Genomic DNA, 72,089 nt, shown 5'->3' on the forward strand with positions numbered 1-72,089 from the left:
TCGTGTGCTTCCCCTGGATTCTCTCCCGGTTCATCCTCAAGCAACCCGTGAGCTACTAGGACCTGATGGAACTGGATACCCTGTTGCTCTTCCTCCATGACGACTGAGGGAAAATATAAACTATCGTCACTCTCCTGAATATGACTTATGCTAAGTAGACGCTCTCTTTTTGGTGTCAAAGGGTATAGTTTTAGGTTCCTTAGCTATCCCGATCTCATCAAGACGCGTGTTAGTTTTACTTTGGAGAGAATGTAGTTGATCAGGCTACATTCACTCCTTGGTATCACTAAGAACAGTCCCAAATTAACCGAGATGCCAGCATTATTGTGTTTGATCCGACGTTATGTTCTTATTCCTAATGCAAGCAAGCGTGTTTTATTTACTTGTTTTGTTCAGAGTTATGTTAGTCCCTCTTTTTGGTTTATAGTTGCATATCAATGTGTGGCTCGACATGCTAGTTCACTATAAACAAAGCTCTGATACCAACCTGTCACACCCCCGAACCAGGCGGCGGAAACGTTCGGGAGTTGTCGTGACTCAATTGAATACCATAACATTGAATATATATGAAGCGTAACAACATTCGTCACCATGCATTAATATAGTACAACCAATAAAGTTTACATGAAGTACATTGTTTAAACATTACATTCCCAAAAATAAATTGTTCGATTCGTTAATAAGTAAACTGCAAGCCATCACTGAGTACATTTTCCTTTGATTCACTGGTTCCCTGAGAATACAAGTATTTTGAAAAACGTCAACATGCTAAATGTTGGTGAGTTCATAAGCGGTATTTGAACAACAATGTTTTGTATCGTTTTGAAAACCACCAGAAAATCCGATATTTTCTGAAAAGAAAAAGCTTTTGAAAACGTTTGCGAAGATCCATAGTTATGCTTGTTTGTTTCTATACTTGAAAAAAAATTGTTCATTCAACTTGTATACATTTCGAATCCGTATGTATTGAAAAACCCTAGGAAAACCCGATGTTTTCCTAATTCTTTGAATTCCATGAAGTTAAAATGAAACCATTGCAACGCGTGAAGTTATCAATTCCAGGCGACGTCGGATTATTTTTGAGCATGATTAATTGCTATAAACACGCGTTACACAAACGACCAGTTTATAACTATACTAACGATCCCATAGGCGTCGTCCGTACTAATCACGTTATCCAACCGCCTTGTCTTCCCCACATCCGAAGAGAAAGAGGACACGAAGACCCCGATGACTCCATTAACCGGTTGGGGATAAAAAAAAGGTACGAGGGGCCCTTGACCCGCCTCGCATGAAATACCGACTTTACTAGCAATACGATAGGACCCTTGGGGACCAATAGTATAAAAGCCATTGAAAGTCCTTTTACGCTGTGTTAGATCATGTAAGACCCAACAACTCGTAAGGTAGAGGTCTTCGGGCCTTAAGATCAGGTCATTGGGCTAGCTAGGCCCAACAAACAAGATTTTACACTTTGGGGCCCAAAGATGGTGCTTTGACGTCCGCGCACTCTCACGTGTATATTGAATTACCAAATGTTTTCGTGTATGAATCGAGTTATCGTCGTGTTAGTATTTTCGGATTGTTATTGATTCGAGACCGAATCAATTCGTTTAACAACGATTTTTGGTATTGTTGTGTATTGTATTACGTAGGTAGTCGCGGTGCCAATATTTGATCAAGTTGCGTGCATTGAATTAGCCTTGAAAGTTTTCTGTTTTCAGCCCCTCATTGTTTGTAAAATTTACTCTTTTCAACCCTCTAATTAAATAACTTTCCGGTTTGGTCCTTAAATCATTTTTCTTGACATTTTAACACCAAAAATTATTGAAATTAATATTTTTCAGCATTTTTTTTCATTGAAAACAGTTTAAGTCCCTGAAATTGCAGTTTTCTCGGTTATAGCCCCTCTTTTTCGCAGTTTTTACAATTTTGGCCCAAATTGGAAAATTTTTGCAACTTTGGTCCTTTTTAAATTTGAAAAGCATTTTAAACCTTTGAAAAGTACTTGGAACCTTAGTAGTCCACTGTTTTACAAAAAAACACAGTTTTGGCCCTCCAAAACAGAAAATTTCGCATAATGGGCCTTATTGGGCCGAAAATGTCATTTTTAGCCCATTAAGCTTGAAATTTGTGTTTTTAGTCCTCCAACAAGTATATTTTCATAAAATACATTATGGAAACTGTTTTGACTCATCTCTCCCATCAGATTTCGAAATATTTCAATTTGGGCCCTTTAACTTTATATTTTTAGCATTTTATGTCCAAAAATTAAGTTTTTAGCCCAAAGAAAATGTTACTAGGCCATTTAGCTATTTTTCTTGGAACACTTTGTATGTAGAAATATACTTGATGCTAGTATCATTTAACATGAAGTATATCTCGGTTTTTAGGGGTTTTATGGCTAGATCCAACATTATAACACACAAAAACACACATATAAGCATAGAAATCATACAAGGCATACAAAACACATATAGATCTACACTTTCACTTGTATCCCCCCCCCCCACACACACAAAAGTCATAAAAACAGAAAATAGGGGGTATGAAGCTCACCTTAGGATGTTGATTCGGTTTTTGAAGAAAGGATGGAAGAAAGCTTGGTGATTTTTGACCCTAGCACCCCTTGATGAAGATTTCGAGCTTATGGAGTTCTAAGACACAAGTTTATGATTTCATGAGAGTTAAGAAGAGATTTTTGGAGATAAGAAGGAGTCCAAAACATGGATCCAAGCATTAACTTACCTAGATAATGATTTTGGTGATGGATTCTCCTTGTGAAGCTTCTTGATGCACGAAATTTTTGAAGGAGGAGGGAGGATTGTTCTTCAAGACTTAGAGAGTTTGGAATAGATTTTTGTGATGTGTGTGTGGGTGTGTTTCGGCCGAGAGTGAGGGAGGAAAAAGGAGAAGTGATTTTTGAAGTGATATGTTCCTAGAAGTATGAGATGTGCATGGAAACATGATGGGTATAAATGAGGTGGCAAGCAAATAGTCAACTCTTCACCATTTCCTCTTGGACTTGGGCCTTGGGCCGAGAACCTTGAAGGAAAAAGGAGAAATTTGGGCTTTTTGCCCCTAAGCCCAATATTAGAGTTTGTTTGGGTATATTTTAAACCTAAAAGAATGTGGTAGGATTTTTATATTTTTATTGGACTAGTTTAGGTTATTCATGTATCAAGGCTTTTAATTCATTTCATTCTAGGCCCAACATGGCCCAAAATGTTGAAATAAATTAATATGGTTCCAATTAGAGCCCATTTAAGGGTTCTAAGCCCATGATAGTCAAATTGAAAGCTTATTGGTCCATTGAGTCCAATAAGGAAGTCCTAGTCCAATGTGGACCTTAAATAAGAACTTATAGGGTTTCCAATTGTTTGATGACTATTTGTAGTACTTGTATGATGCATTGGATTTAAGTTTTTGATGTCATAATAGTAGGTATCACACATGCTCTTAAGTTTTTGATTCACATTAACTTGAGTGTATAGATTACATGACACAAACTTTCCAGTTGTGACATCATCCCCCGTTAGAGGGAATTTCGTCCCGAAATTCTGTTTGAAAGCTAGATTTGAGAATGCTAGAATAGGTGAGGGTACTTTTGTTTCATTTGATCTTCGCATTCCCACGTGAATTCTGGCCCACGCTTTGCGTTCCACCGTACCTTCACGATCGGGATGCGACTTTGCTTAGTACGCTTCACCTCCCTGTCCATGATTTCGATTGGTTCTTCAACGAACAGGAGATTCTCATTGATTTTGATTTCGTCAAGAGGAATGAAAAGGGTTTCATCTGATAGGCACTTCTTCAGGTTAGAGACATGAAACACGGGGCGTACACCGTTTAGTTCTGCGGGTAGTTGCAGTCTGTAGGCTACCGGACCTATTCGGGCGACGATTTCGAAAGGTCCAATGTATCGTGGGTTCAATTTTCCCCGTTTCCCGAAACGTATAACCCCTTTCCAGGGTGAGACTTTCAACAGTACTCGATCGCCGACCTGGAATTCTAAGGGCTTTCGCCGTTTGTCGGTGTAGCTCTTTTGTCGGTCACGCGATGCTTGCAATCGAGCTCTGATTTGAACGATCTTTTCTGTGGTTTCGCGAATGATCTCCGGTCCCGTTAGTGCCTTGTCCGACATATATGTTCTTGTTAGCTGGGTGTCACCTACTTCAGCCCAACATAACGGTGATCTACATTTACGCCCGTACAGTGCTTCGAAAGGAGCCACCTTGATGCTCGAATGGTAACTATTGTTATATGAGAACTCGATCAACGGTAGGTGGGTATCCCAAGACTTCCCAAAGTCTATCACACATGCACGAAGCATGTATTCAAGCGTTTGAATGGTTCGTTCACTTTGACCGTCCGTTTGTGGGTGATACGCGGTGCTCATGTCGAGATGAGTTCCCATTACCTTGTGGAGTGATTGCCAAAAGCGCGATGTGAACCTACTGTCCCTATCCGAGATAATAGATTTTGGCACTCCATGGAGTCTCACAATTTCTCGTAGGTACAAACGCGTCAATCTCTCCATCTTGTAGGATTCTTTGATTGGCAGGAAATGGGCAGATTTCGTCAGTCGGTCAATTATTACCCATATGGTGTCCAGTCCGTCCGACGTCTTGGGTAGCTTGGTCACGAAATCCATAGAAATCCCCTCCCATTTCCACTCAGGGATTGCCGGTTGCTGCAACAATCCTGAGGGTTTCTGGTATTCCACCGTTACTTTGGCACACGTAAGGCACTTACTAACATAGGTCGTGATTTCCGCCTTCATGTTAGGCCACCAATAGTGTTGTTTAATGTCCAAATACATCTTGTCCGAACCGTGATGAATGGAGTATCGTGTCTTGTGGGATTCCTTCATAACGGCCTCCCTAAATCCTCCGATTTTTGGGACCCAAATACGGTTCATGAAGTAGTATACCCCATTCTCCCTTGTTTCTAGGTTCTTCTCCATCCCGCGCAATGTCTCGCTAGCTCTATTTTCCGTTTTCATAGCCTCTGACTGGACTGATGCAATTTGAGTGGCCAGATGAGATTGAATGGTTATCAAGAGAGTTTTCGTACGGCGATTAGAGTACTCCTTCCGACTTAATGCATCAGCTACCACGTTGGCCTTGCCTGGGTGGTACTTGATTTCGCACTCGTAGTCGTTTAGTAATTCCACCCATCTTCGTTGTCTCATGTTCAGCTCCTTCTGGTTCAAGATGTGCTGGAGACTCTTATGGTCAGTGAAGATGGTGCACTTCGTACCGTACAGGTAGTGCCTCCAAATTTTCAGAGCGAAGACCACAGCTCCCAATTCTTGGTCATGGGTCGTGTAATTTACTTCGTGCGTCTTTAGTCGGCGGGACGCATATGCTATCACTTTTCCTCGTTGCATGAGAACGCAACCTAAGCCTTGATTCGACGCGTCACAGTAGACCACGAAATCTTCCGTTCCTTCAGGTAGAGATAGTACAGGAGCGCTACAGAGAGCTTGCTTCAAAGTTCGAAACACAATCTCTTGTCGGTCTGTCCATTTGAATGGTACACCCTTTTGCGTAAGCGAGGTAAGCGGCTTGGCGATCTTAGAGAAGTTTTGAATGAATCTCCTATAGTAGCCTGCTAGGCCTAAAAATTGACGAATTTCTGTGGGCGTGGTCGGAGTTGTCCATCCTTCCACAACTTTGACCTTAGAGGGATCCACATGAATTCCGTCTTGGCTAACTACGTGGCCTAGGAAATTCACACTCCGGAGCCAGAACTCACACTTGGAGAGTTTGGCGTACAGTTTTTCCAATCGCAGTGTTTCTAGGACTTGTTGGAGATGTTGGCCATGCTCCTCTTTGCTTCTAGAATAGACGAGGATGTCATCGATAAACACAATGACGAAGTTGTCAAGGAACGGTCGACAGATTCGATTCATTAGGTCCATAAATGCGGCAGGTGCATTTGTTAGACCAAAGGGCATTACGACGAATTCATAATGTCCGTAGCGGGTTCGGAAAGCGGTTTTAGGAATATCCTCTTCCCGGACTTTGAGTTGGTGGTATCCGGACCGTAGATCTATTTTAGAAAAATAACTGGCTCCTTGGAGCTGGTCGAATAGAACATCAATTCGTGGGAGTGGGTAGCGGTTTTTAACAGTGAGTTTATTTAACTCTCTGTAATCGATGCACATTCTGAAAGATCCGTCCTTCTTTTTGACAAAGAGCACTGGAGCTCCCCATGGCGAGTAGCTAGGTCGGATAAATCCCTTGTCCAGAAGCTCACTGAGTTGGCTGGACAATTCCTGCATTTTAGCAGGAGCCAACCAATAGGGTGATTTAGCGAGAGGAGTTGCTCCTGGAACAAGGTCGATTCGGAACTCAACCTGTCTCTCTGGGGGTACTCCCGGAAGATCTTCAGGAAACACGTCTGGAAATTCACACGCTACCGGAATATCTCGGATGTTAGTTTCTTCTTTGGTCTTTTCCACTATGTGAGCCAAGAACGCCAAGTTTTTCTTTCGCGGATGTTTTTGTGCCTTGATGCACGAGATGTGACGAAGATTCATGCTGGGTTTGTCTCCGTAAATTACTAGGGTTTCGTGATTTGGGAGACGAAGGCGAACGGCCTTCTCGTGGCACAAAATCTCAGCATGGTGGGGGCTTAACCAATCCATGCCGACAATCACATCGAAACTCCTAATTGACACTGGCATTAGGTCTATTCGAAAGACGTGTTGGTTAAGGGTTAGGGTACATCCGATGTAGATCTCCCCAGTGGATTCGGTTTTCCCATTGGCCATTTCCACCATATAGGTTTCATTTAGCTTCTGGGGTTGTTGTTTTAGTAAATGTTTAAACTTCTCGCTTACGAAACTTCGCTCCGCTCCGGTGTCAAATAAGATGCATGCATAAGTGTGGTTTAGGAGACACGTACCGGTCACAACTGCGGGGTCGTGAACTGCCTCACCCTGACCCATAGTCAGCATCCTTCCTGCTCCTTTGTTTCCTGAATTGTTGTTGTTAGGGCAATCTCGGCGGAAATGCCCCGTCCTTCGACACCCGAAGCAGGTGTGGCTAGGCTATGCATTGTTGCCGCCGGCATTGGTGTTATTGTTATTGCGGTGGTTGTTGTTGTTGTGGTTGTTTCCCTGATTTTGATTCTGGGGAGGATAAGTCCTGCAGAACCTTGCAGTGTGTCCCCTTCGGTTGCAACTGGTGCAATGGAGTTCCCTGCATTCGCCGTGATGATGGAGACCGCACTTATTGCATTTGGGAAGATTACCGGAATAGGGTCTTGAAGCATTTGAAACAGCTGAGGCTGGAGCATGGGGTGTGGCTGGAACCGGTGTGGTGACAACGTTAACTGCCACTGTCTGCTGCTTTTTAGAGGTCTCGGGGCCCTGACGCCCCTTTCTCTTGTTGTTCCTCCCTTTCTTGCCATCACCCTCCTTTTTCTTCTCAGCCTCCACTGGCTTCTCGCCCTTCTTGTTGTTATGATCATACAACCTCTTCGCCAATCTCTTCGCACTGTCAAACGTTTCAGGGTTCGTAGCTATCACATTCCCTTGAATGGGGGATGTCAGTCCCCAGATGAATCGCTCAATATTCTTTCCTTCTGATGTCATCATACCCGGGCACAGCAGAGATAGTTCGCTAAATCTCGATATGTAGGCATCGATATTCACATTTTGCACAGTGAGGTTCCATAGCTCTTGCTCCATCTTCTGTATTTCGCCTCGTGGGCAGTACTCAGCCATCAACATTTCTTTCATTTCTGTCCATGGCATAGAGTTGGCTACAGGGAGCGTCATGGCTTCCACGTGTCCGTTCCACCAAGTGAGTGCTTGGTCCACAAAAGTGCAGGCCGCGAACTTCACCTTCATCTGTTCAGGGCATTCACATATTTCGAATACCGACTCCACCTTCTCGATCCATCGCTTCAGAGTGATCACCCCTCCAGTGTTGTTGAAAGTTCATGGTTTAGCGTTTGTGAAGTCCTTGTAGGTGCACGTTTTAGTGGGTCCTTGATTCGTCTCGTTGTTCGAACTTCCGGACCCTTGCCCGTTGCCTCCTCCGTTGTTCCCTCGGTGAAGTTGTGCCATAGCTGCTGTGACCGCAGCAGACACGGCTGCCTGGAAAGCAGTGGAGTCAACTTCGGGCGGGGTTGGTTCGGGATTTCCGCGAGTAGCTCGGCGAGGCATCTTTCTGTCATGAAACGGAAAGATGTTGAGTGTATGTGGTTTCTGTGAGGTTGTGATCCTACTAACTAGGTGTATGGTACGAACTTAGACATTACTACCATCGGACATACAATCATAACTTCTCAACACATAACAACTTGTAATATCATAGCAAAACACATAAAAGTTCATTAATATTATCCGCATTTAATACAAGAAAATTTTGCACGTAAGAGCATACATGAGTGACGCTAATTCGACAGCATAACGGCTCTATGAGTAGTGTAGTCACTTAAACATAGAGTCGGAGTACATAGCATAGTTCCTAATGACCTACTATGATAAGTCTATCCCTAACCATGATGAGCTGCGTCTGGAGGTGGTGCCGAGGTCATATGCCGAAATGTTGCGCCAGTAACTGCGCCATCTCTGCCATGTCTCCAATAACCTCATCCCTCTCATGCTCTACTCGCACTGCCCGAGCTTCCATAGCATACAGTTGTTGTCGCAGTGCGGCGTTCTCAGCTTCAAGGGAACAGTTCTCTCTTGGGGGGTTCACTGGTGGAGCGGGGTGATCTGGTTGTGCCTCGTTCTCGCATGGCGGGACGGGGTCCTGGTCCCCGACCTGACCTTCCTCGTCGTCGTCGTCGATCTCTCCAAATTCGTAGTCAGTGTCTACGTATACGTCGGGTCCGACGTCGTGTGCTTCCCCTGGATTCTCTCCCGGTTCATCCTCAAGCAACCCGTGAGCTACTAGGACCTGATGGAACTGGATACCCTGTTGCTCTTCCTCCATGACGACTGAGGGAAAATATAAACTATCGTCACTCTCCTGACTATGACTTATGCTAACTAGACGATCTCTTTTTGGTGTCAAAGGGTATAGTTTTAGGTTCCTTAGCTATCCCGATCTCATCAAGACGCGTGTTAGTTTTACTTTGGAGAGAATGTAGTTGATCAGGCTACATTCACTCCTTGGTATCACTAAGAACAGTCCCAAATTAACCGAGATGCCAGCATTATTGTGTTTGATCCGACGTTATGTTCTTATTCCTAATGCAAGCAAGCGTGTTTTATTTACTTGTTTTGTTCAGAGTTATGTTAGTCCCTCTTTTTGGTTTATAGTTGCATATCAATGTGTGGCTCGACATGCTAGTTCACTATAAACAAAGCTCTGATACCAACCTGTCACACCCCCGAACCAGGCGGCGGAAACGTTCGGGAGTTGTCGTGACTCAATTGAATACCATAACATTGAATATATATGAAGCGTAACAACATTCGCCACCATGCATTAATATAGTACAACCAATAAAGTTTACATGAAGTACATTGTTTAAACATTACATTCCCAAAAATAAATTGTTCGATTCGTTAATAAGTAAACTGCAAGCCATCACTGAGTACATTTTCCTTTGATTCACTGGTTCCCTGAGAATACAAGTATTTTGAAAAACGTCAACATGCGAAATGTTGGTGAGTTCATAAGCGGTATTTGAACAACAATGTTTTGTATTGTTTTGAAAACCACCAGAAAATCTGATATTTTCTGAAAAGAAAAGCTTTTGAAAACGTTTGCGAAGATCCATAGTTATGCTTGTTTGTTTCTATACTTGAAAAAAAATTGTTCATTCAACTTGTATACATTTCGAATCCATATGTATTGAAAAACCCTAGGAAAACCCGATGTTTTCCTAATTCTTTGAATTCCATGAAGTTAAAATGAAACCATTGCAACGCGTGAAGTTATCAATTCCAGGCGACGTCGGATTATTTTTTAGCATGATTAATTGCTATAAACACGCGTTACACAAACGACCAGTTTATAACTATACTAACGATCCCATAGGCGTCGTCCGTACTAATCACGTTATCCAACCGCCTTGTCTTCCCCACATCCGAAGAGAAAGAGGACACGAAGACCCCGATGACTCCATTAACCGGTTAGGGATAAAAAAAAAGGTACGAGGGGCCCTTGACCCGCCTCGCATGAAATACCGACTTTACTAGCAATACGATAGGACCCTTGGGGACCAATAGTATAAAAGCCATTGAAAGTCCTTTTACGTTGTGTTAGATCATGTAAGACCCAACAACTCGTAAGGTAGAAGTCTTCGGGCCTTAAGATCAGGTCATTGGGCTAGCTAGGCCCAACAAACAAGATTTTACACTTTGGGGCCCAAAGATGGTGCGTAGACGTCCGCGCACTCTCACGTGTATATTGAATTACCAAATGTTTTCGTGTATGAATCGAGTTATCGTCGTGTTAGTATTTTCGGATTGTTATTGATTCGAGACCGAATCAATTCGTTTAACAACGATTTTTGGTATTGTTGTGTATTGTACTACGTAGGTAGTCGCGGTGCCAATATTTGATCAAGTTGCGTGCATTGAATTAGCCTTGAAAGTTTTCTGTTTTCAGCCCCTCATTGTTTGTAAAATTTACTCTTTTCAACCCTCTAATTAAATAACTTTCCGGTTTGGTCCTTAAATCATTTTTCTTGACATTTTAACACCAAAAATTATTGAAATTAATATTTTTCAGCATTTTTTTTCATTGAAAACAGTTTAAGTCCCTGAAATTGCAGTTTTCTCGGTTATAGCCCCTCTTTTTCGCAGTTTTTACAATTTTGGCCCAAATTGGAAAATTTTTGCAACTTTGGTCCTTTTTAAATTTGAAAAGCATTTTAAACCTTTGAAAAGTACTTGGAACCTTAGTAGTCCACTGTTTTACAAAAAAACACAGTTTTGGCCCTCCAAAACAGAAAATTTCGCATAATGGGCCTTATTGGGCCGAAAATGTCATTTTTAGCCCATTAAGCTTGAAATTTGTGTTTTTAGTCCTCCAACAAGTATATTTTCATAAAATACATTATGGAAACTGTTTTGACTCATCTCTCCCATCAGATTTCGAAATATTTCAATTTGGGCCCTTTAACTTTATATTTTTAGCATTTTATGTCCAAAAATTAAGTTTTTAGCCCAAAGAAAATGTTACTAAGCCATTTAGCTATTTTTCTTGGAACACTTTGTATGTAGAAATATACTTGATGCTAGTATCATTTAACATGAAGTATATCTCGGTTTTTAGGGGTTTTATGGCTAGATCCAACATTATAACACACAAAAACACACATATAAGCATAGAAATCATACAAGGCATACAAAACACATATAGATCTACACTTTCACTTTTATTCCCCCCCCCCCCCCCCCCACAAAACTCATAAAAACAGAAAATAGGGGGTATGAAGCTCACCTTAGGATGTTGATTCGGTTTTTGAAGAAAGGATGGAAGAAAGCTTGGTGATTTTTGACCCTAGCACCCCTTGATGAAAATTTCGAGCTTATGGAGTTCTAAGACACAAGTTTATGATTTCATGAGAGTTAAGAAGAGATTTTTGGAGATAAGAAGGAGTCCAAAGCATGGATCCAAGCATTAACTTACCTAGATAATGATTTTGGTGATGGATTCTCCTTGTGAAGCTTCTTGATGCACGGAATTTTTGAAGGAGGAGAGAGGATTGTTCTTCAAGACTTAGAGAGTTTGGAATAGATTTTTGTGATGTGTGTGTGGGTGTGTTTCGGCCGAGAGTGAGGGAGGAAAAAGGAGAAGTGATTTTTGAAGTGATATGTTCCTAGAAGTATGAGATGTGCATGGAAACATGTTGGGTATAAATGAGGTGGCAAGCAAATAGTCAACTCTTCACCATTTCCTCTTGGACTTGGGCCTTGGGCCGAGAACCTTGAAGGAAAAAGGAGAAATTTGGGCTTTTTGCCCCTAAGCCCAATATTAGAGTTTGTTGGGGTATATTTTAAACCTAAAAGAATGTGGTAGGATTTTTATATTTTTATTCGACTAGTTTAGGTTATTCATGTATCAAGGCTTTTAATTCATTTCATTCTAGGCCCAACATGGCCCAAAATGTTGAAATAAATTAATATGGTTCCAATTAGAGCCCATTTAAGGGTTCTAAGCCCATGATAGTCAAATTGAAAGCTTATTGGTCCATTGAGTCCAATAAGGAAGTCCTAGTCCAATGTGGACCTTAAATAAGAACTTCTAGGGTTTCCAATTGTTTGATGACTATTTGTAGTACTTGTATGCTGCATTGGATTTAAGTTTTTGATGTCATAATAGTAGGTATCACACATGCTCTTAAGTTTTTGATTCACATTAACTTGAGTGTATAGATTACATGACACAAACTTTCCAGTTGTGACACAACCTCCACTAATCCTTTGCCTCGAGCGTCAAAGGGTTCAGAGCACACCTCACCCTCTGATCAGCAGGGTATGAACACGTGAAGAAACAGCCTTCCACGTCTGACAAGCACCTCATAGCAACGATCAGATCCTGAACTCCATTGAAAGTAGGGGGCTTCGTATTATCGAAGTCTTGATACTGAAAACCTCGACCGGCTCCTCCCCCTGCCGCTGTTACAGTCGATGTAGTTGTCGCGACAGCCGCCTCTGCAAGAGCTGCATAGCGGTCATCAAGGTGCTTAACCATGGCGGTCTTGATCGACCCAAACATCTCCGGTAATGTCACACCCCAAAAACGGAACGGCGGAAACGTTCTGGGGTGGATGATGTCATGTCAAGTATCACAACACATGCATTATAGTAATCAAAGTACAACAAAACATTGCATTAATAGTAATAGTTTTACATGGTTGCATTATAATACATCAAAGTAATAAAGACAAATGTAATAAGTATGGCAAGGTACTAAACTATCTTCATCAACATCTCCTGGGATGTACCTGTCTAATTTCTAACATGAGAATACAAGTTATTTGAAAAACGAGTATCATCATTTTTATTAATGCTGGTGAGTTCATAAGTATTTAGTGACATTTCATTCAAATAGCTTTATACAGTAATAGTTTAAGTGTTTACAATGCATTAGAGTTCTTTCCAGAAAATCCTATATTTTCTTTAATAAAAGCAGCCTTCTACCAAGACTGGTCAGTGTTATGTGGTAAAAAGTAGTTTTCCCTTAATTGCTATCATTATCAAAATACTGAATTTGATTATTAAAGAAAGCAAGAGACGTCAGGGAAATACATATGCCTCAGCAGTGAGGACTGCTGACTAAGGCAAAGGAATCATAGACTCCAGGAAAGTATCAAACAAATGAAACGCCTGGTTCAGTCTAACAAGTGGAGACACAGGCCCCAGAAGGCACCAAATGAAAGGTACAACTGGTAGGGTCTAAAATAGTGAATACAGACCCCAGACAGTATCAAATGAAAGATGCATGTTGTAAGGTCAAAACAGAGAATACAGACCCCAGACAGTATCAAATGAAAGATACGTCTCGTAAGGTCAAAACAGTGACTCTGAAAATGAGATACCAGCATACAGTGTAAATTGCCGGCAAAATACCATTACCTTAAGGCCAATGAATTATAAGGTAACCCGGGATACTCGTAACCATACTGACTAGAGTACCAGACGCCCTACAAGCGTCTAAAATATGACATTTGTCACCCGTTGGCTTGGTAGGCCGGGACTGTAGCTAGCAGTATGGGTGCGGGGTTGTCAATCCCGTATAGATCTATACACACAATGTCCGCTCTCCCTACAGGAGATTATGGTTACCAACTAGACGACGGAGAAGGCCTTGTCCTGAAGATGCATCCCAAATAGTGGGTAGAGACTTCCAAATAGTGGGTAGTGTGTAAGTGCTGAACTAGAGGTAGAGACTTCCAAATAGTGGGTAGTGTGTTTCTAATGTAAGTGTAGACTAGAGGTAGAGACTCTTAACTGAACTGAATAGAGAATTCCTATATGTCCATACTCATATACATAATATATAACTAATGAATCAAACGACCTTCAGACGGCCATCCGATCCCACCAGACCACATTTCAACGAAGAAAAGGAAATAAGGCGAACGAGTCTTCCTAAGTCTTTCAATCATTACTTATATGTACCTATATAAGCATAGGCATACATCTAACTACGACTGAGTGTGTATCAAGTAGAAGTGATTCTTGTGAAGTAGGAGTGTCTAACAAGTGAAGTAGGAGTGGTCGCAAGTGCAGTAGGAGTGTCGAACAAGTATAAGCGTATCACGAAGTAGAGAAGAAAATAAGTGAAGTAAGAGCGTCTATTAGATATAAGCGAATACAGGTATAAGTGAAATAGAGACAATAACATGTGTAAGCGTATCAGGAAGTGAAAGCGTTATCAAGTAGTAGTTTACAATAAGTGAAAGCGAAGCAGCGGTAACTAACAAGTATAAGTATTCGACGTGAAAGAGAAATTTGATGAAAACCTTGGAAAACCTTTATATTTAGGAAAATCGCATTTTGTATTCTTTGGTAAAATCAGTGTGAAAACCTTTAGAAATCCTTGGAACCATTATAAATCGGTTTGAAATGATTTTGAATAAAACAATATAAGTAAGAGTTTGAACAGTTTGAAAACCTTTTTGAAAGTCATCATAGTATCCTAATCGGTAAAACAGTGTACAGTGTGGTAAAATCTTCTGCATGCGGGTTATCAATAACATGTGCTTGATATGATAACTAGCATGTTTAACTTGTATTCCGCCCCTATAAAACATGTAAAAACATATAAAAGGTTCATTCAGGGGTATGAACTCACCTGGTGTAAGTAGGTCCGACGAAGGTGCCGTTTGGGCGTTCGGTGTCACGTAAGGACTCGAACACACACAATGACCTATTTAACATATGATAACATATGTACACATACAATTAGTATATTTAATACTAATTAAACACGTATAAGCACTCAAAGGAGCGGAAAACACTTTGGTTAAGTGTTTGGGGTGTCCCGGGTAGCGTCTAAAGGTGTGCATGGCTTAGGAATGGAGTTTACTCTCCGAGAGTAAACTCCCAACACCATGTTTACGGCCCAGGGACTACTCACCATGAGTTTACAGCCATAAACTCATGGTGAAGGGTTCTACTGTGTTTAAGGCTTCTAGCTTGTTCATGGAATTATTCTAGGTCCAATTCTAAAAGGAATGAGTGGGTTTAGGGTCTTTAAGGGCACTATAATGGAGTTTACGGCCCAGGGACAACTCCTAAGGGAGTTTACGGCCGTAAACTCTCATTTCTTGAGTTTATTGAAGTTTTAAGCCCCTAATACCTTCCTAGCATTTTATAGAAATAGTCTAAGGCCATTTGGGGGGCAAAAACCACAATTTTGGCTTGGTTTGGGGAGTTTACGGCCTTGACACATGTCTGGGCCGTAAACTCCTTTTCATCCTTCCATTCCTTGTGTTTAAATGGTTTAAACCCAAAATGATAAGCCCCTAATTTATGTATTAACTCCTAGGGTGGTTTGGGAGTGTTTTTGGGGCTTTATGACATAATTAAGAGGTGTTTACGGCCTTGGCATAAGCCTGGGCCGTAAACTCTCTTTTACCCCTTAAAATCATGTGATTTAATGTTTAAACACTCCTAGGCAAATCCCTTAATTTATTTCCAAGCCTTTAGGGACATTTTGGGGTCATTTTGGCCTCATTTAAGGTGTTTACGGCCTAAGGAGGAGCTTAGGCCGTAAACTCCTCTTCAATAGCTTAAATGGTCCAATTTTAAGCTATAAACACGAATCATAATGTTTAGAGTAAGCTAGGGTAAGTGGACTTACGATTTGGAAGCGTTTGCTTGCGGATTCGGGTCGAAAACGAGTCTAGAGAGAGAGTATAGAGAGAGAGGGTGGAAAAGCTCCAAATGGAGTTTACTCCCCTTTATATATGGGTGGGAGTTGGAGCTCAGTGGAATTCTACCCAATACTGCCGTTATACGGGGCTTTTGGTTGCACCTGATTTAGTGGTCGTAATAATAAAAACTAACTTTTCCAATTAAGTGGAAATATGTATTATGTGTTTTTATTTCCTTTTATCGCGACTTAACGGCATATTAAACATAAACAACTGACATGTTTATTTAATTGACGACCTCTAACTAACGGAACTTTTATAAACTGGAATATTCCGTTAACGATAACGGGGAAATGTAACGGGACAACTTGGGTTGTCACAGGTAACTCAGCCCGGAAAATAGAATCAACCACATCATGCAGGATCTCACGAATCCTGGCATCCAACTCATCCATAATCATCTAACTAATGACCCCAGGTGGTACCAATCCACCCTGATCACTCTCTCCTGATCCCGATACCGAACCGGATCCTGCCCCGAGAGGTCTCGTAATGGCCGTACTACAAATACACAACAAGAATATTAGGCATTCCTCATAATAATCCCGAGAACTAGCTCCCAACAAAACCCTAGGGGTTGTGACTTCCTCGATACGCATATGGGTCCTATGCTTTTAGTAGTACGGGCCCATACTACCTTCCACACCTACCCATATTTGTATCAAGTATCACCACAACACCCTAACAATAGCATATAAATAACGAACACTCATCCCCCACTCCCAGAGGAGCACCACTATCCCATAACCAACCTACCGATCTCACGCAATCCTCACATCCATGAAACTTCCACCAACCCTGCAACACTAGTGTATGCTAGTCATACATAAAGCTGGACCCGACAAACTTTTGAATATCCAATCCAACCCTAAGCTCCCAATCATACAAGAATAGAACATAAGGCTAAATCAAACATTCTCAGGCTATAAGATCTTAATTATGTATAACCATGATGCATGCACTAAATAACTACAGTAATTATGTCAATTTCGTACAAAGGAAACCCTAGGCTAGCAGGCATCATATAATCAGGCAATTCTATCATGCAATTCCTGAAGATCCCTAGCCTAGTACTAGCATGTTGTTCAAACATATATCATAATCAAATAACTTCTATGGTGTTTTGAAGTCTACTTACTGGCTCTGGCTGATCGTACCCTCTGCGTCCTCCTTTACTTATTTTGACAACCCTTTTGAAAACTATTTTTGAAAATATCTCCTTGATTTTAGACTGGATTCACACGAATGTTCCTGCAATTCACTCAAACCAAGGCTCTGATACCTACTTGTAACGACCATAAAATTCGAGCCAAATTAAAACATTTTAATTCATTCAAAACCATTAAGTTCATACATTTGTTTTCAAAATAGTTTAAACATCATAATATTTCCTAGAACCGTATCACATAAGTCATAAAATATGAGGAGCGGTACGATCACGCCTTCGCCTTTGCACGGTCTCCTGAAGTACCTGAAACAATAGACTGAAACTGTAAACCCAAAAGCTTAGTGAGTTACCACCACAATACCAACCACAATACCAAGCACATAACATATCACATCATAAGCAGAACAGCCATGCCTATGGAGTCTACAGTGTGACTGGTCCACCTGCACCAGGCCTTCAGTCCACCTGGTCCATCTTCTGAGTCTATATTATGACTGGTCCGCCCACACCGGGCCTTCAGTCTGTCTGGTCCACTCTCTGAGCCTCGATACGTCTGGTCTGCCGTATTGGGGCCTTCAGCCTATTCGGACCGCTCGTTGGGCCTTCGGTCTAACCGGTCTGCCCTGGGTATGTTGGCCTACAACACAAAGCAGGACCCGCCTCAACCCAACCTCATTTGAAACAACAATCTGCACATAAACATATAATCATATGAGAATTCCCATCTAATCAAACCGATCTAGCAGATCACATATCATAGCTACATCCTAACCAAGATACCGACCTAACCGGTCACTAACATAGTATCATCATATATACCAGGATACCGACCTTAACTAGGTCTCTAACATAGCATCATCATATATATACCAGGATACATACATAGCAACCAATAACATATCAAACAGATACCCGAATTTCAATCCGATAAAGGGCCGGCCTTGGTGCCTTAGACCCTGTCGATATAGTAAGGATAACTCACCTGCAACTGTCGACTTGAAGAAATAAGACCACGCTGCTCCGACCACCAGCACGAACGCCACCACTGATCATTACCAAATAACCAAAACCAAAAACACCAATAATTACCAAAATACCCTTGGAAGTCAAACTGGTCAACCCTTGGTCCAAGTCAAAGTCCTCCGTCAAAGTCAACCTTCCTGGTTGACCCTACTCGCCGAGTCAACCCGTTGACTCGTCGAGTTCCTAATGTCAGAAACTCCCATGCGACGACTCAACTCTCCTAGTCGCCCCAAGACTCATCGAGTCCAACAAGCTCTAAGTCCCTTCCTGCTCAACTCACCGACTCATCCCTCGACTCACTGATACACAACTCAACCAGAAAAGGCTAGGACTTCATGACCAGACTCGCTTAGTCCAAGAACAGACTCGCCTAGTCTAAGGCAATCTTCAAAAGACTCGCCGAGTTGTTCTTCCAACTCGTCGAGTTCCTGCCCATCTTCATACCACTTGTCGAGTCCACCCATGTGACTCGCCGAGTTACTATGTGACTCAAGTCTGATATTTAGCCCGACTTGCCGAGTCATCTCTCAGACTCACCGAGTCCATACGTAACATCTTCATTCAGATGATTTCAGGCCATTTCATTGCTTCCAATACATAGATCTAGACTCCTAAGGCCAGATTCACACGTGAAGTTTCCATCTTTACATGCACGCAAGGCTCAACAAGCTCCAATCAAGCTATAAGGAGGTTTTTGGGACAAAGATACTCTAAATCAAACCCCATGGCTGATGCTTTAAGCTTTCATAGCTCACTATTAACCTAGATTTGAAGTTGAAACTTCAGATGTAACCTCTAAACCCAAAATGGGTTCCAATCAAGCTAAATTTCGGAAAAAAACAACCAAGAATGGATCTAGAATCAGAAAACTCAAGGTAACGACTTGTTACCTCATAAATGTGCCGAAGAAGGAGTAGATTTTGGATCTACAATGATCTCTCAATGCTAGCCTCTTGATCTTCTAACTTTCTCCTCTTAAATTCTTCTTCCAAGCTCAAACTTTAACAATGGAGGCTCACACACACTAATTAGGGTTTCTGGAACTCAAATGCGCAGTAAAGAGGCTAAGGGTGGCTATAATGTGCTTTATATAGGGTACAACTTCCGGGAATAGGGTTTTCTTCCTTCAGCACCAACTCGTCGAGTCCATCTGCCAACTCGGCGAGTAGGCCACTTAACCTGTATCAAAATTCGCTCAGACTCGGTGAGTAAGAGGACCTACTCATCGAGTCCCTGACTTAATTTACACTTTACTCCTTGGAACTCTTGCTCCCGACTTGGGATGTTACAATTCTCCCCCACTTAGATTAGGATTCATCCTCAAAACCTGCTACAACACACAATTCCAGATTATACTCCCACAATGCACCTCCTGGTATCAATCAACGCAGGTTCCCCCGAACACTACTATCAAACATCTATAAAGTCCAACTCTTCCCTCACAGAGTTATGACAACTAATTCAAGCCGGCCACCGGCTTCTTTCTCTGATAACAACCCTTATTAACCAATGATCACCCGATGATACTTCCATCACTCCAAATCACAACAATCACTTGACTCTTACAAAGCTAGATATCACCCTGAACCACCAGGTCCTGACCCGGTACCATGCTGCTACCCCTTTCCTCGACTGGCATATCCTTTACCGAATTCACTTATGGGAATTATGCCGTTTCCTTTCTGAATCCAACTCGTTTCTTTCCGAGCTGATAGGATGGCACATCCTTCAACTCCCGAGCAACTCCCATGAGCTCCACCTTGCAATCACATATGCATGTTGAACCTGCTCTAACATCCTCGGGCTGGAGAAACCCGACACACTGACGATACCTCCAGACATCCCTAGGATGAATTACCGCTACATACATAACCTACTGATCACAACCATACAGAAAATCCAAGACTCCATCCTTGCATCCCTTCCGAACTCCTCTGGTTCTACACCACCGAAAATCCTTCCACAACCTCAAAGGACAACCAACCCGGATTTGTTTCCATACCACTGGTACAAACACAATGCTCAATAATCATCATTGGACTACTTTCAATCATCCATCCACACTACTGCTTCCACTGCTGTCACACCCCAAAACCGGAACGGCGGAAACGTTATGGGGTGGAGGACGTCATGTCAAGTATCACAACATATGCAGTATAGTAATCAAAGTACAACATCCATTGCATTAATAGTAAAAATTTTTACATAGGTTACATTTCATAGCAACATCAAAGTAATACAGAAAATAATACAGATGCACCTCGGTTCTAGGCTGACTTCGCAAAAGCTCCTGGGATGTACCTGTCTATCGATGACCTGAAAATACAAGTTATTTTGAAAGCGAGTATCATCATTTTTATAATGTTGGTGAGTCCATAAGTATTTAGTGTCATTTGTATAAATACACATTATTATTCAAAATAACTTTATGAAAGATAGTAGTCTAGAATCTACGGTGTATTATCGTTCTTTCCAGAAAATCCTGTATTTTCTAAATAAAAGCAGTCTTCTACCAAGACCCGACAGGTTTTTGTTTTAAGGAGTAATTTTCCCCAGAATACTATCATTACCAAAATACAATATTGACTTTAAAGGAATTATGAGGAAATCACAAGTAAAAATACTAGGGGAAAATAACATATAACTCAGCAGTAATACTACTGACTAAAGCAAATGAAAACATAGACTCCAGGAGAGTATCGAATGATTGATACACGTGGCTCAGACTAACACAAGGAAGCACAGACTCCAAACAATATCGAATGAACGATATAGCTAGCAATGTCAAAAACAAGGAAATACAAACTCCAGACAGTATCGAATGAACGATACAGCTAGCAAAGTCTAAAACAAGGAAATACAAACTCCAGACAGTATCGAATGAACGATACAGCTAGCAAAGTCTAAAACAAGGAAATACAAACTCCAGATAGTATCGAATGAACGATACAACGAGCAAAGTCTAAAACAAGGAAATACTGACTCCAGACAGTATCGTATGAACAATGCAGCTAGCAAAGTCGAAAACAAGAGGTGAATGTGAACTCGTATGTAACCATGCTGATCGACGATAGAGTATTCGATGACCCTCCAGATCACACGTAGTGTTAGTGGCATTATGTCACCCATGGGCCTTACCGGCACAGACTGTAGCTAGCAGTCAGGATGCGGGAGTGTCAGTCCCGTATAGATCTATACACATGAAGTTCGCTCTCCCTCCAGGAGACTCTGGTTACACGACGTTGGCATAATGAAACATCGTAGAGAGAAATAGGGTGTCACATTCTAAAGTAATATAGTTATAGACTATACTCGCAAATGAACTGACTGTTGAGTAAATCTTCGTACTAGAGAGAGAGAGAGAGAGAGACAGAGAGAGAGATAGAGAGAGAGATAGAATCTCCCAACTATTCCTATAATAGTTACTAGGGTTCTAGGAACATGAATAATGGAAGGATGCATGTACTACTCAAGGCGATGAATTTGCTGAGAGAGCTTTTATGTCTATATTTGCATACATCATATATAACTAATATTTAAACAACCTTCGGACGGATAACGGATACCCCGAAGCCACATCCAAACAAAGAAAAGGAATCAAAGTGAGTTAGCCTTCCTAAGTCCTTTAAACATTAGTTATATAACTATACATACACGGGCATGCATTTAAGAAAATAAAAGCATAACAGAAACTTGGGTAAAACTTTTGGAAAACTTTATAAGCAAGAATTTATGACTCGATATCAGTTTATAAAACAAACTTTTGAAAACAATTTGATAAAACAATTTAAGTGCAGAAAACCTTTGGAAAACCTTTAACAAGAAATTGCGACTTGATGTCTCTTTAGTAAACAAGCTTTGAAAAACTTTGTATAACCTTTTAAAAAAATCTAACAAGGGATATTCATACTCTACCAAGCTTCGAAAACCTGATTTGGAAATCTTAAGCTGGATAAAGCAGTTTAACATGCAAAAATCTATTTTGCTATACAGTTATTAATCACATGCGATTTATCTAATAACTGCACAGTTCAACTTGTATTCCCCCCTATTAAAAGCAGTTAAAAACGTTTAAAAGGTTGTTTCAGGGGTATGAACTTACCTGTAGCGAGTCGATCGGATGGAAGTGTCGGTTGAGTGCTTGGTGTCAAGTGAAGACTTGTACACATTTAATGACCCTATTAACATATGAAGACACATGTTTACATATAATTAGTGATTATAACACTAATTAAACATGTAAAAACATCCTAATGTGCGGAAAAACACTTTGGTCAAGTGCTAGGAGGCTATTGGGTTTCAATAAAGGAGTGTATGGCTTACATAGGGTGTGTACTCTTCAAGAATAAACTCTTAGAGGATATTTCGGCCCAATGACCATATCCTCATGAGTTTATGGCCGTAAACTCATGGGTGGGATGTTTTTGGTTGCTCAAAGGTCTTGTATAACTTGGGGAATTAAGCTAGGTTCAATGCTAGGGCATAGGAAGGGACTAAGGATTCAAATGAACCATTTAAGGGAGTTCACGGCTGTAAACATAGAGTTTACGGACTTCAACTCTTATTTTTCCCTTCACTTCATGATTTAAGGTCTCAAATGAAAGAATACAAGGTTCTATGCATTATTCCAAGCCATAGGGGGAAGTTAAGGCATCATTTGACCTTCTTAAGGGAGTTTACGGCCAAAGGACCAATCCTTGGGGGGTTTACAGCCACAATCCCCTTATGGTAATGGTTTCCTTGATGTTTTAAGGTCCCTACTTCGATGGTTGTTGATTCTAGACATTAACCCAAGCCATAGGAGGTGTTTAAGGGGCAATTTAACACCTTAAATGGTGTTTACGGCCTATGAAGAGATGTTTACGGTCCAAGAATGTTCTTGGGCCATAAAATCATGTTACTCCCCAAATGACAAGATTTTGGTGTTCTAAGCTCATACATGCAAGTCCCTAAGTCATAACTAAGCACTACAAGCTAAACTACAAGCTAGGAAAAATTACTTACGATTATCGAGCTCGAAAGGGGCGTTTTTGGATCAAAAGCAACTTGTAGAGAGAGAGAGAGAGAGAGAGAGTGGAAAGAGAGTGGAAAGGGTGTAAATGAGGTTCACTCAACCTTATATAGGGTGAGTTTACCGCCCGAGTTTACCACCCGAAAACTCTATCTTATGAGGTTTATGACACAATTTTTGGTGTTAGGGCTTTAGTGGTTACTTTATAAGACTTGATTGGTAAGTGTGAAAAGATCGGAATACTAAAACGGATTTTAAATTTGCTAAATGATGGTGGAAATGAATTTCACTTCCAAATGAAGTGTTTGACGGTAGAATTTATATATATGAAATATTCGGGTTGTCACATCATCCCCCCGTTAGAGGGAATTTCGTCCCGAGATTCGGGTTTTGGCAAGAAAGTAGGCATGAACAATCGGGTAAAGAGATGAGGGTACTTCCTATCCAGTTGGTTCTCGCACTCCTAACTGAACTCCGGCCTTCACTTGATGTTCCAGCAAACCTTCATCTAACGGGATGCGGATTTCGTTTTGTTCACTTGATTGCTCGGTTTGTGATTCCCACAGGTTCCTTTACGAAGTTAGGGTTTCCAATGATTTCTATCAAGACAACTGGGATTTAGAGAGTTACATTGGGCAAGCCTTATTCAAGTATAGGACGTGGATTGATTTGCGATGAAACTTATGGAATTTCGAGAGTAGTCGTGGTCTGACGAGGGTTGGACCAATTTTTTTTTTGTAAAGAACCTCGGATGGTCCTAAGCTCTTGGAAAGATAGGTCTTTTCAGTACTTAGAACATATTGTACTTCTATGGTGAGATCATCACTGGCGTGATCGCCATTTTGAAGTTCCAGACATCCTCTCATACTGGGGTGTAGTTCTTCGGGTTGGTTCTTAGAAGGATCGGGTTATCCTTGGATTCTTGTTTCCTGCTGATTGGCTTTTAGAGGTTTTCTGGATCATCGGATGAATTGGATGTCTACAGGTATCTATTTGCTGCAGGGCATCTATCTCAACCTGGTGCAAAATGAACCTGCACTTCTGATTCTTGAGATGCTTCTAACGGAAACTCTCAGGATCAGTGAGATAGGGTTTTACCAGACGATTGTTTAGAAAGTTTTTAAACTTCTCATCATCTTCTAGTTGATGCTTTCATAATATGATTCCTAACAGGAAAGAATCATGCTCTTACTTGCTTTGATGATTCATGAATAGCAATCTCTGCTTAGGGCTAACTCAGTCCTTAGAGATTTTCTGAAGTGTTGGACTTTCTCGGGAGGTGTTTCTACTAATTTTGTGTGATATAGTATCCTTGGAACACCTAGTAGTCCAATGAATCCCTAAGACATCCCTATTCTCTAAGGTTTCAGTTTAATCTAGTTGCAGAAAGCACGTGTTCTTGTATAACCCATCGACTAACACCTAGACTGGTGTCGAGTCTAAAATCTCTTCGGGATCTGGGTTATAAGGCTTAAAGCAACCTACTTTCGTACTTTATTCAAGTATTCTTGGCTGCGGAGATTATTCTGTGGTTCTTGGCATTCTAGTATTCACTTCGGAGAATGCAGTCTATCGTCTATAGGGCGACGGTGCCTTCTTCCTTATGAGGAGGCGGAGTGTCCTAGGCACTACCCGTCAGTAGCGGGGTGGATGAAGCGCCTGAGTAGTGCGAGTATCTTTTGCAACTACTCTTCTGGTGTTTCGGAGCTTTCTCAATCTAGATCAAATCTAGAGAGTATAGGGTTCCGTTACCCGGAACTTCTAATTTCCTCATCCACTTTTCTCACAGTTTAACCTGTCATTACTTCCAGGTTCCTGGGATCTCCATTGAGACGCTTAATTCGTGGGATTAAGCGTGGATGGATGGTCGTAGTCAATGTCCTTGACTCTTACGAATTGAGTTACTTTTTCCAACTGAGGTTGTTAGCTACTATGTTGGCTTAACCGGGATGACAACAAATTTCGGATTTGTGGTCATTTTAGTAGCTCAACCCGCAGTGGTTCTCTTGACTCTAGTTCCTATTTTCTGGGATAGGATGAAGGGTCGTATTATACGGTTCGTGGTGGAGCTCATACTCGGCTTAATCACTAATACTCGGTGTATGCAAGTTGCATATAATCGAGATCGGCAGGATGTTCAGTTGTGCGGCCCCACCCCAGACCCACAACCCAACGAGGAACAGGGAGTAGGGAGGAAGCACACATCTTAAATCTTTTTTATCTAAATTGTATACCACTCTTATGCATATACTCGGTTAGTAGTAATTAATCCCATGAGCTCTTTCTCTTGATTCACGAACCTGATTTTGAGGTGCTAAGGGTCTTTCTAGGGGATCTACGGAGTAGGTTTCGGGTGGTTATCATCTTCTGGAATACCTGCAATGTCTTTCACTTCGGGTTCTATCTGTCTAAGAAGGGGTTGGTTAACAGTGCGCGATACCCTTCTTCTAGGTCCTTCAGAAGGTTTTAGATAAGAGAGACGACCGACGGATTGCATTAGGTTTTATTATTAGGTTAGGAAGAACCTTTATTTGCCAAAATGGCTACGGTGAAAGTACTTTTTACACAACAGTTGAAATTTACACATGGTTGCACCAAGTCGAACCATGATTGATAGAGGCATCGAAATTGGCATACATCGACATGATATAGAATGAGGGTCGATAGGTCCATGTGCTGAACGGGCACACACGTTCTTGGCGTCTCGGGTTTCGTCCATGGTATCGCTGTCGCGGATACCTGGACCGATAGAGTCGACGCGAAACTATAGAGGGCCCTGAGGTTTCGGAATAATGTACTTTTCATGAATGGAATCTCAAGAAGCCTTTCTATAATCTCTTAGCATATAGTAGTTAGTATAATTAAGGTGGGAATGACTGTTGACTAAGCGACTCCGCCCTAAATCCACAACCAAACGAGGAACATGAAATAAGGCAGCATCACTCACTCGAGGTCTATCCATCTTAATTATACATGGCCTTAACGTGTATATCGAGCCATTATAGCTTTACCTGATGAAATTTTCAATTTTACAACAGTGCTTCGACTTTCGCCTTAACGGGAGAGTAATTACATTTAGAATTAGCCTTTTAATGTTTTAGATTAGTTATCTAGGATTGAGAGACGTACCAAAATTTCTACCTGCTACCTTGATGCTTCTCCCTAGGCATTAGGGTTATACCCCTCTTGTGCCCTTGTCGTTTCCCTTAGTTGGGCAGTCCTTCTTGAAGTTTCCAATCTCACCACATAGATGGCATACTGGACTGGTCGCCACATTGGTGGTTGATGTAATAAACTCAATCGGGGTCCTACAGAAGCGGGCGACATGCCCCTTCATGTTGCACCTAACGCAAAAGAGTCCTCGACAGGTACCATGATGATGGTAGTTACACCTGCTGCAGTGGGGAAGCTTCCTAGGTATGGTCTATGAGGTTTCGGGATGGAAGGTTTGGCAGGGGTAGTGACTGTCTCAGCTCGTTTCCCTTCGGAAGGTCCTTGAGCCGAGGTACTTCCCTCCTCATTCTTGAACTTTCTCTACAGTGGATTTGGTTGAGGTTCTTGGGGGGGATGGGTACGTAGGAGTTGGTTGCTGCCGTCCATTGCTAGGATCGGGAATCTCGATAGGGATCCTGCTAACATTGGCTTTGTTAGCATTCAGTTAAGCCATGACAGCTGCTACGGCTTCCGAGACTGCAGCTTGGAACGTAGCTTCATCGAATAGGAGAGTCGGTTTTTTTCCAGTGGATTGGTTACGTTTCTTCGGAGGCATGGTTTTCCTACACGGAAAGGAACACAAGCTGATGAGAGACGATGTTTAACTCTAGACGTATCAATCCTTACTATAATAGGCATAAATTTTCCTGCACCTCGAATATTGGTTATCTGAGTGTCGACCTACATCTCTATGATGTAGTCCGGGTATTCAAGGTAGGAGTAAAAGTATCGGAAAGCCATAAGATGGGGGTCGTTCCTACTAATTTATCTTTATACTGGAGGGATTCACTTCCGGCTTTGGAAAGATCTAAGGACAGTTCGGAACGAAGACTGCGGAAAGAAAGGCTCATGAAAACTTATGGCTAAACACTCTCAATCGAGGTTTTGGGATCCGATCTAATCGTATTACTTGCGACGGGAAAAGGCGATTTACCTAATACATAGTGTGAGTAGTGTAATCACAAACTCACTAAATTGTATTATTTTATGGGTGTATTAGCGCGACAATAACGAGGAAAAGACACTTCTCGGGTTCCATGTATTGGCCAGCTCTGTCTACCTCTTATCCTTGATTGGGATCGGCGTTGGTTTTCTTCGGATAGATACCTAGGGTTCTCTTCTTGCGTAGATATATTGAATTTCCACTCCGTCTTACTTCCGATTCTGACTCTGAGTGTCATCACTTCGTGATGGATGACTGGATGTCTCGGAAGTTCAGGCGAATTTCCCACCGATGTCCCTAAAAGGTATAGGCACTTGGTGGTTTCAATAGTCTCGTCCTAGTTCATTTATTTCCAAACTAGAAATCTTCTCAATGAACTTCTTCTGGGTCTGAATCAACTTTTCTGTTGAACAATGGAGTGGATAAGGTTATCTACAGGGTTCGTGCGAGAATGGAAATGTCTAAAGAATCCTAAGAGATTATTACAACATTTCACTGGGTGATCCATATCGAGTCCTGCTACAATTACATAGGGTACACAAATTATATATAGCTTAGATCCGATAGACCTTCGAATATGTGATACTACTCTATATCCACATCCAAACAAGGAAAAGGAAGTAGAGCGAAACCACACATTCTTAGTCTATGGGATCCTTATTATATATAACCTTGGAAGTATACCCTCTGTAATCATAGGTATATTAATAAGGATCTTTTTAATTTTTCACACAAGGTTATCTAAAGATCCTAAAATACCCCTATGGTATTTTAATTACTTGCTTGACTCTTAACTTCTGAATATGATTATGGGATTAATGTGAGTCTTTTAGTATCCTAAAACACTCCGAAAGTATTTTAAACTTTATGTTTGGCTCTAGCAATCCTATTTGGTAAGTTTCAGATTCGTTGCAACACCACCATAACTCCCAAGCACGCGTTGGTTGCATCTCGAATAAATGTAGTTGATTAGGTTACATTTATTACAGCTTACGATTACATAACTGCCCAGGTTTGACGGTAATGGTCAACATCCAAAGACTTTTATTTTGTTCTTCTTGTGATACTTTTGTTTGAGTGTTTAGATTATAGATGTTCTTATACTTTGGTAAAATATGGTTATATTTTAAAGTATAATTCTTGGTCAGAGTGTTTTATCCCAACGTATTTATAGGCTGTATATCTTTTATGAATTGATATACTGAGCTCTCTATAAACAATGCTCTGATACTAATCTATCACACCCCAAAACCGGAACGGCGGAAACGTTCTGGGGTGGAGGACGTCATGTCAAGTATCACAACATATGCAGTATAGTAATCAAAGTACAACAACCATTGCATTAATAGTAAATTTTTTTACATAGGTTACATTTCATAGCAACATCAAAGTAATAAAGAGAATAACACAAATGCAGCTCGGTTCTAGGCTGACTTTGCAAAAGCTCCTGCGATGTATCTGTCTATCGATGACCTGAGAATATAAGTTATTTTGAAAGCGAGTATCAGCATTTTTATAATGCTGGTGAGTCCATAAGTATTTTGTGTCATTTGTATAAATACACATTTTTAATCAAAATAACTTTATGAAAGATAGTAGTCTAGAATCTAAGGTGTATTAGCGTTCTTTCCAGAAAATCCTATATTTTCTAAATAAAAGCAGTGTTTGCCAAGACTCGACAGGTTTATGTTTTAAGGAGTAATTTTCCCCAGAATACTGTCATTACCAAAATACAATATTGACTTTAAAGGAATTATGAGGAAATCACAAGTAAAAATACTAGGGGAAAATAACATATAACTCAGCAGTAATACTGCTGACTAAAGCAAATGAAAACATAGACTCCAGGAGAGTATCGAATGATTGATATGCTTGGCTTAGTCTAACACAAGGAAGCACAGGCTCCAGACAGTATCGAATGAACGATACAGCTAGCAAAGTCTAAAACAAGGAAATACAAACTCCAGACAGTATCGAATGAACGATACATCTAGCAAAGTCTAAAACAAGGAAATACAGACTCCAGACAGTATCGAATGAACGATACAGCTAGCAAAGTCTAAAACAAGGAAATACAGCCTCCAGATAGTATCGAATGAACGATACAGCTAGCAAAGTCTAAAACAAGAGGTGAATGTGAACTCGTATGTAACCACGCTGATCGACTATAGAGTATCCGATGACCCTCCAGGTCACACGTAGTGTTAGTGGCATTATGTCACCCATGGGCCTTACCGGCGCAGACTGTAGCTAGCAGTTAGGATGCGGGAGTGTCAGTCCCGTATAGATCTATACACATGAAGTTCGCTCTCCCTCCAGGAGACTCTGGTTACACGACGTTGGCGCAATGAAACGTCGTAGAGAGAAATAGGGTGTCACATTCTAAAGTAATATAGTAATAGACTATACTCGCAAATGAAATGACTCCTGAGTAAATCTTCATACTAGAGAGAGAGAGAGAGAGATATATATAGAATCTCCTAACTATTCCTATAATAGTTACTAGGGTCCTAGAAACATGAATAATGGAAGGATGCCTGTACTACTCAAGGCGATGAATTTGCTGAGAGAGCTTTTATGTCCATATTTGTATACATGATATATAACTAATATTTAAACAACCTTCAGACGGATAACGGATACCCCGAAGCCACATCCAAACAAGGAAAAGGAATCAAAGCGAGTTAGCCTTCCTAAGTCCTTTAAACATTAGTTATATAACTATACATACACGGGCATGCATTTAACAAAATAAAAGCATAATAGAAACTTGGGTAAAACTTTTGGAAAACTTTATAAGCAAGAATTTATGACTCGATATTAGTTTATAAAACAAACTTTTGAAAACAATTTGATAAAACAATTTAAGTGCAGAAAACCTTTGGAAAACCTTTAACAAGAAATTGCGACTTGATGTCTCTTTAGTAAACAAGCTTTGAAAAACTTTGGATAACCTTTTAAAAAAAATCTAACAAGGGATATTCATACTTTACCAAGCTTCGAAAACCTGATTTGGAAATCTTAAGCTGGATAAAGCAGTTTAACATGCAAAAATCTATTTTGCTATACAGTTGTTAATCACATGCGATTTATCTAATAACTGCACAGTTCAACTTGTATTCCCCCCTATAAAAAGCAGTTAAAAACGTTTAAAAGGTTGTTTCAGGGGTATGAACTCACCTGTAGCGAGTCGATCGGATGGAAGTGTCGGTTGAGTGGTTGGTGTCAAGTGAAGACTTGTACACATTTAATGACCCTATTAACATATGAAGACACATGTTTACATATAATTAGTGATTATAACACTAATTAAACATGTAAAAACATCCTAATGTGCGGAAAAACACTTTGGTCAAGTGCTAGGAGGCTATTGGGTTGCAATAAAGGAGTGTATGGCTTAGATAGGCAGTTTTCTCTTCAAGAGTAAACTCTTAGAGGAGATTTCGGCCCAATGACCACATCCCCATGAGTTTACGGACGTAAAATCATGGGAGGGATGTTTTTGGTTGCTCAAAGGTCTTATATCACTTGGGGAATTAAGCTAGGTTCTATTCTAGGGCATAGGAAGTGACTAAGGCTTCAAATGAACCATTTAAGGGACTTCACGGCTGTAAACATAGAGTTTACGGCCGTAAACTCTTACTTGTCCCCTCACTTCATGATTTAAGGTCTCAAATGAAAGAATACAAGGCTCTATGCATTATTCCAAGCCATAGGGAAGTTAGGGCATTATTTGACCTCCTTAAGGGAGTTTACGGCCAAGGGACCAATCCTTGGGGGGTTTACAACCGCAATCCCCTTATGGTCATGGTTTCTTTGATTTTTAAGGTCCCTACTTCGATGGTGGTTGATTCTAGACATTAACCCAAGCCATGGGAGGTGTTTAAGGGGAAATTTAACACCTTAAATGGTGTTACGGCCTATGAAGAGGTGTTTACGGTCGTAGAATATTCTTGGGCCATAAACTCATGTTTACTCCCCAAATGACAAGATTTTGGTGTTCTAAGCTCATACATGCAAGTCCCTAAGTCATAACTAAGCACTAGAAGTGATTTGGAAGGGTTTTGGGGCTTCAAAACCCCATTTATGAGTGTTTGTAGTTTGCGGTTGTTCTATGGCCGTAAACACATAACTTTGAGGCTTTCGGATGACTTAAACACGAATTTGCATGTATAACAAGCTAAACAACAAGCTAAGATAGATTACTTACGATTATGGAGCTCGAAAGGGCGTTTTTGGATCAAAAGTAACTTGTAGAGAGAGAGAGAGAGTAGAAAGAGAGTGGAAAGGGTATAAATGAGGTTCACTCACCCTCATATAGAGTGAGTTTACTGCCCCGGAGTTTACCGCCTGAGTTTATCACCCGAAAGCTCTATCTTATGAGGTTTATGACATTATTTTTGGTATTAGGGCTTTAGTGGTTACTTTTTAAGACTTGATCGGTAAGTGTGAAAAGCTCGGAATACTAAAACAGATTTTAAATTTGCTAAATGATGGCGGAAATGAATTTGACTTCCAAATGAAGTGTTTGACGGTAGAATTTATTTATATGAAATATTCAGGTTGTCATAACTGTAGTGAAACAACACTCCTTCTCGGAGCTACATACCCTTCCCTTTCCTTATCCAAGGAAACCTACACGACGACCTTGCCACAACAACAAGTGCCACGGTGCTGACACCCCACTCTATGCTATCACTTGTATATTAACCGTTATTCCATGCATCACATATACTCTGAATCTGATCACAAGGACTATCGAAGTCCATACACCACGTTTTACTAACATAATCAATACCCGGGGCCAGACCTACTGGTTTCTATTGCATCACAACATAATCAAGCCATCTCCTCATATAGATCTGTCAACACATATAGAGTCTTTAGCATGACTGGACCGCCTTACCAGGCCTTCAGCCAATCTGGACCACTCTCAGAACCTTTAGCATGTTTGGACCGCGCTCCAGAGCCTTCAGCCTGTCTGGACCGATCTCTGAGCCTTCGGCCTGACTGGTACGCCCACCATCCTTCAGTCTCTCCGGACCGCTTAGGCTATCATACATCATCCCGAACTATCATTCCTGGGAATCTCTCCCGTACATACTGTTCTAGCCCTCTAGGGGTTCCGAACTCTAACTCCATTTCATCTACTCACATCCCGGCCTAATCCTAGACCTCACAACAACCAATCACCTTTTCTGAAAACCTTGGTCTGTATCCCGCCCCATTTGTGTGTCACTTACTCATACCAGCCCACACTATTGGCTGACCGAAACACTACTGAATCCCAAACAGCTAATCAACCTCTAATGCTTGTCGATCCTCCTGACAATTTTCCAATTCTCCCCACTTAGAACACTGACTACCAACCACCGGTGACTCAACCGGCATAATCAATCATCCCTACTCAACATACTCCTCTTATCCATGAACTGATTTCCTATGAAATAAGCAACCTCCACAAAATCACTTCCCGGCATCGCACATTACGAACTCTAAGGGAGTTCGACTCTCCACTGAACACTTCTCAAATCACAATTGCTATATCCGACGACAAGACCATACAACCAAATTCTGACCATCAATCCCTTGGATGCTATCCGTATGCAACTCCAAGATACTAACACTCCTAATCCAACCATGAAACACGCAGAACGGCAAAAAAAAATACAACACCACATAAATACCAAGATAACAACGCAACAATGAAATGAAAACATACCCGCAACTGCATCCGGCTCTGCCCTGACCTCCTCTATTGTGAGCTGAAAAGTGCGCCCCTGAGCCCTCGGAGGTTTCGCACCACCCTAACCCCCGCCAGTAATCCTCATAGCAGATGGTGCTGGAACCTGCACCGATCTGGAAACAAGCTGTGGACAGTTGGCCCTCAAGTGACCAATCTGATGGCAATGATAACAATTCCTCAAATCCTGAATCGGGGCTGACTGAAGGCAATCCCTCGCATAATGCCCCTCTTTCCCACACTTGCGGCACGCACCACCAGTCCTACAAACTCCGGTATGACCCTTGCCACACTTCTCACAAGTGTGGCTACCCTGTCCTCCCAACCTGGAATTAACGGTCTTGGACCATTTCGGCGCCAGCTGTGACTGCACCGGGGCTTGCCTCTGCTCTCGCAACTGTAACTCAATCTCCAACTCACGCCGCCGAGCGGCCTCTTACAACTCCAGCAAGGTCTCGCACCTCTGCGTAGACACAAGCTGCCTGATATTCCTCTTGAGCATACTCACATACTGGGACATCTAAGCCTGCTCCGAAGCAAACTACGGGAAAAAAATCGCCCTCTCAGTGAACATCCCAGTGATCTCTGTCACCGACTCTGAATCCTGCTTTAACTCTAGGAACTCCTGAGCCAACCTCTCTCTCTCAACTCGCGGAACATAACGAGAACTGAGCATCTCCTGAAACCGATCCCTAGAAATCCCGGCCCGCTGCGCATCCGAATAAGATCCCATAGTCAACCTCCATCAATCCTTCGCCCCGAGCCTCAAAGGGTTCAGAGCAGACCTCACCCTCTGATCAGCAGGGCATGAACATGTGAAGAAACAACCATCCACATCTAACAAGCACCTCATAGCAACGATCAGATCCTGAACTCCATCGAAAGTAGGGGGCTTCGTATTATCGAAGTCTCGATACTGAAACCCTCGACCGGCTCCTCCCCCTGCCGCTATAACAGTCGATGTAGCTGCCATGATAGCCGCCTCTGCAAGAGCTGCATAGCGTTCATCAAGGTACTCAACCATGGCGGTCTTGATCGACCCAAACATCTCCGGTAACTCAGCCCGGAACATAACAGCAACCTCATCATGCAGGATCTCACGAATCCTGGCATCCAACTCGTCCGTACTCATCTAAGTAATGACCACAGGTGGTACCAATCCACCCTGATCACTCTCTCCTGATCCCGATACCAAACCGGATCCTGCCCCGAGAGGTCTCATAATCGCCATACTACAAATACACAACAAGAATATTAGGCATTCCTCATAATAATCCCGAGAACTAGCTCCTAACAAAACCCTAGGGGTTGTGACTTCCTTGATACGCGTATGGGTCCTGTGCTTTCAGTAGTACGAGCCCATACTACCTTCCACACCTACCCATATTTGTATCTAGTATCACCACAACTCCCAAACAATAGCATATACACAACAAACACTCAATCCCCCACTCCTAGTGGAGCACCACTATACCATAACCAACCTACCGATCTCACGCAATCCTCATATCCATGAAACTTCCACTAACCCTACATCACTAGTGTATGCTAGTCATACATAAAGCTGGACCCTATAGACTTTCGAATATCCAATCCTACCCTAAGCTCCCAATCATACAAGAGCAGAACATAGAGCCAAATCAAACATTATCAGGCTATAATATTTTAATTATGTATAACCATGATGCATGCACTAAATAACTACAGTAATGATGTCAATTTATTATAAAGGAAACCCTAGGCTAGCAGGCATCATATAATCAGGCAATTCTATCATGCAATTCCTGAAGATCCCAAGCCTAGTACTAGCACGCTGTTCTAACATATCACATAATCAAATAACTTGTATGGTATTTTGGGGTCTACTTACTGGCTCCGGCTGATCGTACCCTCTGCGTCCTCCTTTACTTATTTTGAAAACCCTTTTGAAAACTATTTTTGAAAATATCTCCTTGATTTTAGACTGGATTCACACGAGTGTTCATGCAATTCACTCAAACCAAGGCTCTGATACCAACTTGTAACGACCATGAAATTCGAGCCAAATTAAAACATTTTAATTCATTCAAAACCATTAAGTTCATACATTTGTTTTCAAAATAGTTTAAACATCAGAGTATTTCTCAGAACGATATCACATAAGTCATAAAACATGAGGAGCGGTACAATCACGCCTTCGCCTTTCCACGGTCTCCTGAAGTACCTGAAACAATACAGTGAAAATGTAAGCCTAAAAGCTTAGTGAGTTACCCCTAAAATACCAACCACAGTACCAAACAAATGACATATCATATCATAAATAGAACAACCATGCATATCGAGTCTATAGTGTGACGGGTCCGCCTGCACCAGGCCTTCAGTCCACCTGGTCCACCTTTTTGAGTCTATAGTATGATTAGTCCGCCCGCACCGGGCCTTCAGTCTGTCTGGTCCACTCTCTGAGCCTTGGCACGTCTGGTCCGCCCTCTTGGGGCCTTCAGCCTATCCGGACCGCTCGTTGGGCCTTTGGTCTAACCGGTCCGCCCTGGGTATGTTGGCTTACAGCAGAAAGAAGGACCCGCCTCAACCCAACCTCAGTCCAAGCAACCATGTGCACATAAATATATAATCATATAACAATTCCCATCTAATCAAACCGATCTAGCAGATCACATATCATAGAAACATCCTAACCAAGATACCGACCTTAACTAGGTCTTTAACATAGCAACATCATATATATATATATATATATATATATATATATATATATATATATATATATATATACCAGGATACAGACATAGCAAGCAATAACATGTCAAACAGATACTCTAATTTCAATCCAATAAAGGGCCAGCCTTGGTGCCTTAGACCCTGTCGATATTGTGAGGATAACTCACTTGCAACTGCCGACTTGAAGAAATAAGACCACGCTGCTCCGACCACCAGCACGAACTCCACCACTGATCATTACCAAATAACCAAAACCAATAAACACCAATAATTACCAAAATACCCTAAGAAGTCAAACTGGTCAACGCTTGGTCTTAGTCAAAGTCCTCCGTCAAAGTCAACCTTCCTAATTGACCCTACTCGTCGAGTTCCTAAGCTCAGAAACTCCCATGCCACGACTCAACTCACCGAGTCGCCCCAAGACTCGTCGAGTCCAACAAGCTCTGAGTCCCTTCCTACTCAACTTACCGAGTCATCCCTCGACTCACCGATTCACTGCTCAACCAGAAATGGTTATGACTTCATGACCAGACTCGCCGAGTCCAAGAACAGACTCGCCCAGTCTAAGGAAATCTTCAAAAGACTCGCCATATTGTTCTTCCAACTCGTCGAGTTCCTGCCCATCTTCATACAACTCGCCGAGTTACTATGCGACTCAAGTATGATATTTAGCCCGACTCACCGAGTCATCTCCCAAACTCGCCGAGTCCATACGTAACATCTTCATTCAGACGATTTGATGCGATTTCATTGCTTCCAATACATAGATCTGGACTCCTAGGGCCAGATTCACACGTAAAGTTTCTAACTATACGTGCATGCAAGGATCAACAAGCTCCAATCAAGCTATAAGGAGGTTTTTGGGACAAAGATACTCTAAATCAAACCCCATGGTTGATGCTTTAAGCTTTCATAGCTCACTATTAACCTAGATCTGAAGTTGCAACTTCAGATCTAACCTCTAAACTCGAAATAGGTTCCAATCAAGCTAAAATCCCCAAAACAACAACCAAGAATGGATCTAGAAGGAGAAAACTCAAGGTAACGACTTGTTACCTCAGAAATGTGCCCAAGAAGGAGTAGACTTCGGATCTACAATGATCTCCCGATGCTAGCCTCTTGATCTTCTAACTTTCTCCTCTTAAATTCTTCTTCCAAGCTCAAACTTTAACAATGGAGGCTCACACACACTAATTAGGGTTTCTGGAACTCAAATGGGCAGTAAAGAGGCTGAGGGTGGCTATAATGTGCTTTATATAGGGTACAAGTTCCGGGATTAGGGTTTTATCCCTTCAGCACCAACTCGTCGAGTTCATCTGCCGACTCGACGAGTTGGCCACTTAACCTGTAACAAAATCCCGCTCAGACTCGGCGAGTAAGAGGACCTACTCGTCGAGTCCATGACTTAATTTACACTTTACTCCCTGGAACTCTTGCTTCCGACTTGGGATGTTACAGTTTCGATCATCTTTCTTTGTGCTATCATTTTAGACTATGAGGTGAGTTTTCCTCACTGTAGTTGTGGGTCGAAGGCACCAATGTTAGCCCACTAGATTATGTATCCTAGTGTATTGGATTAATATTATGTTGTGTATGTGTTAGATTGGTAGATCTATATAATTACATGGGTTCATTGAGTATGTTATATATATATATATATATATATATATATATGATTACCTATACTTATTGATTCTTGATTGCTATTGTGTATGTCAACATGTTATGGTTTGTTGGGCTGAGGCGGTCCTAATTTGTGTTGAAAGCCAAGATACCCAGAACGGTTCGGTTACACTGAAGACCCGAGAAGCGGCCCAGTCAGGACAAAGTCTTGAAGAGCGGTCAAGATAGGTTGTAAGACCTGTGAGGCAGTCCAATCAGAATAAATGTTCATTTATGCATGTTTTTATATGTAGGTTGTGTGTGGTACTTTGGGGAACTCATTAGGTTTTTGGCTTACAGTTTAAGTTTTATGTTTCAGGTATTTCAAATGATCGGGGGAAAGCAAAGGCGTGATAGCACATATCGTTTGGTGTTATGTTTTGGAGATATTATGATACATTGATTTTGGAACATTTGCACTTGATCTTGGGATCTTATGACTCGGGTTTTGATTGAAAACAATAATTTCTATTTAATTAAAAATAAAAATTTTGATTGTGATCTTAGGATTCTAAACTTTTGTGATGTCCTACATGGATACAATATAAAATGATGAAATTTAGATGAATTTATTTAATGAAAATTTCATTATTGTAAGCTTTTGAATTAGTTTTTAACCTCCATGAGAAGCCTTTAGAAAAACCTTTTTTAGCCCATTCATGACAAAAAAAGAAATTAATGGATTTAATGTGTATAATCTTAAGTCTTAACATTTATATAAAAGTTGATTTTTTTAACATTTATATAATTAATTACAACGTTCAGATTATTTATTTTGAACAATGTTGAGACGTTCAATGTAAAAAGAAAAACTATATATACGTATGGTGATTCGAAAGAAATTTACATGTAGCACAACACGTTATGTATCATAACACATTAGACTGTGGAAAACGACATACTATTAACATGCAAAATCATCATATTTAAGTGGTCAACAACTTTTTAATAACTTTGACGTTTCAATACTTATAAAAGTTGAAACTAAATAATACAATCATTTAAAACTTCGACATAAAAAACATGTTTTATAATAAATTGACCACAAATGAATATTAAAAATATAATTTAAAAGTCAGTTTATAAATCAGTTATCTTGAACTACATTGATTTGGATGAAATCATTTATGTTTATGTAGATTTTTTTTATTTAACATTTTAACTCGCTTATAGTATCTCTAATTTACATAATTAGTCCCCTTTAATTTAATTACTCTATTTTGATCACTAAATTAATTTCAAATTAATTCTTGATCAATACTAATTAAATAATATGATTTCTCAATTAATATATTATACTTATAATATATTATTAAATCATAAATAACCTCTTTCTCAAATATCCATCCTATCAAATTGTCCTGGTGAAGGCAACCCGAAGTGGACCACGCTACTCTAAGGTCAAGTACATAGCAACTATAGTTATGAGCTTAGACACCTAATCCAACACCTGCATGTATGAATGATTTATTCTTCTGCATCTCTTCTCCACAAGGACCATTCGATCTGTATAGTTGTTAATGGGTGCACAACAAGAGCTCTTCTGATGGTTGATGCTGATGCCTCCGATAATCCAACATATTTAATCTTTCCTTCTTCCACCAGCTCCTTTAGTGCTCCCATCTAACAACAAAGATAAATATTTTAGGAGATCGACATGAATAGATAATGAATTTAAGCATGACTACAAGTAAACGATGTGTAAAGTGGAGGGAGTTAATAGTGATTTTAATAGGCACACGGTTGTCAATCCTATGCTAATAATAAACGTCAATACAATCGACGCCTAATCTCTTCAAGCTAGCTTCACAAGCATACTTTACATAGGTCGGGTTTCCGGAGACATCCATGTGATTACTGCTCTCGTATTTGAACCTGAATTTGGTACCTAGCTGCACTTTTTCCCTCCCCAGTCCAGTCAAAGCCTGTAATACAAAAGAAAATTGTTTGCTAATCAATTTACACAAGAAATGATACTTAAACCGTAAGTTGATTGAATCGAAATACGAAAAGATCTACGTGCTCTACGATCTTAAAAGTAATTGGGAGCGATAATTCATCAGGGTAATATTTAGTTATGAAGCTTGTAATCATAGAAGAATGTTACCTTGCTGATAAGAACTTCGTTGGTTTGAGGACCATAGATGTCAGAGGTGTCTAGAAAGGTAATGTCGGTGCTAATGGCGTGCTGGATGATCTCGGTCATGTTAGGTTCAGGTTTCGGTTTTCCATATAAATAAGACATTCCCATACAACCTAAACCCTGAGGAAATACCTCTAGTCCCTATGAACCTAGTTTGACTTTACGAACTCCTGCAATTTTTGAAGTTTATTCTTCTTCTACAAATTTACGAAAGCAACGCCTGACAGCTTACTTTATAGACAAAATTGCAAAAATGCTCCCTGTACTTGTCAAATTTTTGCAGTTTTGGTCCAAAAAAGTTTAGTAGTGCATTAGTCGTCCAATTTCGGATACTTTGTGTGGTTTTGGTCGCTATGGTTCGCATTTATATGTAGTTTTGGTCCATACTCCACCTGAAATGACAAATTTTCCCTTAAATAAATTTCTTTTTAATTTAATTTAATTTAATTTCCTTTCTAATTATTCTAATTAAAAAAAAAAAAAAAAAACACAACCCCAAACCACCCCTCTTATCCCTTCCGTCTCTCTCTCTCTCTCTCTCTCTCTCTCTCTCTCTCTCTCTCTCACGTTCCTCCTGTTAAGATGCATCACCCCAAACACCCTCTATTATTGTTTTGCTCGAACCCTTCTTTCCCCAAAGCCACATCTCCGGTGAGATGAGCTAACAGTCGAGGAAGAGAGCCCATCAGAAAAACCAGTTGTCAACCTCTCCACCTCCCCTCGGTTGATGAGCAAAACCACGAACCCTCACCTGTTCTGATGTTTCGATTTGCTCTTGCCCTCCCTTTTTTCTCCGTTTTTCTACCTACCTCTCCACCTCCCCTCCATGGCTACTTGTGTGATGTTGCAAAGCATCGATATGCATATTTAGGTTTATAATCGATTATGTTTCAATCGATTCCAGCTCATTAGAGATCTGATTTCATTCTGAAAAATTGAGATTAAATTTGGTTGATCGATTTGGATTATGCTTTGTGCTTTTGGTCGATAGCAATAAGAAACAAATCACTTTCATTTGTCAAGATCTCATAGTGGGGGTTGGTGTTTGCTCGTCGTCACAGGGGGAAAGACTGGGTGGCAGCCGGTGGTTCTTAGGAGGTTGATGCCACCTCTGATGGGGCTACTGTTATTTGAGAAAAGAAGCAAGGGAGAGAGAGGGGAGGTGGCAGTTGTCAAAGGGTGTGTTTGGGTTGTTGCTAATTGACAAATACGATGAGAAGAGGTGGTTCTTGGTGATGTTCGGTGGTCACAACCACAACATGACCACCACTCCTTGGTGGTGGTTGTTCTTGGCAGTGAAAGGAGAAAAGGAAAACAGAAAACGTGCAGGGTGGGTGGTGCAATGGACTCTACATTACCAGAGGGGGATAGAGAGTGGCCATTTGTGGTGGTTCACAGTGGTAGGGGGTCACCGGTGGGTGGTTGAGGGTGGTAGGCCTTGGCTGTCCCTGTTTCTTTCTTCATTTCTTTCACCGGTGTGTGTGTTCTTGAAGGAGAAAAAACAAATAAAATATAAATATAAATATAAATATAAATTAATTTATGTATTTTAGCAATTAAGAAAACGAAAAATATAAATCATAAGGGGATAATCGTCTTTTTAAGTGTGTAGAGACAAAAACAATAAAAAGATCCAAAATTGCGTCAATAGTGCATCAAGGTATCGTTTTGGACTAAAACTGTAGAAATTTACCAACTACAGAGATATTTTTATAATTTGGTCTAATTTATATAGGGGGTGAAAAGCAGAGAGTTTGGAAAGCATAGGTACCAAAGTAATTGACTTTTTAACGTTACAAACGAAGAAGAATAATATATAACAATAACTTACAAATGTACAAAGCTTTTTTAATTTAATTAAGTGTTTCACGAATTGTAAATGAGTAGTCGACCTAGGTTACCTAGTTTTTGGTACACATTAAATGATTTAATCATAGGTCTGCAACTCTGCATACACCCCATTTAACATGCTTTTTTACCAAAATTTTATATAGAAATTTTTTTATTATAATTGAGTTTGAGTTAATGCCCACACAATGGACGTGTTTGGCAAACATAGCTGTTAGCTGGAAGCGGGTAGCGGTTAGCTGGTAGCGGGTAGCTGGTAGCTGGTAGTGGGAAACTGTAGCTTTTATTTGTTATATGAATGTTTGGCAAAAGTAGCTGAAAGCTTTTGAAATATATAAAATTACATAAAAGGACAATTGATTAAAAATAAGAAAATATATAAATATATTTTTAAGGGTAATTATGGAAATTGATTTCAAAAGCTCCGGAACGTTTTGTTAAAAGCTACATGAAGTAGCTTTTAGAATCGGAGCGTTTTGTTAAAACTAAAAGCTAAACGCTCGTACTGCCAAACGAAACTTTTTGTTTAAACTAGAGCGTTTTGTCAAAAGCTAAAAGCTAGAAGCTCCGAAACGTTTCCAAAAGCTCCGTGCCAAACACACCCAATAATAGTAGTTTTAGACTATGCACCCTCTTAAGCTGTTAGACTACCCATCGGGGGTTCTTGCGAGCGAGTCGCAGGAAAAGAGATATTAAAAAAATGAAAAGTAGACGATCTTTGGTGATCCGGTTAGTAACCATGCCCTCATCTCGCTCTAGCTTGTATATAAAGATCTCCTACGTGTCCAACTTTGTTAAAAGGAATCCTTTAGATTTTATATATATATATATATATATATATATATATATATATATATATATATATATATATATATATATATATATATATATATATATAAACTAATTTTTGTTAATAAATAGACTTTATCTTTAATAAAATAAAATAAAATATAAAAAAATATTTGATTTATAGTTTTATAAATATAAAATTTTAATATAAAATAGGTTGGGTTAGATTGCTAATGGGGTAAATAATTATATTTGATTGGGTTGTATAGGTGTAAGAGAAATAAATTAATTATTTATAAAAAAAATGGGTTGGGTTGGGTTAGATTGCTAAAGGGGATAGTATTACAATTATCCCTTTATCTGATATCATAATAATATGATCAACTTGGTGAATTTTTTGGTTGCTATTTATAATCAACTTTTTGTTTTTCCAATTCATAATACCCAAAATGAAAATCTTGTATTTGATTCTTGGGTAAATGATACAAAAAAACACTCTTTTTACACAAAAATTCGATTTTAACACCGTGTTTTTTTTTTTGTGTCAATTTTGACACTGTGTTTTCGAATTCGTTACAATTCTGACCATTTGACCGGTTAACCATGTTGCATGCTAATGTGGCATGTTGACGTGTCAAAATTGAATTTTTTTCTCACAAAAAACATTAAGTTTTCATTTTTTTTTTCGATTTTGACACTAAGTTTAATATTTTTCTTTCAACTTTGACACTAGGTTTTTTTGTTTCAAATCGAACATCATTTTTTCCAATTTTGTTCAACGTTGACAAATTTTTATTTGAAACTGTATAAATATTTTTTAATATATATATATATATATATATATATATATATATATATATATATATATGTGTGTGTGTGTGTGTGTGTGTGTGTGTGTGTGTTTGTGTGTGTGTGAATGAGATAGGTTGAGAACTTATAGTTTCTCGATAACTAAAAGTGGAACGTTAGATCAAAATTAATTCATTAAGGACATGATCGTAATCATACCAATCTTATTTAATGTTTAATTTTTTAATTTATTGGTCATATTAATATAAATGTGTAAAAAGATACATAATAAATCAAATTTTTGGATTTTTTTTAAAAATATTATTTTTCAATTTAAAAAAAATGCACATTTTTTAATTTTGTATCGAAAACATGATTTTTTGAAAAAAAATTTGAAGAAAATATTATTTTTAAAAAATTGCAATTTAAAAAAAAATGTACTTTTTTTTCAAAACAAATGCATTAGTTTTCAAAAGAAAATTGTATTTTTTTTTCAAAAAAAAATGCAATATTTTCAAAAAAACTAAAATTTTTAAAAAAAACTGCATTTTTTTGAATGACAACTGCATTTTTTTTTCAATAAATAAACTACAACTTTAAAAAAAAACTGCATTTTTAAATAAAAAAACTACAAACAGCTGATCCAACTCGTCGAGTTCATCATCATACAATCCAACTCGTCGAGTCCACTCATGGGACTCGTCGAGTCCAACAGTCAGAGTGCAGAATTGCAATTTTTCCATCTATGAACAATTAACCAATGCATCTATATAATAGAAAACACCCTAGGCTCTAATACCACTATTATGTTCTGAGCACTATAACATCCCTATGGTGCACAGACAACCCTAATGCTTTGGATCTAAGTTTTCTCTAGTTATACAGTTATACATGCAATTTTATTTTATCCAAAGCATACACCCTAGATACCATGCAATTTTTGATATACAACATAAAAACTAATTAGATGAATACCTCTTTATTGTAGCTTGTAGTTCTTAGCCTTTCAAGATCTTAGTACTTCAAGTGTGATACCTCTTATCTGTCACAAAATACCGTGAACAAGAGGAGGCTTATGAGAGAGAGATAGTGGTTAGGAAGCACAAATCGGCTAGGGTTTCACCTTAGAAGTCTTGGGGGCCGATTTTAGCAAGCTAGGGGTTCAATTTATAGTGTGGAATCCTTACGGTTTTATACATAAAACCCTAATTTACTTATTCCTTGAAGTATTCCAATGATCCATATGATATGCCTTTTAGACTAACTCTTCATGTACTTTCACAAAGAATTAGCCCATCCCTAATCAACATGGATTATTAGCCTAAACTATAGTTATTATTTATTTACCTAATCAGTCCCTGTAAATTTAATTAGTCTCTTTTGATCACTAAATTAATTACCAATTAATTCTTGACCAATACTAATTAAATAATATGATTTCTCAATTAGTATATTATTCCTATAATATATTAATAAATCACAAATAACCTCTTTCTCAAATGTCCATCCTATCAAATTGCTCAGGTAAATTCAACCCAAAAGGACCATGCTAATATCGGGTCAAGTACATATCAATTATAGTTATGGGCTTAAACACCTAATCCAATACAGATGAGGGCCATACACGAATGACAGGAGGGTATGGCCGTTTTAGCAATTAAACCGTTCTGAAATCCAACAACCCATCTGGCCCTTCAAACCAGATTCCGCGTACTGTAAGATGTTAAAAGATAGTGTATAAATATCTTTGTATAATTTATAATACTTAGCACAAGTATTCTCTCCCAAAATAAATAAATGCAAAAGAGGGGTCGTAACATTCACCTTGTCGAGTAGTTATCAAGTTGTTCTGAAAACCGAGAAGTATTGTCGAGAGGTTGTGATCTTCGGGATAAATTCGATTTCCTAGAAATTTTGATATACATATTAATATTCGGATGTGATATGGTATTATTATGTTTCATTTGAATAATTTCCTAAGTTTTGCCAATTCAAAGTTTATTTAAAGATTATTTATTTATATAAATTTTCCTTAAAATTTTAATTTAAAATGATTTGATATTTTCCAAAATTTGTAAATAAATCTAAATTTATTTAATTTAAACTATAACTAATATTTTGTAAAGGTTAAGAATTCCATTTTTTATTTATTCTAATATATATATATATATATATATATATATATATATATATATATATATATATATATATATATATACACACCTTAATAAGCATTTAGCCTAAAATGCTAAATTTTAAGAGGTAAATGACCAAATGCAATATATACAACCATTTAAAGCATTATAGAAAAACCATATCTTATCTAGTCAAGTCATCCATCCTTTGAATTGGTATTCCCCATTTTCAATCAAATGAATCGGTCAACACCAACTACCCTTTATATAACATCGCCTCTGCATTGTTGAACCATCACTTCCCATCTCCCCATAACTAAATGATCTTCACCCCCTTCTCCCCCACCGTCCATCGCTCAGCCTACATACCGCCACAAATACGACGCCTTCATCACCCGTGACCATTATTTTCCGCCACCAAAACTAACCCTCAAATCGACACTTTCCATATGTGTGCATCTGCTATCTCTGTACAAGAATATGGCTAAGGAAACCTAAAACAAAGCAAATCTAGGGTTTTTTTACTTTTGATTTTGTCAATCAGATCTAAAATATAATGGTTAGTTTTTTGTTTCTTTTCAATCCTTCATAATAATTTTTCAAACCGTTGTTGTCAAGATCATGAGAAACTTTTCATGGGACTTTTTGTAACCTTTTCATTATCATGTTTTTTTGCTATAGGATATAATCGGGAAGACAAACAAGAAATAAAAATATTTATGTGTGTGTAGTGATATCATGCTCTATTCCTCCCTCTCTATCTCGATTAATTTCAATCCTTAACTTGCTCTCAATCTTGATATTTTGTTGATAAGAGACATCCTGCGATTTCAAGCCCTAAATTGCATCGGTGAGCCCTTTTTGTTTTTCTTATTTTGGGTTTGTTCTTAAGTTTATGACTCACACATATGAAACATGGTTGACTTAATTCCGCCAACTCTTTTCAAGAATGGTGAGTTTTCAAAGTGTTAATCTTGGTGGGAATTTCTTGATTGCTACCAAATAGGGTTGACTTATTATCAAATTTGATCAATTTAAGCTTTAACGAAAATGGTTTTTTTGGTCAATTACCATATCTATTTGATTTGGTAAACACATTTTTTTTATCTCAAAAGCAATTTCTTTTTATGGTCAAATCTTGTTCAAATGTGGTCAGCTCAATCATCTTTGAATGCTCAATCTTTCATTCAATTCACTCTTTGGTGTCTCACCATTTTCTTTATTCTCACTGTCATCCATTACTTACTTGAATCTAACATCAAAAAAGTTGTCTGGATGAGAATTGCCTCATGATTAATGTGATAGGTCATCATCTAACTACTTAATCTGTAGAAGAAGCTCGAGGGGTAGAAATTGAGAGCTAAAGGATTCAAAGATTCTTAACATATAAGGAATCAAGTTATATTGTTGCATAAATCGGTCCAGGATTACTCTTTTATGGGATATCCGAACTTTTAACTGGTTCAAGTAATTATTGTATGCAAGTTTCCTTTTTTACTTAATGTATTGTATGGGTACAGATGAATGTATATAAAATTTTGCTTTTTCTTACTTGATGTATAAAGAAACTTTCGTTAATACTTAATGCATTGAGAATGTCTTAATGAGTATTAAGTGGGAGGGGATATTTAAAAAACTAAATAAAACTAAATTTCTGATTATACCCTTGTGCTCCTATATTTGACTTGTCTTTTTTGCCGACAAGCCACCACCAAGTTACAAAGAGGTACTATTTCTCACAATATTTGTGTCTTATTTGCTTGACACTTATATTAGGTTCTTTTCTTTCAAGTATTGACTAAGAGGAATTACTTATATCTAAAGACTTAGTTATTTTGGCCTACCCCAACTCTTTAGTGGCATTTACTTTTTGATGGCTAATATTTTACGAGCTTTTATCTTATGTCGTTGTGATTATTTCCTAAAGTAATTAAAATTTAAAATGAACTCATTGTACGCATGGGATCTGGTAAGAGCTGCCAAAGTATGAAGAAAAATTGTTGAACAACTCACCCATACCACACTTGCTACACGACTCTCCATTGGTTCTAGATAGCTATCGCATGAATACAATCACATTCACACAATAGATAATTCACACAAGAAAGATTCGTAAAACAATCAATCAAGAAACACTAGCGGAACTAAGGCATCACATAATCATGCAATTCTATCAACCAATTCCTGGAGATCCCTAGCATATCACTAGCATGTTGTTCTAACATATCACAATATTATATAAATGTATGGTATTTTAGGGTCTACTTACCGACTCTAGGTGACCGTACACTTCGCATCCTCTTTTGTATTTTGAAAACCATTTAAAACCGTTTTTGAAAACCTTTCCTTAGTTTGAGAATGGATTCACACAAGTGTTCCTCCAATTCACTCAAACCAAGGCTCTGATATGAACTTGTAACATCCTGAAAACTCATGCAAATTTAAAACTTTTTAAATCTTCCAAAGACCCATAGTTATTACAAATCTTCCTTCAAAATAGTTCCATGTCAGAGTATCCCGGAAATCTAAATCAAAATGTGAGGAAGTGTACGGTCACGCATTTTCCTTCCCGTGGTCATCTGCAGTACCAAAAACAATAATCGATAAAATGTAGGCTCGAAGGCTTAGTGAGTTTCCCATCAAAATACCGATACATAATAACACGCATAACATAACAAATAAACAAACAACATACTATGGGTCCAATCAACCATTGGGTTGGAATACCCACATACTATGAGTCAAATCATCCATCGGGATGGAATACTCCTGGCCCACAACCATCGGGTTGGAATTCCCACATACTATGAGTCCAATCATCCATCGGGATCGAATACTCCTAGCCCACAAACATTGGGTTGGAATGCCTACATACTATGAGTCCAATCATCCATCAGGATGGAATACTCATGGCCCACAACCATCGGGTTAGAATGCCTACATACAATGAGTCGAATCATCCATCGGGATGGAATACTCTTGGCCCACAACCATCGGGTTGGAATACCCACACACTATGAGTCCAATCATCCATCGGGATTGAATACTCCTGGCCCACAACCATCAGGTTGGAATACCCACATACTATGAGTCCAATCATCCATCAGGATGGAATACTCACAACTACTAATCAAGCATATGCACATATTACAAGTGATCCCATAATACTCATCATACTCAAACTGCCACCTAACTCTCACTTAGTGCTAGACAGTTGCTACTTGAATACCATCACATAGCTCATGGCTTAAACAACCCAGGTTAAAAGATTCAATTCCATAATGGTTAGACTCAAATGAGAGCTACACAGCAGAACCAAATCCCCCCCCCCCACCCCCGCCTAGGACCATTTAACCCATGAGATATGTAACCGAATGTATTCACTCAATAACCATTTCACACACAAAGAGTTACACTATAACACATAACCATCCTATATACCAGGATATCGATCTAGCATATCATAACTACAAAACAACACCCTAACTAGCAGGGTACCGATCTAATAGCTCATATCTACACATAATCACATATAACCGGGATAACCATCCTGAGGGGCCGACCTAGTGTCGTAGACCCTGTCAGTATAATAAGGAGGAACTCACCTTCCAGCTGTCGAACTGAAGCAGTTTACTCAAACTCTCGAACCTCGGCCACGAACACCACCACCTATAATCACCATAAGGTCATTTCCATAAATTTTCAATTTACCAAAATACCCTCAAAAGTTAAACTAATCAACCCTTGGTCAAGATCAAATTCAATGGTCCAAGTCAACGGTCCATGCTGACCTAACTCGTCGACTGCACGCATCGACTCACCGAGTTCCTTTGAAACTCTTGGAACTCCGAAAACTTCGGGTTAACTCGTCGAGTCTCCATACTGTCTTACTGAGTCCATGCAACACCAAAACGGGCAAATCTTCAACCGACTCGCCAGGTCGGATAAGTATTCGTCGAGTCCTTTTTGACCATCACTCATCCAAACGATTTCAAGCTGCTCCAAAGCTCCAAACAGTAGATCTATCCTCCTAAGTCATGTTTACCACATAAAGTTGCAAAATTTATGCAAGGTCCTTGATGCTAAAACCAAGCTAAGGGAAAGGTTTAAACCAAGAAGAAGAGCCTTAGCTTGCTAAATCCAATTACTTTATGATTAAGGGGACTTGGAGAAGTCTAGATCTGAAACCATGCCCTTGTGACAAGCTCAAACCCGAATGAGACTCCTATTTGCCATAGAAATGGCCATTTTCTTCCACAAAGAGAGATCTAACAAATGAAATGTAAAGGTGGAAGCTTTATACCTCCAACTTGCTGCCACAACACTGGAGAGATTGGATCTATAAGCTCTTCCTTGTTCCAAGCTTTCCACTCTTCAATAAATGCTCCATCACTCTCTCTTTTAACTCCACACACTCAAAAATGGAGGCTAGCTTGCACTTAAAGTTTCTTTAGACGTGGGAGTGACAAAGGAGGCTGAGGAGGAAAGTTAATGCCCTTTAAATAGGGTGCAACCCCTAAAAATTAGGGTTTTCACTTACCAACACCTACTCGTCGAGTCGGGTCCTCCATATCGTCGAGTAGTGTTTAAAACCCACATGGCTGATTTTTTCTCTACTCGATGAGTTGGCCTATCAACTTATCGAGTCGCCTTTGAAACATGATTCTTGGAGCTTTAACCCAGTATCGGAAAATCGGGATGTTACAACAAAATATGCCATCAAGTTGCGGAATCCAAAAAGGTTTTGAAGAGTTTCAAAACTTGCCCTAAAGTTTGGAATTTAAAACTTGATTAAAAGTTTTAATTATTAAAATTAAATTCTAAAACCCTATTAATTTGAAAATGTTCAAAAGTACACCTCTTGGTTTTGTAACTTAAATTTTAATTTAGTAGCTTAAATTTTGAAATCATAAATTTAGAACCTTGATATTTTGAGTAGTTCAAATTACATACTTATGGATTTTATTAAATTAATTAAGTGTTTACTTAAAAGAAAGAATTAATAAATCCATAATAATATGGTTTAAACTTAATTAAATTAAAAGCCTAATTTATTAATAGATTAAACCACCTAGTATTTTAAATCTATAAAATACACCCTTATACTATATAAAATTAAAAGTATAATATATTATATATGCATAAGTTAAAATTCAGTCTTACCGTTAGTAGGCCTCATTCACGTAGCTGGTCTATAAGGGGTGTTTAAGGAAGCGGATTGTAAAATGACCTCCATTGGGTATACATTCTTACCCACCACACCGTTGACCAGTGGAGAGTCGTTAGCCGAACGGGTTTGATAGGACACTTAAAGCCTCGTTATAAGTATAATGAATATATAAAGTAACTAAATGTTTTATTAATTCCCAATCTTAGTTACTTTAGGAAAATGTGAATTGATGCTAACCCATGAAATTGCACATTGCACCTTATTTGTTGTTAGTGGAGCGTGTGTGGTTAACCGACACACTAATATGGAACTAATGTAGGATGGAAATGTTTTATTAAACATGCCATCGAAAAGTTCAATGAATCTTAAAAGATCTAGGAATTTCATTTAAAACCTAATTTGTTTAAAATTTCGTTTTCGTGGTGGAATTGGTAAATTTTCATTTATCTACTGACAAACAATTTGCAATTGGATTACGACATCCCTCTTCCGAATTGTAAATTATTGTGTTGGGTCCTAGCCTTGATATTTCATTTGGGTGTTATATTAAGGATTAAATCAACTCACTTGAATTTCTCCCCTTGTAGATGTCTAATTCTGGCAACTATGGTCTTCCCGAATCTTTTGGAAAAAGCTTTCCCCATGAAGATGACATTCCACGTTTATTGGTTTTTATAAATTCCTGTAATGTAAAAAAGAACAATTTGAATATTGAATTTGGATCATGGAAATGGAAATCATACTTCACTTCCTCCACCTCCTCCAATAGTTCTCCATGACCCATGTCTTCTAAGACTTGAAAAGTTCAAGGTCACTCATGCCCTATTGGCAAGCAACCACGAAGATGGAAAGTCTGTATGTGCTCACGTCTTGAAGATGAAATTACATATTGACAGGCTGGGAATGTTGGGTGTCGATGTCTCTAGAAAGCTGGTTGTTGACTTGGTTCTTCAATCACTTCCTAAGTCATATAACGGGTTCATTAAGGACTATTATATGGGATACCATGATGTGACCCTTATTAAACTAACCTATTTGCTTGTTGCTGTTGAATTTGCAATGATTTGGTGCACTGGTAAAGAAAATTTGACTGGAAGATCTACGTCCCAAACTTCCATGGACATTGACCGGATGGTAGAGACAAAGGCTAAATCTGAGAGAGACCCATGTACCATTCCCAAAGAGTCTATATATTACTATTGCCAATAGAAGGGGAATTGGATGCGAAGCTACCCTAACTACCTGAAAAATGTAACAGATAGTAAAGTCAAAATGTATGACTCTGCTTCAGCTAAATCTATTATCTAACTCTATTAAGTTCCTATTTTTAGATTCTTAATACATGATATGATAAGAACGCATTTTGATGTTTTGTAGGATTGAAGAAAAGAAAGGAAGCTTGAAAAGAAGAGTGAGCTAATTCTAATAGCGAAGAGATGGATTTCGATCACATGGTTCGATGATCAGATTTTTGAGCTGCTACTTAGGAGTTATGATTGATTTCTTAGGAATAGTTATTAACATAGTTTTCAAATGTATTTGCATTGTAAGGACAAGTTTTCCACACTTTTATAAATAAAGAAAATTTTAATTTTCATCTTATTTTATGTTTCCTTGCAATGGAATTTGTAAAAATTGTTGTTTATATGTTTCCACTAATACCAATGTTGAAAATGGTTTGATTCTTAGCTATATCAATTGTGGTAGTGTTGTAATTTTCTAAGTAAGGAAAGATTCTCATCGCCCAAGTTTCAATTGGACAGAAAACTGGAATCACATGATTTAAATCATGTGATGTATGAAAATCTTGATACTTGGACAAATTGGGACTAATTCCTTGTTTAGACAAGTATGTAAGTCAAGTAAAATATAAAAGGATCTAGTACACATTGATGTGAACTGGTCAGATCCACCACAAAGGACGATAAAGTCTGTTTGTCATGATTTACTAAAAGCTTAGGAAATATGATTATGCTTACAAGATTAAGTATAATTCTGATACATTGAAAAGATTCAAAGTATAGCAGAACGAATAAGAAGAATCAAATTAGGTAGAAAGATAAAAGGTATCTCCAATCTGAATGGAAAGGAGAGTACTTTAGTATCGTGTTTTATGACATCCTTATGATCATGGAACCATATAACAATTGATCCTCTAAGGACACTTTAGTGCATTCATATAACTAAGGAGAGGAATCGGGAATTGTTGAAATGGTTAAAATCAAAAGGATGAGTCATACTTCGTTCCAAAATCAAGTGTTAGAGTCATATTCCAATATTGTACATTGAGTGACATATTATAAGTAGGTTTATAACACATCATGATGTTGGGTTTTGAGCATTTTTACACTCCTACGGTGTACATGCAACCCTAAATACCTTGGATCTATGTTTTCTCTATTATACATGCAAATATGAAGTTTCCAAGGTATTACCCTATGCTAGCATAGAATCTATGATACTTGGGTAATAAAATAAGTTAGAAGACATACCTTTTGATGTAGCTTGATTCCGAGGAGCTCAAGATCCTAGTGCCCCAAGTGTGACACCTCAAATGGTTCACAAAACATCAAAAAAACTTGGAATAACCATGAGAAGAAGATATGAGTACTTAGAAATTGGCTTGCCCTCTTGTATATACACTAGTGCCAATTTCACCAACCAACGGGGTCTTTATATAGTGTGGCTATTAGTGTTACACCATGTAACTCATGACTTTAATCATTCATTATGCTCCATGGGTTTTAACCTCCATGGAGTATCCATGGATCACTCCATGGGTTTAGCCCAACATAAAGAATCATGGATCATAAGCCCACATATATAAGAATCAATGATTTACACAATCAATCCCCATATATTTAATTAGTCTTTTTTTATCACTAAATTAATTCAAATTTAATTGTTGATCAATACTAATTAAATATTACGATTTCATATTAATATATTAGAACTTATAATATATTAATATGTCACAAATATCCTCTTCTCACAAAAGGCCTATACAAAATTGTTCTGATGCCATGCAACCCAAATGGACCATGCCGGGTCGGGTCAAGTATATACCAATTATAGTTATGGACATAGATACTAATCGAACAGTCTCCTACTTGGATAAGTCTAATAACTATTATTACAAGTATGACTCCAACCTGACCAGCAATCGTAGCTCTTAAATATTGTTGTCGAACTCTGAACAAATTACTGACGCATCCATTAGATAAGTAATCATATATTCCTCCATTCTAAATATCATATGGACCGAGACACAGATTATAATAATTCTCTCTGTCCATTTGTTGTTTCCCGATTTCCAATTTAAGACGACCGAATAATTTAACAAATCAAATCAGTCCAGGCTTGGCCAAGCACTTAGGGGTGTCATCACTAATTCATCGAGGGGCCCACATATATATCTTTTATCCCTTTAAGGGTAAAAGTAATGGATAAACTTTAACTCATATGCTTATACTAACTACTTTTCGAATAATACACAAATACACGTTTTATAACATCGAGTTACCAATGCGTTTTCGTGCAATCAATGTATAACCAACTCATAGTCAACAACTCATATCTCTAGGTTTGAAGAATATAAGATATTATCGTCTCATGATTCACTTGTTATAAAATCCTTGATGTGTTTCAAATAAGCGTGGGTTGAATCCAATACTCGAATCTTATTCCAGAAGTACTCATGAATAATGCAGCTAAGTCTAGCCACCTAGACAGACTACAGACCCATTCATGAAAGTCTTGCCTCAATACCTACTTCTAATGTATGATCGACTGTGGATAGTTTGAATAACCTAGTTATTCGAGAAGTAAAAACATCGAAAGTGAAACACAAGAATAATACTAATCCTATATGGCCCCAAACCTCCTTGAGTGCAAATAAAACACCTTTTATCTAAGCACCATATTGATTACTCATTATTCATTGTATAATGTTTCGATTTACCAACTTAATACTTGAATTAAAACAATAATCATGCCATGCTCCAAGCATGCACACTATGTTTGTCTAAACAATACTTATGCCATACTCCAAGTATGCACACTATGTGTACGTATGGTCCTCTCCTTGTGAAATAGATCAATTGACAATATTTCAATGATGCTCATTTCACAATCCCAATCACTATTGTAAATGTAAGAATACCAAACTTTTGCCATTTACTATAATTTGTTAGATTCTAAACTTGTATGCAATGATCCTCTTGTAGTGAATATGCACAAAATCATAAAGACTTGGCAACAGACATTACAAGATATTCCAATGGAGAGTAATTCCATGGAAATAAAGTCTCTTATTCAAAGTACATTCCTTTGAACATCCTTCCTGCATTAAGTTTTATAATATCACATAGTTTTATAAAATAACTTCCACCTATGGAAACAATTCCATATTACCATTTTGACTATCACTTTTGAAAAAGAGTTGCCTCCTTTCAGAATATGTCAATATGGTCCTTTCCAAAGTTTACACTATACTTCCAATCGTCCATGAGCAACCAATATTTGGTAAACCTCATATTGTCCTCAACAATTGCTAAATCATTTTAGTCATATCCATTTCTATTCCTTTTTTCCATCTTAATGCCCTAGGCATTTGGAAAATTTAGAATGGATGAATATTATAGCAGATGTAATTGACCCTATACCCGAAGCATATGGGACATGATTCAGCATGTCTTACATAAAGACATGATACTTTACTAGTCTTTTGCTATAAAAAAAATTTATTTGCCATGTTCTCATAATTCGAACTATAAAGATGTACACCGTGATCATAATCGAATTTTGAGAATGCAATATATGTGTGTGTATATATATATATATATATATATATATATATATATATATATATATATATATATATAATTTCCTTATGTTGAACCATTCCATCATAACATTCATATATATCCTTGACTAAAATTGATTAAAATCTCAATCTAAGCTTGTAGAATTGGAATGAAGTATAAAATCCTCTCCCTTAATTATAGCAAAACAACTTTTCAAAGCAAATTGAAACTTTTGTTTTCTATAATTAACATTGCCAACCTACAATACTTAACATAATAATCATGCTCCCACTAACATGATAATTATTATCTTACTAGCATAACACTTATGCTCCCACTAGCTCTGACAAGTACTTAGAAATCAGTTGGACTTGGAGAAATCAATACTTTATGGACTTCACCAAAGTTCAGATTTCTGATACAAGACGCTTTGATAAGACTTTATCAAAATCATACACCTTTCCTTAGATAGCTCACATGTGTATCTAAACAATTATGAAGAGGGATGACGTAATCATAATGTTTAGACCTTTTGCCATTCTCACTATTTAGTATGCCGGTTAACCATACATGCTCCACTAAGGACATGAGAATGCAAATATCACAATTGCTATCTACTTAAAATCTACTTATTGAAAGCGTTTCCCCACCATCATTTTCATGAATTGAAGAGAAACGTTACGACACTTAGATTTTTATGGTGTATGTGTTCCTATCCATGTGAATTTGTCAAAAACCATAATCACAAGACATGTTTAGTGACAAATCCAAACACATATGGACTGAACTTGTTCAATCTTAATTTATTGGCACCCGGCAGCACAAGGGCCTACCATTGCTTCCAAGTTGTGATGCAAACAATTGAGAAATCATAGAACTAACAAGCATAGACAACTTTTAACTGGAATAGACATAGAAATAAGAATATGTCAACACGATAGGTTAAAAACCTCAAGTCGTGGGTTAGTGATTAACAATGCTCTTGATTAGTTCTTGAAACTATCTCAAGATCTTTTAAGACTCCCATTGACCTCTTGACATATAAGATTCTCTTTGTCAAGAACCATTCCTTGACAAAACAAATATTCAAGAGTTTGTGCGGATTCTTATCAAGATAAACGTTTCTCACAGTTGGTCTTAGTTAGTCTTTGTCTTATCCAAAACATCACAACGTACCAATCTCAAATGTACAAGAATAGGAAACATCTTACTCTACATTTGACAAGTGTTATAAACTTTCTAAAGATTATGTCACTAAAGGCTCAAACTTGGAGTATGACTCTAAGATTTGTTTTGGAACGGAGTATGATTTATCATTTGATTTAACCAATTCAACAATTCATGATTCCTCTCCATAGCCAAAAAAAATGTACTAAGGTGTCCTTAGAGGATCAATTGTGATATGGTTTCATAATTACTAAGATAACCATAAAACAAGATACTCAAGTACTCTCCTATCTCTTCAGATTGGAGAAACATTTATCTTTTTGCCTAATTTGATTCTTCTCATTCGTTCTGCCATATATTGAAACTTTTCTAATGTTTCAAAATTACATTTAAACTTGTAAGCATAACCATATTTACTAAACTTTAGCAAATCATGATGAATAGTCTTATTGATAATGTGGTGGATCTGACCAGCGCACAACCTAGTGTACCCGATCTCCTAGTCCTTCACTTGACTCACATATACATATGAATAAGGAATTAGTCTTAATTTCCCAAAGATGAAAATTCTTATTCATCACACAATACAACTTGCATGATTCCAAGTCTTTATCCAATTGAAACTTCGGTGATGAGAATCTTTCTTTATTTGGTAAATTATGACACAACTACAAATGAAAGAATCAAATCCATTTTTCAATATTGTTATCAATGGAAACATATAAACAACAATTTTCATAAATGCCATTGTAAGAATACTTAAAATAAATAAATCAAAACCTTTTCTTTTATTTTAAAATTTGCGGAAAAAACTTATCCTTACAATGTAAATACATATGGAAAACATGTTGTTATCTATTCCTAAGCAATGTATCATAACTCTTAAGCAGCAGTTCAAAATTCTGATCATCAGACCATGCGATCAAAATCCATTTCTTCACGATCATAATCAGCATACTATTTCTTTAAGCTTCCTTTGATTCTTCTAAACATCAAAATGCAATTACATTACATCATGTATTAAGAAATTTACAAATAGGAATTTAACAGAGTTAGATAACGGACTTTACCTGAAGTAAAGTCAAACATTTTAACTTTACCATCCTTATGAACTTTAAGGTAAATAGGGCAGCTTCGCAACTAAAGCCCTTTCTTTTGTCAAAAGAAACATATGGACTCTTTGGAAATGGTACACTTGATTGTCCAGACATAGCCTTTCTCTTTACTATTGAATCAAACGACTTGACCATGACCGATCCCTTTCCATTGGGAAGAGAAAGCTTTTCTGGACTTTTAGTGTTATCATTGGCAATTTCCAAGAAAGTTTGGGAAGTAGATCTTCCAATCAAATTTGCTTTTCCAGTGATCCAAATCATTGCTGATTTAGCAGCATCAAGCAAATAGGTAAGATCACTAAGAGGTGATGTCGTGATCTGTCATCAAGGAGTGACTGAAGAACCAAGTCAACATCCAGCTACCTCGAGACTTCGACACCCGACTCTCCCAGCTTGTCAATATGTAACTTGATGTCCAAGACCTGAGCACATATAGACTTGCATGCCAATAGGGATTAAGTGACTTATAACTTTATCAAGTCCTGAAACTTGTGGGATAAGGATAATTATTGGAGGAGGAGGGGGAAGTGAAGTATGATTTCTAGTCCCATTAATGCACAACAAAAGGATTGATCTTTCACCTTGATTGGCATTTGGGATATTATCTTCATTAGGAACCTTGTTCCTAGAGATTTGGGAAGACCATAGTTGTCTAAGCTAGACATCTATAATGGGATAAATTCAAGTTAGGTGATTTAAGTCCTTAACATAACACCCAATATGAAATATTAAGGCTAGGACCCAACAAACTATTTATAGCTGGAAGAGGGATGTCGTAATCCAAGTTATAAAATATTTGAAGGTATGTAAATGACAATTTACCAATTTCCACCATGAAAACGACATAAATTAAGTTTTAATTGGATTTGAAATTCCTAGATCTTTTGAGATACATTGAACTTTCAATGACATGTTTAAATCTCGATTCTGCCCTCTCAAGTTTGTGACTGGGATGTCGAGGATCACAAACAAGGTGTGAATAACCATTCAAATTAACTTGGTAACCTTAACTTTCTCACCTAATCGATGTGCCGGTTAACCACACGTGCTCCACCAATCGATCTTTTGAGATTCTCTTAACTTGGTGTTTCAAGTAGTACGGGCCCTCTACTACCTTCCACACCACATCAGTATTCACCCCAAGTCCTCCTCCTAGGATCCCAGATCACAAGTACTCTACATCTTATCACACACACATGCCACTTTCTAGTACCCCTCTCGTAAGCTCCTCTCTGCTACCTACTCACTCTCGTAGTAACTTAGCAGTAACTCCTAGGCTAAGGCATCAAAAATCAGGCCACTCTAGTCCTAGTTATGAATACCTAGCCTATTCTCTAGCATGCATACCATATCACATAATATCTCATAACATATAACGTAAGGGTATTTTAGGAAATCACCGTTTGAGCGTTGGCTGGTTGTACACACTGCTCCTTTCCTCTTTCTTGAAAATCATTTAGTTATCTTAGAAAATCATTATTTTGAAAACTTTCCTCAAATCCTCAGTTTGAGTCCAGATATGCCCGAAGGTGTATCTGAATCCCTCAAACAAAGGCTCTGATACCAACTTGTAACAACACAATTTTTGAAACCAAAATTTTCATTTTTAATTCATAAAAACATAATCACAATGTTCAACATCAATCATTCATTTAACAAGTTTTTGAAATCATCAACTAAAATCCAGGATCCATAGTAGCTCTTTTCAAAAATAGGGTGTGTGTAAAATCATACCGGTGCCATCCCACAGTCCTCTGAAGTACCTGAAACACATAACACATAAACGGTAAGCACGCATGCTTAGTGAGTTTCCCAAAATACCAAGTACATACAATTAGCCACTCGAGGCTATAACTATACGAGACCTTCCGGTATGTGTGTCTCAGGGACCTTCTGGTCCCATAACCTAAGTAAACCTTCCGATCCCACTCTGACGACCTTCCGGTCCATCCCATATTGACCTTCCGGTCCATACACTGCTGACCTTCCGGTCCCTCTCATATTGACTTTTTGGTCCATATCATATTAATTACTCATAACATGAATAACACATACATATCACATAGAAACGTATGTCACATACTCGTCGTAGCACGTAAGACCTTCCGGTCACACATAGTTACCACTCTAGGTAAGGTATAGTGAGAAGACTCACCTCGTATGATATATAGTAACTCACATGCTCGATATCCCCGAACTCGAAATGATAACCTAGCCCCCGCCTAATCACACAAACTAATTATCTCAATTTAGTAACGGCCCTTAAGGCTAGACCCGTCCCTTCCTATGTTCTCTCAGAAGGCTAAAAGACCATTTTACCCCTCTAATAGTTCAAAAGTCCACATGTTGACCAAACCTCAAAAGTCAACGAAAGTTAATTGAAGGGAGGTACGTTGCACGTACCAAATCTGTATGTGGAGCGTACTCCGTGGACATCCAGAATTAGAATTGGGGTAATCGACCCCCTATGCGGCGCGTACTGGGATTACGCCCAGCGTAAGTCCCAGTTTCATACTTCCATGCTTTTTGGTCTGAATAGATTAAGTCATTTGCTCATATCTCAGATCCAGGCACTCCTCTGCCTATTACGCCATAAAGTCAAAACCGTTAAGCCTTTGCATGGCTTTAATGGTCACCAATCACTTCATACACATATCATCTTTCCCTATTAAGCCCTAAACTCATTCATGACTTAATCTTAACATCCAAGATTGGATTTTTATGGACTTATAACACAATATACACTGAAATGGGGTAGATCCGGGTCCATGGAGTTCCCCTGCTCAAAACGTCTCCACCTTTGGGACTTAAACCCTAAAAATGCTCCTATATGATGTTCATAATAAACGAGTGGTAAAGTTCGAAGTTTTTTTTATCTCTATGAGAAGCTCCCCACTCTGAGTAGCTCAGATCTACAAGCCTGGACTCCAAACCTTCCTCTTCATGATCTTGTATCCTGCTTCACAAGCATACAAAGACACTTCAAGCCCAACAACACCCACACGCACACAAGCTTAGAACGAAGGTTTATCTCTCTTAGGATTCACTCACTGGAAATAGTGGCTGGGATGGAGGCCATAGCATTCCTTTTATTGTGCTCGTGAGTTAATTAGGGTTTTGAGCCTGGACCCAGTACGCCCAATGTACACCTTGGTACGCCCCACATATTGGGGTGAGTTTGCGTCAAAGTCACGCTCATGGGTACGCGCAACGTACTCTTCTGTACGCCCAACGTACCCACTTGTCATCATTTTCCACTTTGGGTCCAAATTTGACATATTGGGAAGAGAAGAAGGTTTAAAGAGATATACCTAAATTTTGGGGTGTTACAATTCTCACCCACTAGAATTAGACTTCGCCCCGAAACTTCACTCTGCAAACAACTCTGGATGCTGATCCCACATCTCCGTCTCCGGTTCCCAAGTCAGCTCCGACCCTCCGATGTTGCCACTGGACCTGAACCAGAGGCACCTCCTTGTTCCTCAGAACCTTGATCTTCCAATCCAAGATCGCAAATGGCATGTCAATGTAATTCAAGCTCGAGCCCACCTGGATATCCTCTAGTGGCACTACCGCCGTCTCATCGGCAATACACTTCCTCAACTGGGATACGTGGAAGGTATCATGGATCTGACTCAACTCCTCGGGTAGCTCTAATCGATATGCTACCTTGCCCACCCTAGCGATCACCCTGAAGGGACTAATGAATCGGGGCCCCATCTTGACCCTCTTCATGAACCGGATCACTCCATTCCAAGGAGATACCTTTAGGAGTACAAAGTCTCCAACCTGGAACTCGAGCTCGGATCGTCGCCTATCTGTGTAGCTCTTCTGGCAACTTTGGGCTGTCAGTAGCCTCTGTTTGACTTACTGAATCTGCTCGGTTGTCTTAATCACTATCTTTGTGCTACCCATCACTCGTTGTCCTTCCTTTCCCCAACAAATGGGGGTCCTACACCTCCTCCCGTATGACAGCACGAATAGAGGCATACCAATACTCGAATGGTGGCTATTGTTGTAGGATAACTCAGCCAAGAGTAGGTATGTATCCCAACTCCCCCTGAAATCCATAACACATGCTCGAAGCATGTCCTCGAGCGTCTGAACCGTCCGCTCACTCTGCCCGTCCGTCTGTGGGTGATAAGCACTACAGAAATGCAACCTTGTACCCAACTCCTCATGAAACTTCTTCCAGAACATGGAAGTGAAACGTACATCATGGTCAGACACAATTGAGATCGGCACTCCATGCCGAGACATCACCTCTCTCACATATATCTTTGCTAGCCCCTCTGCAGAAGAGCTCTCACTAATGGCAAGGAAGTGAGAGCTCTTCGTCAATCGATCCATAATCACCCAAATTGCAACAACACCCCTCCCTGTTCTCGACAATTTGGTGATAAAATCCATAGAAATTTGTTCCCACTTCCACTGGGAAACCTCTAGCGGCTGCAACTTGCCATGCGGACGCTGGTGCTCAGCTTTACCCTGGCGACAGGTTAAGCACCTCTCTACTACCCACGCAACATCCCTCTTCATACAGGGCCGCCAGTAATCTCTCTTTAGATCTGAATACATCTTAGTGGCCCTAGGATGGATCGAGAATCTTGAATTGTGCGCCTCCTCCATCAGTATGCTACGTGCCCCACCCAAAACCGGCACCCAAATCCGCCCGTGAACGGTAATAAGCCCTCGTCTATCAGTAACAATCTCGGATACCTGCCCAATCACCCACTCCCTCTTGCAGTTCGCCAGTTTCACAGCCCCTGACTAGGCCTCTCTGATGGTATCTAATACCGGAGTCATCACCATCATCCTCATACATATATCTCTAGTCGGGGCACTTTCTGCCCTGCGACTCAGAGCATCGGCTACAACATTAGCCTTACCCAGATGGTACAGGATGTCACAGTCGTAATCCTTTACCACATCCAACCATCTCCTCTTGCACATATTGAGGTTGGGCTTATCCATCATATACTTCAAACTCTTGTGGTCTGTGTATACGGTATACCGAACCCCATACAAATAATGGCGCCATATCTTAAGGGCGAATACCACAACCCCAACTCTAAATCATTGGTAGGGTACCTCATCTCGTGAGGCTTCAGTTGCCTCGATGCGTATGCTATCACGTTCCGTATCTGCATGAGCACCACACCCAACCCTGAAGCAGATGTATCGCAGTAAACCGCAAAATCCTCCATTCCCTCAAGAAAGGCTAACACAAGAGCTTTGCACAATCTTTGGCGAAGAGTCTCAAATGAGGTCTGCTGCTGTGGACCCCAAGTAAAAGCAATGCCCTTCCGGGTCAATCTGGTGAGGGGAACGGCAATCTTGGAGAAATCTCTAATAAATCTCTGATAGTAGCTGGCCAATCCTACAAAAATCCTGATCTCGGTAGGGGATCTAGGCACCTCCCAACTCATAACACCCTCAATCTTGGCCAGATCGACTAGTATCCCGTTCTGATTGATGAGGTGACCCAAAACTGGACCTCTCGTAACCAGAAATCACACTTGGAGAATTTGACATAAAGCCTATCCGATCTCATAACTCCAAGGATCTCCCTCAGATGTTCCTCATGCTATTCTCTGGACCTCGAATACACTAGAATGTTGTCGATGAACACGATCACTGATCAATCCAACATCGTCCAACATACTCAGTTCATGAGATCCATGAACGCCACTGGCGCATTGGTGAGCCCAAAAGGCATCACCACGAACTCGTAATGCCCATAACGAGTCCTAAACGTCGTCTTTTGGATATCCTCATCATGCACCCTCATCTGATGATATCCAGACCTCAAGTCTATCTTAGAGAACCAAGACGCTTCCTGCAACTGATCGAATAGATCATCAATCCTCGGTAGTGGATAACGGTTCTTGACCGTCAACTTGTTCAACTCCCAATAATCAATGCACATCCGGTGTGAACCATCCTTTTTCATGACAAAAAGGATTGGCGCTCCCCAAGGTGAGCTACTCGGTCAGATAAATCCCTTCCCTAATAGCTCCTAAAGTTGTGAGGATAACTCGTGAATCTCTGGTGGTGCAAGGCGATAGGGTGCCTTGGCGATAGGCGTTGCCCCCGGTACCAAATCAATACGGAACCCCACCTGCCTCTCGAAGGGCACACCCAACAACTCCTCGAGGAAAACATCCGGGAACTTGCGCACTATCGAAACGTCATCGATCAAACTCGGCCTCCCTGCAGCCACTCGAGTATCCATCACATATGCTACAAACCCTTTGCAACCTTGTTATAAACTCTGTCTCGCTCTGGCAGCCGAACAAAATGTTGATCTACATCGGGTACCCTCACCATATACAGTCAGAACTCCCCCACTAGGGTCTCGTATCGTCACCACCTGGTGCTCACAGTCTATAACAGCTCCAAAATGGCTCAACCAATGCATGCCCACAATGACACAAACATCCCCCATCGCAATTATGACAAGATCTGTCGGAAACTCAACACCGAAGATCTCGGGTACACATCCTCGTATCACATTAGTAGCCAGAACCACGCGCTCGTCGGCTATGGAAACTCGCAGGGGCCGACTCAACGCCTCCCGGGGAATGCTAATATGGCGGCTAAATGTTAATGATACAAACGAACGACTCGCACCCAAGTTAAATAACACCAAATCAGGCATAGAACTCACAAGAAAAGTACCTACGCATATCATACTATAAGCACACATAACTCAAATACAACATAAGCATAAGATTACATACCAGCTACAACATCCAGTGTTGTGTAGACCTCCTCCGCCGTCATCTGGAAGGCTCTCCCTCGTGCCTTCGGTGCCTCGGCCTTCACTGGCCAACCCTTCGTAGCTCGTGCAGCAGCAGGGGAAGATCCCTGTAACAGCTGCAGGCACTCGGCCCTCCGGTGGCCAGTCTGGGTGCATTGAAAGCAAACCATGAATCCCTTGGGACAATCCTTGGCTATATGCCCCTCCTTGCCACATTTGTAGCAAGCACCTGCTTGACAAACTCAATCATGTCCCTTACCGCACTTCCCACAAGTGCGACCCTTGTGACCTCCAGATCTCTAATCGGCAAGCTTTGCTCGCTTGGCTGCCGGCTGAGAGTGCCTCGGCTGCCTGTCCGTCCTCTGAGACTCGGCCTCCTCCCTGGCCTGAGTCTCTAGCTCAATCTCCCTCTTCCAAGCATTTTCCTGGAGCTCGGAAAATTTCCGGTACGTCGAGTTCGCCACGAACTCCCGAATGTCTCTCCTCAGAATACTCAAATATGGACTCATGCATGCCTGCTCGGTAGACACGTGCCTAGGGCAAAACAGTGCCCTCTCATGAAACATTCGCGTGATCAACGTCACAGACTCCGTCCCCTGTTTATGGGACAAGAACTCCTGGGCCAAACATTCCTTCTCCACCGGGGGAACATACTCATCTCTGAACATAGTGGTGAACCTCTCCTAGGTCACCGCGGTAAGCGCTGCAGGAGTAAAATCTGTCGTTACAAACTTCCGCCAGTCCTTCGCTCCTAAGTGAAGCTGGTTCAGCGCAAACCGTACTCTCAAATGTTCCAGGTAGGAACAAGTGTAGAAACGTCCCTAACCGTCAGAGATTTACCTTATCATAGCTATCGGATTTTGTGTCCCATCAAACTCTTGTGGGTTCGTGTTGCTGAACTCTCAGTACAGCATCGAGTAACCTCCCTGTGGCCTAGCAGCTACGACGGTTGCGGTGGCTGCAGCAGTTGCAGCCTCCAAAACAGCAGATTATCGCTCATCGAATGTATTAATAAACATGGTCTTAATAGACCCAAACATCTCTAGTATGGACACTCGTATAGTTGCGGCCACCTCATCATGAATCATCCTACGAATATCGTCATCGCTGACTCCGCTGCTCCTTGGTGTGTGACGTTTACCCACCATCATGTCTCTGAAACACAACATAAAAGAAATCAGAGACTTGTTCAAGTATACTTGCACTCGATGACCCAATCCTACTTGTTCCTTAGTATCCTAAAGATTCTTACTTGGACTGCTCACTAAACCGGTGTTTCCAGTAGTATGGGCCCTATATTACCTTCCACACCACATCAGTATTCACCCAAAGTCCTCCTCCTAGGATCCCAGATCACAAGTACTCTACATCTTATCACACACACATGCCACTTTCCAGTAGCCCTCTCGTAAGCTTCTCTCTGCTACCTACTCACTCTCGTAATAACTCATAGCAGCAGTAACTCCTAGGCTAAGGCATCACAAATCAGGCCACTCTAGTCCTAGTTATGAATACCTAGCCTGTTCTCTAGCATGCATAACATATCACATAATATCTCATAACATATAACATAAGGGTCTTTTAGGAAATCACCGTTTGAGCGCTGGCTGGTTGTACACACTGCTCCTTTCCTCTTTCTTGAAAATCATTTAGTTATCTTAGAAAATCATTATTTTTGAAAACTTTCTTCAAATCCTCAGTTTGAGTCCAAATATGCCCGAAGGTGTATCTGAATCCCTCAAACAAAGGCTCTAATACCAACTTGTAACAACATAATTTCTCAAACCAAAATTTTCATTTTTAATTCATAAAAACATAATGAGAATGTCCAACATCAATCATTCATTTAACAAGTTTTCGAAATCATCAACTAAAAGCTAGGATCCACAACACATAACACATAAACGGTAAGCACGCATGCTTAGTGAGTTTCCCAAAATACCAAGTACATACAATTAGCCACTCGAGGCTATAACTCTACGAGACCTTCCGGTCTATGTGTCTCAGGGACCTTCTGCTCCCATAACCTAAGTAAACCTTCTGGTCCCACTCTGACGACCTTCCGGTCCATACGCTGCTGACCTTCCGGTCCATACCAAGTTTGACCTTCCGGTCCCTCTCATATTGACTTTCCGGTCCATAATATATTACTCATAACATGCATAACACATACATATCACATAGAAACGTATATCACATACTCGTCGTAGCACGTAAGACCTTCTGGTCACACATAGTTACCCCTCTAGGTAAGGTATAGTGAGAAGACTCACCTCGTATGATATCTAGTAACTTACGTGCTCGATATCCCCGAACTCGAAATGATGACCTAGCCCCGCCTAATCACATAAAGTAATTATCTCATTTTAATAACGGCCCTTAGGGCTAGACCCGTCCCTTCCTATGTTCTCTCAGAAGGCTAAAAGACCATTTTACCCCTCTAATGGTTCAAAAGTCCACATGTTGACCAAATCTCAAAAGTCAACGAAAGTCAATTGAATGGAGGTAATTTGTGCTTACTAGATCTGCACGCGGGGTGTACTCCATGGACATCCAGAATTGGGGTACTCGACCCCCTACGCGACGCGTACTGGGATTACACCCAACGTAAGTCCTAGTTTCAAACTTCCATGCTTTTTGGTCTGAATAGATTAAGTCATTTGCTCATAGCTCAGATCCAGGCACTCCTCTACCCATTACGCCATAAAGTCAAAACCGTTAATCCTTTGCATGGCTTTAATGGTCACCAATCACTTCATACACATATCATCTTTCCCTATTAAGCCCTAAACTCATTCATGACTAAATCTTAACATCCAAGATTGGATTTTTATGGACTTATAACACAATCTACACTGAAATGGAGTAGATCCGGGTCCATGGAGTTCCCCTGCTCAAAACATCTCCACCTTTGGGACTTAAACCCTAAAAATGGTCCTATATGATTTTCATAATAAAAAAGTGGTAAAGTTCGAAGTTTTTTATATCTATGAGAAGCTCCCCACTCTGAGTAGCTCAGATCTACAAGCCTGGACTCCAAACCTTCCTCTTCAAGATCTTGTATCCTTCTTCACAAGCACACAAAGACACTTCAAGCCCAACAACACACACACATGCACACAAGCTTAGAACGAAGGTTTATCTCTCTTAGGGTTCACTCACTGGAAATAGTGGCTGGGGTGGAGGCCATAGCATTCCTTTTATTGTGCTCGTGACTTAATTAGGGTTTTCAGCCTGGACCCAGTACGCCTAACGTACACCTTGGTACGCCCCGCGTATTTGGGTGTGTCTACGTCAAAGGCACGCTCATGGGTACGCGCAACGTACTCTTTAGTACGCCCAACGTACCCACTTGTCATAATTTTCCACTTTGGGGCCAAATTTGTCATCATTTGAGAAGAAGAAGGTTTAAAGAGATATACCTGATTTTTGGGGAGTTACGTAGTACTATTTCACATTTTCCTAAGTAAATAAGATTAGGATTTTATAAGTGTTTAGTTACTTAGTGTTTATCATTACACATTTAATGAAGGGAGTATTATAGTCCTTATCCTACCTGTTCGGCTAACGACCCTCCACCAGTCAAGGAAGCGGTTGGCGAGAGTGGACACTCATTAAACTGCCATTTTATAGGCAATAACCTTATACCCCCGTTAGAGATTGGCTTCGTGAATGAGGCCTAGTAACGGTAAGATTGACTTATTCTTAAACATATCTATATAATTAAACTTTTAATATAATAATAGCATAAGAGTTGTTTTAAACTTTTAAAATCTTAAGGTTCAATTTGGAATTAAAGTATACACGAGGGGTAACTTTACAAATTCCAAAACTTGAGGGCAAGTTTTGAAACTATTCAAGACTTCTCATTTCATAACTTATGAGTTTAATGTACATTAAAATGAAGACTGTTCATTTCGTGTAACTCCTTATTCTTTAATAACACTTTTAAACAAGTGCCTTTTGGTTATCCATAACTTGAGGACAAATTATGGACTCCATAAATAGGCATTAAGATTAAGAATTAAACTAACAAATAAGTTACAAATAATTCCTATGATCTTCTAAAACTCATAATTATGAATGTTCATATAAACAATTTCAAGAATCATATTAACACATACAAAACCTAAAATTTTGATAATAACCATTGAAAATGGATTAACATAATCATTAACACATCGAAAATAGGTTTTATAAGTTCAGAACAGTTAAAGGAAATGATTCTAGTCCATTTCCAGCCTTAAAAGTCGAAAAACTGCACTCTGGAGCACCAACTCGTCGAGTTCATGAACAAGCTCGTCGAATTGGTCAGTTTTGTGCTTCGACTTGGCGAGTCCATTAGTGGACTCATAGAGTCAAACGCAAAAGTAACGCAACTCGGCGAGTCACCCAGTGGACTCGGTGAGTTCACTGTGTAGAAACCAGAAAATTCGATTTTTCAAGTTTTTTTTTCAGCAAATAGAATCAAGTATAATTGAAAACAACCCTAGTCTCTGATACCACTAGGGTTTGAGCATTCTAACACTCCTATGGTGTACATGCAACCCTAAATACCTTATATCTATGTTTTCTCTATTATACATGCAAATATGAAGTTTCCAAGAATATTACCCTATGCTAGCATACAATCTTTGATACTTAGGTAATAAAACAAGTTAGAGGACATACCTTTTGATGTAGCTTAATTCCATGGAGCTCAAGATCCTAGTGCCCAAAGTGTGACACTTCAAATGGTTCACACGACATCAAAACAACTTGGAATAACCATGAGCATAAGATATGAGTACTTAGAAATCGGCTTGCCCTCTTGTGTGTACACTAGTGCGAATTTCACCAACCAATGGGGTCTTTATATAGTGTGGATATTAGGGTTACACCATGTAACTCATGACTTTAATCATTCATTATGATCCATCGGTTTTAACCTCCATGGAGTATCCATGGATCACTCCATGGGTTAGCCCAACATAAGGAATCATGGATCATATGCCCACATATATAAGAATCTATGATTTACACAATCAATCCCCATATATTTAATTAGTCTCTTTTTGATCACTAAATTAATTCTTGACCAATACTAATTAAATAATATGATTTCATATTAATATATTATAACTTATAATATATTAATAAGTCACAACTATCCTCTTCTCACAAAAGGTCTATCCAAATTGTATTGATGCCATGCAACCCAAATGGACCATGTCGGGTTGGGTCAAGTATATACCAATTATAGTTATGGACTTAGACACTAATCCAACACATGACATGTGGAGTATAAATGTTTCCTACTCTTGCACATTTGAAGTTGGTAGTTCTGATGTTTTGGATAAAACAAAGACAAAATAAGACCTATTAGATGAAGTGTTGTATTGATGAGATCTCATAGTAACTCTTGAATATTTGATTATCAAGAAATGTTTATTGATAAGAGAACCTTATATGCCAAGAGGTCAGTGGGAGTCTTAATTGTCTTGAATAGTTTTGTAACATCCAAAAATACGACCCAAAAATATTTGTTTTAATAATAAATAAAACCATATACTGATCGTCACATCATAAAACCATGTGTCAAATATCTCAACCCATAATAAAATGTCATGAACATTCGTGCCAAATCAAACTATGAATCAAAACAAACTCCTAGGAAAAAGACTGAAGTTGTGGTGTGTGCGATGCCATCATCCCGAGCTCTTCCCTTTACTTGCGGAAGTACCTGAAACCAAAACTGAAAACTGTAAGCACAAAGCTTAATGAGCTCCCCCAAACTACCACATACCATACATAACACATAAAGCATCTATTGGGCCTTGCCCACTGCATCGAACCGAAGTCCAGAAACTAACCAGGTCCTTGCCCTCTGCATCGGACCGAAGTCCGGAACTAACTGCATCAAACCGAAGTCCGAAACTTATTGGGACCTTGTCCCCTGCATCGGACCGAAGTCTGGAACTGACTGAACATAACAAAGCATAAACATATCAGCTAACATGGATACATATACTGCATACTGCATCGGAACAGAGTCCGGAACACATAACACCAAACATGATTGAATCACAAAGATATCAAGCACCCTAACTACTGCATCGGACCGAGGTCCAAAACTACTGCTAACTAAACGCGCCGGCATTATGGCCGTAGACCCATTCCTACTGGAAGGAAACTCACCTCGTAATCTAGCTGCTGAAAGGATTGCTCCGGAATCTGTCTGTTGGGGCTCCGGTTTCACCCCAACTACAATTTCCATAAGCACCATCAATCAAATATTGATAATAATACTGAGGGTAAAATGACTCTCTTACCCCTGGTCCAAGTCAACCTAACGGTCAAAGTCAACATTCAGTTGACCTGACTCGTCGAGTTGGGTCACCAAATCGTCGAGTCCTTACTCTTACTTTCTTGTTCCTACTCGCTACTACTCGTCGAGTTTTGGCACAAACTTGGAAAGTTCCTCTTTGCTACTAACACTCCGACAATCCGCATCCGACTTGCCGAGTTGTATGAACAACTCGTCGAGTTCTCCTTCATCAGATGAACACTCTAGTTGTGACTCGCTGAGTTGTATGAGCAACTCGTCGAGTCTGTTCTTGAGGCATGAAGATTGCATTCGACTCGCCGAGTCAGGGCATTGACTCGCCGAGTTCTTCCACGAATGAGTCTAACCCTCTAGCTCACCGAGTCCATCTCACAATCATTGGTTCCACTCGGCATAACTTGAAAAAGGGAAAAACAGGGGACTCGCGACTCGACTCGCCGAGTCTGAAGAATGACTCGCCGAGTTGTATACATGCAAACACTATATACTCGATTCTGCTTGAAACCAGTCCATTCCATTCATAGATCTGGGTTCATGGGACTAGATTAACACGTAAAGTTTCCAACTTTACGTGTAAATAACATCATATGAAGGTTTTTGGGTTCAAAGCACACTATAAGAGTAGATCTAGAGCTTTCATGCAAAAAGGCTCCATAAAGGTGCTAGATCTAAGCTTCTGGAATTCAAACCTAGCTAGATCCGAAGGCTAATCAACTCCATGAGTCCTCTATGCTACTACTAAGCCAAGAAATGGTTCAAGAATGGCTTTAACGGCTTCAAAAAGGGGGATTTAAGCATAGAAACAGAAAAGGGTCAAGATATACCTTACTATCTTCTGAAATTCCTCAAGGATCTAGGATCTCCTTCTTCTCCTCTTGATCTACCTTCCTTTTTCTCTCAATATCTGGAAAGAACACACCAAAATCACACAAAAATGCAAAGAGGGCTCTAGGGTTTCGAGAATCATGCTCTGAGGGGTGATGGGGGTTGACTTGAGGCCCCAAAAGTTGTTTAAATAGGGTGCAAAACCTTGAAATTAGGGTTTCATCCAGACTGGCGGACTCGCCGAGTCCGGACTATGGACTCGTCGAGTTGCCAACTTAAACGTGCTCGAAATCCCGACTCTACTCGACGAGTGCAGCTACTGACTCGTCGAGTTCCCCTTAAAACTTGAAGAAAAATAAATATATAAATATCATACCAGAATTGGGGTGTTACAAGTTTGATGAAGTAATCAAGAATAAACTTTTTAGTTATTGTGACAACCCGCTATTTCGAATCAATGTAATGACCTAAAAAGTCAAGAATTGTAATCTCTTTGGATATAATGAAATTAGCATCAAAATTAGAATTTTCAAAAGTCCCTTTTGGGTTGCATAAAATGATAGATATCGTATCAAGGGTTTCAGAAATATAAAGAACACTAAAATCCGAGTTATAACGAAGAAGTTATGACCAATCTAAGATTTCGCAGCAAAACCTGCAATACTGTTAAACGTAAAACGCAAAGTTTTAATACAATAATTTTTACCCTTAGGTATCTAAATGAGAGTTGTAGATTATACTAAACTTTGAACGTGCATAACAAGAACGTCAAAATCCGACTTCGTATGAGGAAGTTATGACTTTTCTATGTTTCAGGAGAGCGGTGGACACCTAAAAACTCGAAATAGAGATTTAGGGATTTTTGGCCGAAAT

At 39.5% G+C, this 72,089-nt stretch overlaps 1 protein-coding gene across 1 annotated transcript; it reads right to left on the reverse strand.

Annotated features, from left to right (window-relative positions):
• Positions 1 to 39,099: 39,099 nt before the first annotated feature.
• LOC111888195 (IN2-2 protein) lies at positions 39,100 to 39,593 on the reverse strand. The gene is made up of 2 exons (XM_023884338.1): positions 39,450 to 39,593; positions 39,100 to 39,267 (listed from the first exon to the last, which is right to left on the reverse strand). Exons 1-2 carry the CDS (start codon positions 39,591 to 39,593, stop codon positions 39,100 to 39,102), a joined length of 312 nt encoding a protein of 103 aa, XP_023740106.1.
• Between the last annotated feature and the right edge of the window lie 32,496 nt (positions 39,594 to 72,089).

The sequence above is a fragment of the Lactuca sativa genome, chromosome 2 (genome assembly GCF_002870075.4).
Source record: "Lactuca sativa cultivar Salinas chromosome 2, Lsat_Salinas_v11, whole genome shotgun sequence".
NCBI lineage: Eukaryota > Viridiplantae > Streptophyta > Magnoliopsida > Asterales > Asteraceae > Lactuca > Lactuca sativa.

Bases quoted from the DNA above. Each gene is read 5' to 3' on its own strand.
- LOC111888195 (XM_023884338.1), bottom strand. From the start codon at position 39,593: ATGGGAATGTCTTATTTATATGGAAAACCGAAACCTGAACCTAACATG. The intron at 39,268-39,449 runs GTAACATTCTTC...TTTGTATTACAG, and splicing joins ACGAAGTTCTTATCAGCAAG to GCTTTGACTGGACTGGGGAG.